We start from the raw sequence: 72089 nt of genomic DNA on the forward strand, positions 1-72089 counted from the left end.
TTCTTCCCGCGAACCATACGCGACTGGAACAGGAAAGGGAGGTAATGACAGTGGCACGTAAAGTGCCCTCCGCCACACACCGTTGGGTGGCTTGCGGAGTATAAATGTAGATGCAGATGTAGATGAGAGAATTGTCAGAGCATGTGCTTAGATAAGGGCCGAAGTGATAAGGAATACCACTCAATCCATGATTGGAGGATTGCAGCACTGCGTTGACACCAATGGCCCTCACTTCGAACACCTTATGTAAATGGAAGTTCATGCCGCCTTTGTGATCTTCGTTGACGTTCAAAGACCTTACTGTTGCACATCATTGGACTTATCTCGATAGCCGCTATCAGAAAATAAGTACCAAACTACAGTATCCCACTTAAAAAAACAAAGTTATCCTTCATATCTCCGAAGCGACCCCATCTAACAACAAAAAACCAACGTCATATAATGGCCCCCGTTGCCCCATGCAACATTTGTCCTACAAACTTTTCAGCTCCTATCATACTTTCGGAGTTATTCTTGGTGGCAACAGTTAGTGACTCACCCTGAACATGCAACAGCGGCTGGGGGTACACGGATGCTAACGCCTGATGTACACGTTTCGAGGGCTTCGTAATAAATGCTAGCGACGTGGTAACACGACGTTGCTCGGAGCACTCCAAGCGATTTGTAGGATTGCTAGTGGTTTCTCTCTGTTACTCAGATAGCAGGTGCGCCAATTTGTCGACCTGTTAGTATGCTTTGTGTTGTTTCATTGCGTTTGAAAACGTATGAGCCCGTCTCAATAGATGTAGACGACGCTGACAGTTACTACAATGTCCAGAATATTAATTTCTAAGGCGAAAAGCCGTTTGAAGGCCTGGAGAGATATGTATGTATCAGATATGTATTGTTTCCTGTCAGCAGCTTTTCTCATGGCAAAAAAGAGAAATATCCTAAATATTGATCGAATGGCCCCCTACTGAAAACTCCGATTTTTGGAGAAATACAGTCTCCTGACGATAGCCATTGCTGCTCTGTATGTTGCATTTTTGCAATAAAAATGTTTCTACTCAAGATGGTGGGCAGTACAGAATGAGTTGTTTCATGTTTGAGGGGGAAATTCAAGACAGTATTCACTCCATCCCAGATAGGTTTTATTGGCGAAGGTCTCCTATTGTTAAAGAGACGCTTGGTTTTCGAACATCACATGCTTCTAGAAGACATTGTTTTGGTATAAAATATTTGTTCTTTATGATTGTGAACCGGGATTTATACTTAGCATTTTGATTATATTGGTGCAAAGTATGACGTAGTCACCGTACTTATTCAATCTGTATGCAGAACATGTTATGAGGAATGCGAGGCTAGATGAAAGAGAAACAGGAATTAAAATAGCTGGAATAAATGTAAACAACCTGAGGTACGCGGATGATACGATCCTGTTGGCAGAAAGTGAAGAAGAATTGAGAACACTCTTGCTGAAGGTTAAAGACGAAAGTGAAAAGGCCGGTCTTATGCTGAATGTGAAGAAAACGAAAATTATGGTAACTACACCTACCAATTCGTGGGATATAGCAGGAGAAACCATGGAGGTAGTGACCACATTCAGTTATCTCGGTTCCCAGATCTCTGCTGACTGCGATTGCAGCCACGAAATCCGGAGACGCCTTTTGCTCGGTAGACAGGCGATGTCAAACCTTGACAAGATTATAAGGTCCTGAGATATAACACTAGCAACAAAGAGCCGTATTGTGAGGGCTATGGTCTTTCCAGTTGTGATGTATGGATGTGAGACCTGGACCATTAGAAAGGCTGAACGGCGAAGAATTGACTCCTTCGAATTGTGGTGTTGGAGGAAACTTCTTAGAGCTCAATGGACTGCAAAGAGAACCAACAGATCAATACTGGAGCAAATTAAACCAGATTTCTCCCTGGAAGGTCTAATGTTAAAACAAAAGCTGACCTACTTTGGACATACAATGCGAAGGCATGCCTCGCTGGAAAAAACATTAATGCTGGGGAAGATTGAAGGAACTAGAAGAAGAGGAAGTCAGAGGATGAGATGGATCGATGGCATCACAGAAGCAATGTGTTCCAACCTGGAAAGTCTACGGGAGAAAGTGCAAGACAGGAAAAAGTGGCGTGATTTGGTTCATGGGGTCACGAAGAGTCGGATCCGACTAAACGAATAGAGAGAGAGAGATGACGTAGTAGTCCGAGAAGATTATTTGGGAATTACTGGCAACAATGTGACAACACTTTTGGTACACTATTTCGGATCAAGTCACACGTGGACAACTGGTACACAAGTACATCTCTCTTCCACTACTTACATGAAAGAGGAACACACGCAAACAGTTCGCATGAACAGGGAAGGTACGCCGAAACTCGAAACTAAGCTGGAGGGAGGAGACATGGAACTTAGGTCACTACAGTATGAAGGCTATGAAATGTCGTGACAAAGGAGACTTACGAATGTTGGCGACATGCCATACACTTGAAATGAAATCAGTTGGGAATGTGGACCACCTAACTAATACCGAACAATGTGTGTGGGTGCAGTGGATAATTGCGCAACAGAACATGTTCGCCATTCACTGAAATGGCACAAAAAACATCTTTTTCACTCTTCAAACATGTGTGCTCTAAATTCCCGCGTTACGTACAAATTAATACCGGAAAGAATACTTTATTCGGCGAATTTCATGTCGGCCCCATTCGTGACATTTTAGCGATATACCACCAAGAAAGGAAATCATCTGGAGGTCATCGACCAGATGAGGAAAATCCATTGCGGCTTCCAGGGAGGCATTTTCAAAGCACCATTGAATTGTCAATAAAACAACATAGACCTCTAAGGAGACACATCGTATGCAGTAAGACCAGAAAATGACAGGAATCGCGTTACTGCTGTAAACAAAGTGATGTTGCACTGTGTGTTGTGCTTTGTTTCGACATGTACCACACACAAAACACGTTCTAAAACATATTAAATGCATTCGCTGTTGCGAATATAGACAACCAGCGTCTGTTGAATGGAACGACGACTGTGAAAATTTCTGCCGGATCAAGACTCGATCCCAGAGTCGCTTTACAATAGCCAAACTTCCATATGTCGTCAAGCATCTGCCAACAACCTGTACTTGTACATCCATTATGCATATTCACGTATAAGTGAGAGATCTTACTTGAAAATCGCCTGCCCGTTGTCGTTGAATAAATACAATATTGCAGTGCCTGTGTTATCTCCAAAGGAACTTCGCATCGTAATTCGGAATAATACTGGCACTGCAATATCGTATCGCATTCTGAAATACTTCTAGGTGAGAATAAATTCAGCAGATGATATTCCACGACAGCGAGCATAAAAATATGGTATTTTGATTGGTAAGTACACTACTGCCCATTAAAATTGCTATACTACGAATATGACGTGCTACAGACGCGATATTTAAGTGACAGGAAGAAGATGCTGTGATATGCAAATGGTTACCTTTTCACAGCATTCACACAAGGTTGGCGCCGGTGGCGACACCTACAACGTGATGACATGAGGAAAGTTTCCACTCATACACAAACAGTAGCTGACCGGCGTTGCCTGGTGAAACGTTGTTGTGATGCCTCGTGTAAGGAGGAGAAATGCGTACCATCACGTTTCCGACTTTGATAAAGGTCGGATTCCAGCCTATCGCGATTGCAGTTTATCGTTTCGCGACATTGCTGCTCACGTTGGTCGAGATCCAATGACTGTTAGCAGAATATGGAATCGGTGGTTTCAGGAGGGTAATACGGAACGTTGTGCTGCATCCCAACGGCCTCGTATCACTAGCAGTCGAGATGACAGGCGTCTTATCCGCATGGCTGTAACGGATCGTGCAGCCACGTCTCGATCCCTGAGTCAACAGATGGGGACGTTTGCAAGACAACAACCATATGCACGAACAGTTCGACGACGTTTGGAGCAGCATTGACTATCAGCTCGGAGACCATGGCTGCGGTTACCCTTGACGCAGCATCACAGACAGGAGCGCCTGCGATGGTGTACTCAACGACGAACCTGGGTGCACGAATGGCAAAACGTCATTTTTTCGGATGAATCCAGGTTTTGTTTACAGCATCATGATGGTCGCATTCGTGTTTTGCGACATTGCAATGAAGGCACATTGGAAGCGTGTATTCGTCATCGCCATACTGGCGTATCATCCAGCGTGATGGTATGGGGTGCCATTGTTTACACGTCTCGGTCACCTCTTGTTCGCATTTTCGGCACTTTGAACAGTGGACGTTACATTTCATATGTGTTACGACCCGTGCCTCTACCCTTCATTCGATCCCTGCGAGACCCTGCATTTCAGCAGAATGTAGCACGACCGCATGTTGCAGGTCCTGTACGGGCCTTTCTGGGTACAGAAAATGTTCGACTGCTGCCCTGGCCAGCACATTCTTCAGATCTCTCACCAATTGAAAACGTCTGGTCAATGGTGGCCGAGCAACTGGGTCGTCACAATACGCCAGTCACCTCTCTTGATGAAGTCAGGTATCGTGTTGAAGATGCATGGGCAGCTGCACCTGTGCACGCCATCCAAGCTCTGACTCAATGCCCAGGTATATCAAGGCCGTTATTACGGCCAGAGTTGGTTGTTCTGGGAACTGATTTCTTAGGCTCTATGCACCCAAATTGCGTGAAAATGTAATCACATGTCAGTTCTAGTATAATATATTTGTCCAATGACTACCCGTTTATCATCTGCATTTCTTCTTGGTGTCGCAATTTTAATGGCCAGTAGTGTAGTTAATGTAAACAATGACATGGTGGGCACGGAGGTACTGAAGGATAGGTGCTAGCTACCGAACTGCGAAGGTTCTTCTTCTACTGTCAAAAGTTGTGTCTTTCGTTGTTTCTTAAGTGTATATGTTGAGCGTAGGTGACTGTAATGAGTGTGTGAATAGTGTGATGTTGTGTTTGTGTTGTATGAAGGTCGGAGAAGTGAGAGATTAAAACCGGTGCCGTCACATAGCCTATTCCTCTCGAATAGCACCGCTACGGCTGCCAAGCTTAAATCTCCACCTGACGGCCGGATCACTAACAGTAACGTCACCTGGCCCCACTCGATGAGACACAGTGGTGACGTTTGGAGTTAAATCGGAGGCATTAGCGCGAAGTCTGGTGACCAGAAACTGTACGGCATCTCCTCTTCTCTCTTCTCCCGTTGCCGGCCAAATATTGGAGATGAGAATTTGTTTCCCCACCACGATTCGAAGCGACCTCCTCCAGGTCGAATACCAGCGAACTTGTGAGCATTAGCGACATTATCTGCTGTTTAAAGTTGTTAAATCGTCTCGAGGTAGAATTAGGGCCTGGAAATTCAAACCCACGACGTGGTGAAGTACTTGCGACAGATGGTGTGCATTCTGCCTGTGTAACATTCTTTGTGAATATCTTCGTATGAAGAAACGCTGTTTATTTCCTGAGTGCCCTTCGGGCAGATAAAAAGTGGGACTCTCCTGAACTTCAGCCTTTCCATTTCAGATAAGGCCTGCAGCTGGTTTCTGATCCCAATGTTATTCGCCATTAAGCGCGGCCACCCGTTCAAAGTCGCTGCGTTCCGGAGCACGTATCACATCGACATATTCTGCGGCGGCTCGTAAATCAGACTGTCTCGCCAGTCGTCGACGAAGACCTCGGTCCGTCGTCTCGGGTATGAAAAGCTGCCTTGTTCCTGTGAACTGATAACCGACTTTGGAGAGAATGAAATGCGACGCGGAGGCCATTAATGAAATCGAGCGCAATCGTGCATCAATGGGCGCGGCTAAAGCTCAGCTGTCAACAAAGCGCAGCTGCCAGAGCTGAGTCGACAGTAGTTTTCCTAGCACATAGTGTTACTGGCAAAATCGGAGCCACATAAAACAGCATAATGTCTACGTAATCGCGTCGCACAGCACCAACCGAGAAAACTGCGACACCCAGAAAAAAAACAATGAAATACATTTGTTCGTAGATAACTCATGATAAATTTATTCCGCATTTTATTTGCAATAACGCAACAGAATTATGCACATTAAAATTTGTAAATTTAAAAGCTTCCGCATTCGTTAACGAGGTCTTGACATCGAAATTATTCTGGCACTGTTTTCCAGGTGAAGATTGTTATACTACTTCTATATACGCATATAAAGGGTGATTTTACTAAATGAGGACAAACTGTAGGGAATAATCCCCGAGAGGAGAAGGAACAAAACAGCTCGTATGGGCATATGGCCGGAAAATCTTCCCAATTGTGGTACACCCTCTTGATGGTGGTGGTAAAAGATGTTTGATTGTGTGGATTTGAATGAGCGAGCGCAAGCACACATGAGAATACATCAGGCAAATAGGAATCTTTTGTCCGTACTAGTGCTTTAACTCCACACTCAAAAGGGCCATAATGTTGTTCACGAGGGCGGCGCGATCGCATGTCTGCACTAGCAGCCATCAGCTTCACTGCTGTTGCCGACTCACCTGGTGTGAACGTGTGTCGTACGGTGTAGCGCTGAGAGACAATGGACCGGCATGCCGACCTGGAACAGGCACATGTGATCTTGAGGTATGGACTGTTAGATTAGATTGGATTAGATTAGATTAATACTTGTTCCATAGATCATGAATACGACACTTCGTAATATGTGGAACGTGTCAGGTTAACAAAAGATGTCTGTTCAAGATATTACATTACACAGAATATTGCATGACACTAATGTTTAAGTTTTTTTTTCTTTTTTTCCCCTTAATTTATATCTAAAAATTCAGCCAATAAGTAGGAGGAGTTGTCATTTAGAAATTCATTTAATTTATTTTTAAATGTTAGTTGGCTATCTGTCAGGCTTTTGATGCTGTTTGGTAGGTGACCAAAGACTTTTGTGGCAGCATAATTTACCCCTTTCTGTGCCAAAGTCAGATTTAACCCTGCATAGTGAAGATCATCCTTTCTCCTGGCGTTATAGCTATGCACACTGCTATTACTTTTGAACTGGATTGGATTATTAACAACAAATTTCATAAGTGAATACATATACTGTGAGGATCCCTAGATCTTTAAATAGATGTCTGCAGGATGACCGTGGGTGGGCTCCAGCAATTATTCTGATTACACGTTTTTGAGCAATGAATGCTTTTCTACTCAACGATGAATTACCCCAGAATAGGATGCCATACGAAAGCAGTGAATGAAAGAAGGCATAGTAAGCTAATTTACTGAGATTCTTATCACCAAAATGTGCAATAACCCCAATAGCATACATAGCTGAACTCAGAAGTTTCAGCAGACCATCAATGTGTTGCTTCCAGTTTAACCTCTCATCAATGGACACACCTAAAAATTTTGAAAATTCTACCTTAGCTACAGACTTCTGTTCAAAGTTTATGTTTATTACTGGAGTTGTACCATTTACTGTACAGAACTGTATATACTGTGTTTTATCAAAATTTAAAGAGAGTCCATTTGCTGAGAACCACTTAATAATTTTGTGAAAAACATCATTTACAATTACATCACTTAGTTCTTGGTTTTTGGATGTTATTACTATACTTGTATCATCAGCGAAAAGAACTAACTTTGCATCTTCATCACTGTGGAATGGTAAGTCATTAATGTATATCAAGAACAGTAAAGGACCTAAGACTGAACCCTGTGGGACCCCGTACTTGTTATCCCCCCAGTTTGAGGAATCAGCTGTTATTGTAACATTACATGAACCACTTATATCAACTTTCTGCATTCTTCCAGTTAAGTATGAATTAAACCATTTGTGCACTGCGCCGCTCAAACCATAATGATTTAGCTTATCTAAAAGAATTCCATGATTTACACAATCAAAGGCCTTTGAGAGATCACAAAAAATACCAATGGGTGATGTCCAGTTATTCAGAGCATTTAATATTTGATCAGTGAAAGCGTATATAGCATTTTCTGTTGAAAAGCCTTTCTGAAAACCAAACTGACATTTTGTTAGTCCTTTATTTTTACAAATATGGGAGGCTACTCTTGAATACATTACTTTCTCAAAAATTTTTGATAGAGCTGTCAGAAGAGAGATTGGGCGGTAGTTGTTGACATCCGACGAATCCCCCTTTTTATGCAATGGTTTTACAATGCCATATTTCAGTCTATCGGGGAAAGCACCCTGCTCCAAAGATCTATTACATAAGTGGCTGAGAATCCTACTTATCTGTGGGGAACAAGCTTTAAATACCTTGCTGGAAATGCCATCAATTGCGTAAGAGCTTTCACTTTTCAGTGAGTTTATTATTTTACTGATTTCAGAAGGAGAGGTTGGTGGAATTACAGTTGTTTCAAACTGCACAGGTATGGCCTCTTCTATTAGTAGCCTTGCCTCTTCTAGTGAAGATCTAGATCCTGTTTTCTCCACAACATTTAAAAAATGATTATTCAAAATATTTTCAATTTCTGATTGTTTGTTAGTACACTTGTCATTCAGTTTTATGGCGCTTAAGTCTTCCCATGCTCTTGGTTGCCCTGTTTCCCTTTCAATCATATTCCAAATTGCTTTAATTTTGTTATCAGAGTTACTGATCTCAGACATGGTACACATGCTTCTGGACTTTTTAATAACTTTTCTTAGTACTGCACAATAGTTTTTATAATATTGAACAATTTCGGGGTCAGTACTCCCTCTTGCTGTTAGATACAGTTCTCTTTTATGGGGGCAAGATATTCTTATTCCTTTAGTTAGCCAAGGTTTTTTATATGTTTTCTTGGAATTATGTTTAACTATTTTCTTGGGAAAACAATTTTCAAATACCCTTAAAATGTATCGTGAAATATATTATATTTCAAGTTTGCATCGGGTTCCTTATACACTTCATCCCAGTCTAGCTGCTGTAGGCTTTCCCTAAAGTTTGCAATATTTGTATTGTTAATTGAACGCACTGCTTTGAAAGTCTGATTTGATATACTGCATGGAGCTATGTCATGTACTGTAACTAGCTGTGCACCATGATATGAAAGACCATTCTCAACAGGATAAGCATTTATGTCCTTACACTTCTCTGGGTCTATAAAAAAGTTATCTATCAATGTACTGCTGTTATTTGTTATCCGAGTAGGAAAATCAATGATGGAGCTCAGATTGAAAGAACTGAGTAATACTACATGGTCATTCTTCCTATTACACTCTTTCAGGGAATCAACACTGAAATCCCCACAAATGATAATTTGCTTCCCTCTGTCTGACAGATAGCACAACAAAGCATCCAAGTTTTCTAGAAATAGCTGGAAATTTCCTGAGGGGGACCTATACACTGTTGCAATTATGAAAATGCCATCATTTAGTTAAGTTCAGTGGCACATACTTCCATATGTTGCTCTACACAAAATTTTTTAGTTTCTAAATTTTTTACACTGTGAAAGCTTTTGACATATATGGCAACTCCTCCTCTCATCATATTATCTCTACTTACATGTGCAGCTAATTTGTACCCATTGATGCTAACCTTTTGCATATCAGTGACGATGTGATGCTCAGACAGGCATAGTACATCTATTACATTCTCAGTTTCTATATCTTCTAAACAAAGCAGAAGCTCATCAATTTTATTCTTCAATCCCCCAAATTTTCACTTTACTTTTGTGAGTATCTTGAACTTTTTTAACATCTTTAGTACTCGCCTGGCTGAGTTTCCCACTGGACACTGATTAAAAGGCACTGAGTCGTCGGCAGCACGACTGTGCAGGGAAAAGTATCCCTACCAACAGTATCTGCCCCATGAACCATTTGTGACTGTTTTTCGTCATTTCAGTGCGACAGAACCAAGTTCGATAGGCTATTTACACGTTGTAATTAACCTATCGAACTTGTTTCTGTCGCCAAATGAACAAAAAGTGCTTGAGAAAGGTTTTAAATATGCTCCTTCCCAGCCTTCATCAGAAAAACAACTCGACGTTATGAAAATAGATATTGAATAAGCTCTAATGAAAGATACCACTGCAAATTATTTAGTTGCCAATGCACTAAAGAAAGAAACAACATTCGATGTAACATCCCATGTGCTATTGACTTTCACACCCTCAAGTTCTTAAAACAGAAATTACAACAGGATATCATTGCCACAAAATCTGATAAAGGCAACAGTATTATGTGGATAAAGTTAATGATTTCCTGAATACCACATGCTTCCAAGTCTTTGCTAAAGACGTTACTAAATTATTCAAAGAGGATGTTAAATATGCAATCAATTCATGCAAAAGCATATCTCTGATTTTGAAGCAAAATCGTTAATTAACCCAATGCCTCCTAGAACGTTTGTCATCTTATTTATGCAGTTTAGGAACTGCATAAATAAGATGTTCATATTCGTCCAGTTGTATCATCATTCGGTGCACCATCTTACAAACTACCAAGTAAACTGGATGCCTCACTTAAGAGCAAGACTAAATTCAAACCAAAGCACGGTATTTATAACTCTGCGGACCTTGTAAATAAGATAAAAGGTATATCTGTCTCACACAGTGATAAATTAGTATGCTTGGATGTTTGCAGTTTGTTTTCCAACATACCAGTAGTGGAATGCATTGATATTCTGACAGAGCTGATGTACGAGTCTATTGTCAACCTCAGACAGACCACTCAGACATGCTTGGCACAGAACTATTTCCAGTTCCAAGGGACTCTTTATAAACAATTCGATGGCTTGGCTATGGGTTCCTCTCTTACTCCACTGTTGGCTGAAATATTTATGGAACATTTTGAACAACATTTTCTGGAAAAAGAAGCTTCCAGTGCAAAGGTGAAATACTGGTTTAGACGCGAGGATGACATGTGTATGTGGACTGGTACTACAAGACAACTCAACACATTTTTGAAAAACCTAAACAGTCAGCTTAAAAATATTCAGTTCACGATAGAGATTGGCAACAAATCCATAAACTTCTTAACTCTCACCACTGACATCAGTACACAGATACATAATTCCAAAATTTATAGAAAAACTACAACCACAAACACTGTAATACCTTCTTCCTCACAACACCCCATAGTTCACAAACATGCAGCTTTTCACTCATTGGTACGCCATCTCATATCTGTCCTCATGTCCACAGTTGATTTTAAAGGAGAGTTATATACAATAAAATTTATTGATTGGAGACTCCATGGCGTGTTGTGTGCACCACGACCAAATAGTGGATAGAATTGGAAGGAAAATCAGCATTGGCCGTATTTTGTTGTTTTATTGTCAGCAAAACCGATTTTCGGTCACTTAGTGACCATCCTTAGTGCTGTAATATACAATTAAAATTGGTAGGCACTGGTATCAAGCTATAACCACAAGCTTGGAGCGATCACATAAACTCTAGGCTTGTGGTTATAGCTTGATACCAGTGCTTAACAATTTTAATCGTATATTACAGCACTAAGGATGGTCACAAAGTGACCGAAAATCGATTTTGCTGACAATAAGACAACAAAATACGGCCGATGCTGATTTTCCTTCCAATTCTATAAAATTTATTGCCACAGCATATGGCTACAGTCCAATCCTGAATGACCCCATCTTGCGTAGGAAACAAAAACGGAAAATTACAGCCATCCCCTATTTCCCATCTGCTTTCCCATCCACTGTGTGCAACAAATGGTGTACTTTACCATATTTAGGAGAGGTTATCACAGATTATAGCCAAAGCACTGAAAGCCTGCAAGTATAGGCTTTCATACTATGCTAATACCACAACAATCCAGTGTATTTTCAATAGAAAAGATCAGATCCAGTTATTAGTCAATAATGGAGTATACAGAATTACCTGTTCCGATTGTGACAAGTTTTACATTGGTCAGTCAGGCAGAGACATAGCAGGCTGAACATGAACACAACTGGAGGTTGTAGAATTCTGACTCAGCATGTGCTGAGCATGTACTGAGTGAGGGTCACAATTACCAGTCAGTCACATGTCCTTCACTTAGCAAACAAAGGCTATAAACTCAACCTGCTGGAAGCCCTGGAAATTAACGAACATCTTGCTCACAGTTATGATGTAATCCTAAATGACCAGACACAGCTCAACACTTCCCATCTCCTAAAATTCACATAATCATCTCTGTTTTTCATTACTTCCTACACTGTCTGCTCCTACATATTCCTATTTTACTGTATTCATTAAGTTCATTTATTTTATTGAAATTGTCTATGTAGTTTCAATTGTTAAGGCTTTCTTCCAACTGGTACTTGTATTACTTTCCATTTTAATACCTCTTGTAGTTGTCTCATCAAATATAGTTTTTATTTTACTTGGTTTATTTATTTAATGCAAAGCGTTACATAGTCACAGTTTTGAGTATAATGATAATGTTTATCCTGTTTGCTCCGGTTGTACTAGTGTATTCTTCAACCTTTTTTACCTTTTAAAATGCAGTACCGCCACACTCTCAAAGATTGCATTTACAGTATGTTCCCTCACACTCCTCCATTTTCCTGTACTTATTCATTTCTATTTATCTTACTGATATTGCTTAAGTTCTTTATATATTCTGTAGTTACCTTGATAATTCTTTCCTCTACTAATTGGTTCGTGTATCACTCTCCATGTTTTATACCTCCTGAAATAGGCTTGTCAACTCCTAATTTTATTTTATTTTATTAGTTTGTTTATTAATAGAAACTGTTATGTAGGCATGCTGTTCCTACTTCGTGTTAAAGTTTTTCCTGTCTACTCCGTTTTTATTTTTATTTATTTACTGTTCAATTTTTTTTTATTTTTTACAGTGCGTGAACTCCACGTTGTCAAAGATGTTGCTTACTGTATGTTTCTGCTTCAATGTACGTGTGTAACTTCTCTTCCAATGTTGTTTACGAACACTTTAACTTCTTTGGTGACAATACTCAGTAAATGTCTGAAGATGGCCTTGTAAACCGAAAACCGATTAACAAAATAATACTGTAGAACAAAAGCAAACTAGTGCTTTTCATTTATTAGATTGAATTAAATTTGAGTACTAACCGGAATAGTGTTTCTGTGATTGGTTGGTTGATTTGGGGAAGGGGACCAAACAGCGAATCATCGGTCCCATCGGATTATGGAAGGATGGGGAAATCGGCGGTGCCCTTTCAAAGGCACCACTGCGGCATTTGCCTGAAGCGGTTTAGGTGGTTCAAATAGCTCTGAGCACTATGCGACTTAACGCCTGAGGTCATCAGTCGGCTAGAACTTAGAACTAATTAAACCTAACTAACCTAAGGACATCACACACATCCATGTCCGAGGCAGGATTCGAACCTGCGACCGTAGTGGCCGCTCGGCTCCAGACTGTAGCGCCTAGAACCGCACGGCCACTCCGGCCGGCTGAAGCGGTTTAGGGAAATCACGAAAACCTAAATTAGGATGGCCGGACGCGGGTTTGAACTGCCGTCCTCCCGAACGCGAGTCCAGTGTGGTAACCACTGTACCACCTTGTTCGGTGAGAAAGGCACGGAAGAACTAATAAGCTAATTTTCGTCCGGAAACTTGTCTAGGAAGCCGAAACTGTCGAACTGTTCATTGGTAACCGCATAACGGTCGGCTTGCAACATCATCCAACCGCTTGTTATTACGTTCGTGATGTCATGTCTTACGGAGCTCCGACAGTAGAACATTTGATGCTGTTTGCTTGATTTAGCGTTAATGCACACAACTTGTATAGTTTCAGTCCTTCTCCTTTTTTGTTGATGTAGTTTTCGTGTTTTTGAATTTCTGTGGCATCGTAGCGTAGTAATGATTAGACCTCGATTAAACATCAGTAACGGACGATCTGATTTGGCGGTTTCTTGATACCAGCACAAGATTGACTGCTATCGCCCTTTCATCCGTGTTGTCCAGACGACAACTGCTCTCGTGTTTTTCAAACCGAGTATTGTTGGGTCTTTTAGCACTTCCTTCGTATCCTTGATCGCATGTCTAAGGCACTTTGAATACTCAATTTGCGGCAAGTGGTGGACACAGATCTTTAACAAGCAGTCTGCAGCGGGCGGGTTCGTATTTCGTCCCTATGTTAGTTCAGTTCACCTACCTAGAGAGGCTTCTTCATGTCCATCCCCTTCACTCCGTGCCGATAGGAACTGGTTCAGTTGGAAAGGTAGCATGGAAGAAAAATCGGCCGCATAACTCAAACTCTGAGGCAGCATCTGTAAGTTCGACAAAATATCGGGCGTTTGGTATTCCAAGTATCTTGCTTAATAAAGTTTAATTAAGCTTTATTGCCTCCAAAAAAGTGGTAAATGTCTGTCAGGTTCATATTTACTGCTAAAACTATTACTGTTGCAAGCTGATTACCAATTTTACTACTAGTTTTCACACTTAAGCTGCCAGACGTTTACCAGTCCAACCTGAATAAATTTTTACATTCTACCCAGTCACTGACGGACAGCTATTCACAAGTTACTACATAAAGTTGTTCAGTGGTCTTCTTAAAAATAAATGCCCGCCGTAATGTTCACGAAATATTCCACACGGAGTTGAAGTACGGCAAGAAAGTCCATAGCCAAATAACTCCTAAACTAAGTTACTCAGACTTCTCAGATATTAACTAAAATGATCAGAACTGTAGTCACTTCACAATTACGGTAAAATAACTGAGAGAACGCAACATTTTATTCATCTGAGCAAAAGTTAGTTTGCCACGGTTCCACATTATTCTGCACAGTCAGGCGGTTCCTAAGTCAGTCCTAGAGACACACAGCTATAGCACAAAGTCTCGGCACTAAGTACGCGGGAAATGCTTAATTCCTATTGACTGATGATTCGGACAGCCAGCCAGATAAGCACCAGCACTCCAATAGTCGCGGTAATCCCTAACTCATCTAACAGAATTACAGAAAGTAATTTATAAGAGAAACTATGAATTTATGAAACCAAACTTAGTTTAAATAAAACAAAGCGACGAATTGTCCCCAGAAATGAAGTACTAATTGAGTTCACACCTAACTTCTCTTCTGGCTGCTTTTTTATAAAAGCATACTGGATGTTCGTCATATTATTCATTGTTGCGTAAGAACTTTTCCATGCATACAATTTACGTAGTTTTTAGTAAAATAAGATATCCACTCTTTATGTTTGCCCTCCATACACTCTCTCAATCTTTCCACGTCACTCACACACTAAAACGTAATTAAATAATTATTTTAAACTGATTATTTTTACGTCAGAGGTCCATTGTAACGAAAGCAAAGAAAATCCTAGAAAAATAATTTCTATGAGCTGAATCTTTTTAGTTATAGTTTCAGATTATAAATGAATACATTACAACTGATAGCTCTCTTATTGCAATATCAAGAAAGTTATTGTGGTTTCCAGGTAAAATTTTGTATCTCCGAAAGTACTGCATCTAATGAACTGAGGTTTTTACAGAATACTTTTAATGTCATTAGAAGTATTTATATGAAAAAACCTAATATTATTTAATACTATGCCTTTAGGTTCATAGGTGGGGTACATAGGACATAAGAAATCGATTAAAGACTAGTCCAACATGTTGTCCCAACACTCGACGCCAAAGCGCGTAACCCGGGTACATGGCAAGACGCACTCTTAAGATCCCTTACGTCACTGAAAGGGATAAAAATTCAGAATAATCTGCTACGTTACATGTCATGCATCTTTCGTGTCGGATTAAACACAAACAGTAGATCTTACTTCTAAATAAAGCAAACAGCGCCAACCCTTCTGCTATACTAGCTCCGTAACACACATCACGATAACTCGGTGACATTGGACAACTGTCGGATGACGCCACAACTCGACTGTTGGGCGGTTAACAACAAACACTTCGGTAGTTTCGGCTTGCTAAAGAAGTTTACGTTTGATTATTAAATAACTGTATCTTTACGGCGACTGAGGACGCCTTCCGTTATTGGAGATGAAACGTTAGGCAGAGTAACATGTCTTGGTCCGACGCCTGATGAGGCTTCAACCAGTCTTAATAAGGATATGGTACAGGCGTAGTTCGAATGAGTATTGCAGACCTTTGTGGGATGACGTCTGCCAGTATAGAAGCTGGGAGGCACCACTTTCACCAACTATTGGGAATGTAACAAAAATGTATCAAACTTCCTGGAAGATTAAAACTGTGGTGTGGACCGAGAGTCGAACTCGGGACATTTGTCTTTTGTGAGTACTCTACGCAGCTAACCCTCTGACCGAACATGCTGAGCTACCGTGCCGGCAAATAGAGCTTCCCACGCGCGACTCACGACCCGACATCACAGCTGTACTTCCGCCAGTACCTCGTCTCCCATTTTCCAAACTTCACAGAAGCTCTCCTGCGAACCTGGAAGAATTTCTGTGAAGTTTGGAATGTGGGAGAAGAGGTACTGGGGGAGAAGAGCTGGGAGGAGGGGTAGCACAGTTGGCAGAGCACTTTCCCGCGGAAGGCAAAGGTCCCGAGTTCGAGTCTAGGTCCGCCACACAGTTTTAGCCTGCCACGACGTTTCATATCAGCGCACACTCCGCTGCAGAGTGAAAATTTCATTCTGGAAAAATGTATCAACTTGGATGTTTACTGTCGTATACGCTGGGAGGCACCAGCAGTTTGAACAACTGTTGTGAATGTTACAAAAGTGTATCTACTTGTACTTGGATGTTTATCATCAGCAAAATTTTTTTTTTTTTTTGCTTCACTTGTCTGAAGTAGTTAAGCATTTGCCGTTCTTCATAATCCCCAAAAATTTGTGGTCAGCACTACAGAAGTACCATATTCACCTTGCAAACCACATGAAAAAGGGTACTTCGAACCGGTACCGGTACTATTTCTTTACAGATGGAGTTAGGAAATTAAAAATGTGTGCTACAATATCCCTCGCGTTCTTCTCGTTGATTCTAAGGGAGATATACGATGCAGGCAGTAGAATTTTTATACACTCCTGGAAATTGAAATAAGAACACCGTGAATTCATTGCCCCAGGAAGGGGAAACTTTATTGACACATTCCTGGGGTCAGATACATCACATGATCACACTGACAGAACCACAGGCACATAGACACAGGCAACAGAGCATGCACAATGTCGGCACTAGTACAGTGTATATCCACCTTTCGCAGCAATTCAGGCTGCTACTCTCCCATGGAGACGATCGTAGTGATGCTGGATGTAGTCCTGTGGAACGGCTTGCCATGCCATTTCCACCTGGCGCCTCAGTTGGACCAGCGTTCGTGCTGGACGTGCAGACCGCGTGAGACGACGCTTCATCCAGTCCCAAACATGCTCAATGGGGGACAGATCCGGAGATCTTGCTGGCCAGGGTAGTTGACTTACACCTTCTAGAGCACGTTGGGTGGCACGGGATACATGCGGACGTGCATTGTCCTGTTGGAACAGCAAGTTCCCTCGCCGGTCTAGGAATGGTAGAACGATGGGTTCGATGACGGTTTGGATGTACCGTGCACTATTCAGTGTCCCCTCGACGATCACCAGTGGTGTACGGCCAGTGTAGGAGATCGCTCCCCACACCATGATGCCGGGTGTTGGCCCTGTGTGCCTCGGTCGTATGCAGTCCTGATTGTGGCGCTCACCTGCACGGCGCCAAACACGCATACGACCATCATTGGCACCAAGGCAGAAGCGACTCTCATCGCTGAAGACGACACGTCTCCATTCGTCCCTCCATTCACGCCTGTCGCGACACCACTGGAGGCGGGCTGCACGATGTTGGGGCGTGAGCGGAAGACGGCCTAACGGTGTGCGGGACCGTAGCCCGGCTTCATGGAGACGGTTGCGAATGGTCCTCGCCGATACCCCAGGAGCAACAGTGTCCCTAATTTGCTGGGAAATGGCGGTGCGGTCCCCTACGGCACTGCGTAGGATCCTACGGTCTTGGCGTGCATCCGTGCGTCGCTGCGGTCCGGTCCCAGGTCGACGGGCATGTGCACCTTCCGCCGACCACTGGCGACAACATCGATGTACTGTGGAGACCTCACGCCCCACGTGTTGAGCAATTCGGCGGTACGTCCACCCGGCCTCCCGCATGCCCACTATACGCCCTCGCTCAAAGTCCGTCAACTGCACATACGGTTCACGTCCACGCTGTCGCGGCATGCTACCAGTGTTAAAGACTGCGATGGAGCTCCGTATGCCACGGCAAACTGGCTGACACTGACGGCGGCGGTGCACAAATGCTGCGCAGTTAGCGCCATTCGACGGCCAACACCGCGGTTTCTGGTGTGTCCGCTGTGCCGTGCGTGTGATCATTGCTTGTACAGCCCTCTCGCAGTGTCCGGAGCAAGTATGGTGGGTCTGACACACCGGTGTCAATGTGTTCTTTTTTCCATTTCCAGGAGTGTACAACTGATCTCGAAGACCTCGAAGTCTAATTCGGCCAACAGGGATACGCGAGAACAACGGATCAATCCGTCCTTTCTTGTAGAGATTTAACACGATACGTAGTGATTTATTGCCATCCTAGCCGCACTGGAATTTGTTCGACGTCTTCCGTCAGGCCCGATTGGTGAAGTCTCACGACCGTTCTTCCAAGTCTTCCGCTCATCTTTCGTCGAACAATGTTAAGGTGTTTATTTCTCTTCATATACCTTCTTAGAGTTAGCCGGCGGGGTTTGAACGATTGGACATCTTACATTCATCCACTTTTAAAAACAGCTGCAATTCAGTGTTCCGAATGGATATGCTGTGTCAGTTTCAACTATTCAGCAACGACATTTTCCTCCCAGCGAGCCCTTGATGAGTTGGTTGCGCGTATTACGAACAACAAGTTTCTTTGGGTCTCTCCCAGAATTACTTCCATTTCTGTTTAGCAACCGCTGTCTAATACAATGCACTTAGTTCTGTCAGTTAGTGTTCCACATATTTAAGAACCATATACTTATTGCCTATTGACAGCTTGATACAACGCCAAATATGTTTTTTATTTGAGATCCCTCGGGCTTGTATGTCATATAAATACTTATTTTTTTACCTCTGTTTCATTTACTACCAAACATGATTTTTTTAAATCCGTGCTCAGGCTATTCCAGCGTTAAACTATTTTCAAGTGGTCGCGTACCTGATAAATTACTCATCAAGTACCATTATTGTGACAAACACCAATGGTCAACAGGCATATGCACCTACAATTAGTTACTGACGCAACTGTGGAACAAAATTCTCTTTTATACGTAGTATACGGAACATAACCATAGGTCGCGTACTGTTTGATTTGATTTGATCGGTTTTCAAAAAATGGTTCAAATGGCTCTGAGCACTATGGGACTTAACATCTGAGGTCATCAGTCGCCTAGAACTTAGAACTACTTAAACCTAACTAACCTAAGGACATCACACACATCCATGCCCGAGGCAGGATTCGAACCTGCGACCGTAGCAGCAGCGCGGTTCCGGACTGCAGCGCCTAGAACCACGGGGCCACCGCGGCCGGCTGATCGGTTTTGCTCGTCAATTATTTCGTTCTCAGATATGCATAGCCATAGTGGCAACAACTTACATTTCACCAGTTGTGAAGTTGCAAACATATACGCAGTTGAGTCATGAAAGCATGTGGTAACTATGGCGCTTGACGTACGATTTGCGAGAAGTGTAGATTCACAGGAAAAATAGGTCACAGCCGATATCGGCTTGTAATGGCGTTAAAAAATACGCTTTATGTTATAAATGCATTCGAGACAGAAGATGAAAGCATCTTTTCATGTGAAACGTCTCTCAGGAAGCTAAGGAATGGGGATTTACTTCTTTACTTGCTCGTATTGTTTTGAAATATCATAATAGCTGAGGCTGTTTTTCACATGAGTGCTGTTTTGGAACTCATGTTTATCCTCTCAGGGAAAGAAATATTTTTTCTGAGAAAGAAATATTCTCTCAGAGAAAGAAATATTTTACAAGGAAGTCTACAAGTCTTCTCTTAGAGGATATTGGTTGTAGTCCCTACACACACACACACACACACACACACACACACACACACACACACAATTCTCTCTTTCTATCTCTCTGGCCGGAGTGGCCGAGCGGTTCTAGGCGCTTCAGTTGGCAGGTTTGAATCCTGCCTCGGGCATGGATGTGTGTGATGTCCTTAGGTTAGTTAGGTTCAAGTAGTTCTAAGTTCTAGGGGACTGATGACCGCAGCTGTTAAGTCCCATAGTGCTCAGAGCCATTTGAACCATTTCTCTCTCTCTCTCTCTCTCCCTCTCCCCGAGCATTTAACCCTTTGTACAGGATCCACTGTTTTCTTGATTTGACTCATTTATTTTATTTTAGCTTCGCTGCAGACTGTCCTCCTTCCACCACAGTCGTCAGGTAACACGTACTGGAGAGGGGTGGAGTGGGGGCGGATTTTAGAGTCGTGAGTACCCTCTGACGCCCAAACGAGCCTGGACTACCGCCTAAAATCACATGCACGTACACGTATTGTGATCATTGGTACCTTAATACACTGCTGGCCACCGTAAATGCAACACCCTGAAGGAAGCATCCGAATCAAGTGAAATTTACACCATGAGTTTGCAGCGATGAGATATGCAACTGATTAGAATTTCAGCGCAGACGCACATCACGCGCGCCTGTGGCGCCACCTCATAGCGCCATTTAAGGCTTGGCGATTTCGACGAGTGTACGTTCGGCACGTGTGTTTACCTTGTGGTTGTTTCACAAGACGATCAGTTATGCCTCGTAGACAACAGCGAACATCTTTTGATCAAGTATCCGAGTTCGACAGAGGAAGGGTAGTGGCTTACCGAGATTGTGGATTATCATACAGAGAAATCGCTAGTCGTGTTGGACGAAATCAAACAACTGTAATGCGAATATGTGACCGTTGGATGCAGGAGGGTACGACGTACCGACGTGGTCGATCGCATTCACCTCGGTGCACCACTGCACGTGCTGATAGCCAAATTGTGCGCATGGCAGTGACGGATCGCTCAGTGACATCCCGAACCATAGCACAGCACATTGCGTCTGTAACGCATCATCCAGTGTCTGCGCGTACCATTCGACGCCGTTTACAGCAGAGTGGTCTGTCCGCAAGACGTCCATTGCTTCGTCTACCATTGACGCAGAACCACAGACGTCTCCGTCGCCAATGGTGTGATGACAGACGGATGCGGACGGCAGAATGGAATGACGTTGTCTTTACTGACGAGGCACGCTTCTGTCTGCAGCACCACGATGGTCGGATTCGAGTGTGGAGACACCGTGGAGAGAGGATGCTGGACAGCTTTATTATGCACCGCCACACTGGTCTTGCACTGGGTATTATGGTATGGGGCGGTATTGGATATTACTCTCGCACGCCTCTAGTACGCATTGCCGGTACTTTAAATAGCCGGCGCTACATATCCGAGGTGCTGGAGCCAGTTGTCCTTCCTTACCTTCAGGGCTCGGCCACAGCCATATTTCAACAGGATAATGCGCGACCACACGTGGCACGCATTGTCCAAAGGTTCTTCGTCAATAACCAGATTGAATTGCTTCCCTGGCCGGCTCGCACTCCGGATCTTTCGCCGACAGAAAACATGTGGTCCATGGTTGCTCAACGAGTGTCCCAGATTACATCCCCAGCTGCCACACCAGATGATCTTTGGCAACGTGTGGAAGCTGCTTGGGCTGCTGTACCTCAGGAACACATCCAACGTCTCTTTGACTCAATGCCGAGACGTGTGGCAGCGGTGATCTCCAACAATGGCAGCTACTCTGGCTACTGATTCTGGCAGGAACCACATGTCACAGACGTCTGTAAACGTAATCATTTGATACTTGGTCAACATGTTATCTACAAAATAAATTGTGTTGTGCTACCTCTTGTCGTTCTTGGTGTTGCATTTACGGTGGCCAGCAGTGTATGTACCCTCTTTAGTGTGTTATGTTGTTGTTTCTCTGTGTCTAACAATCTTCCCGCAAACGTATCACATATTTTACTACCTCATGTTTTCTGCATGGTTATAATTGCACACCAAGTGGACTACACCTGTTGGAATAAGCTAACAGTTTTGTGTCCACGTGTTCACACTTCAACACCTGGCTTGCTGCCTAGGAGAAAATAAAATTGATGGCTTGCTCTTGACGTATGTGCATGGAATTACAATTCAACCTAGAAACATACTACTCCCAGTACGTGTAAATATTGGTCTGGAAATGAAGTAATACTGATGTAATGTTGTTCAAGACACTGTCTTCGGTCACTAATAAAAATTCCTAACACCCTGTGTATGAGCTGATGAACCACAAGCATCATGACCAGCGTGTTCGGCCACCTTTGGAAAGTAATACAGGAGCGATTCTCGGTTTCGTGGACTCGACAAGTTCTTGAAAGGTTTCCGGAGATACCTGCAGTAGATGTCCAAGCACGGGTCTCACAATTCGGATAAATTACCGGCCGCTGGTTTGTCGGCTCGCAGCAGGCACCTCATTACACCCCAAAATGTGTTGCATCGGGTTCAGATCGGGTGAATACGGAGGCTGAGACATCAGCACGTCACGCAGGACTCTCGCCTCGTCACACTGGCAGCTACTCTGCTAGAAGAAAAGTCTCCGTCGGGGAAGTCATCAGTCGTGATGTGGCGCGGGTGGCCCATGGTACTATTCACCTGATTTACCGGTGCCATAACGGCAGACAAGTCGCTTCGGGTTCGCTGGGTAACTTCAACTTTGAAAAAAAAAAAAATAAATAAAATAAAAATCATCAATACTGTAATTCTCTGAAAATACTTCCGATGAACGTCCATGTTCCCATAAAAGTGGGTGATACCTGTTTCACGGGTATCTCTCTTAGTGGACTTCTAAGAGTTAAGTTTGTTTAGGAATACAGGGAGAGTCACTAATTATTGCCACCAAGAATAACTCCGAAAGTATGATAGGAGCTGAAAAGTTTGTGGGACAAAAGTTGCGTGGGATAACGGAGGCCATAGTATGACTTTGGTTTTTTGTTTCTAGGTGGGCTCGCTACAAAGATATGAAGGTCAACTTTGTTTTTTTAAATGGGATGCTATAGTTTGGCACTTATTTTCTGATAGCGGCTATCGAAACGAATCCAATGATGTGTAACAGTTAGGGCATCGAACGTCAACGAAGGTCACAAAGGATGCATGAACGTCCATTCACAGAAGGTATTCGAAGTGATGACCATTGGTATCAATGCAGTGCTGCAATCTTCTTATCATGGATTGAGTGGTATTCGTTATCACTATGGCCCTTATCGCAGCACACGCTCTGACAATTCTCTCTCGTATGTCGTGCAAATAGTAAATATTCGTCGAATAAGGCGCATCCATTTAACGTGCCATTGACATGTAAACACGATTCAACGGTTTCACGATACAACACTAATAGGAACGGTAAGGCTAGTATCGTTGAATCACGCGAATGTGAATAATGTATTCCTTCGAAGAACAAGTCGATATGCTTCTCATTTACGGAAAATACCAACGAAATTCAGTGAGATCTAGAGACTTATAAGCTGAAAGATCAACGTACTCACCGCACACGTCGTAAGTAGAAATATGTGTATGATAAATTGAGAACAACTGGATCTTTAACGCATCGGAAACGTATCCGGCAAAGGAAAGCTACTAACGAGGTAACGGAAATTGGTACTCTTGCTACTGTGGTTCGAGATTCTTGTGTTAGTTCGAGTCAAATCGCAAGGGAATGTGGCATGAGCCAGAGTAGTGTTGTTCGTGATCTGAATTGCCATAAATATCATCCTTACCATATCAGACTCCACCAAGAATTAACTGGTACGGATTGTATACATCGCAATGAACTCTACCGATGGTCTCAACTTGTGATTCAAATGGATGACACATTTATTAATTTGATTTTATTTACTGACGAGGCTACATTCGAGAGCCATGGAAATGTTAATTTGCATAACATGCATTATTGGGACACTGAAAATCCATGTTGGCTGCGGCACACCAAAAACTGTGGTCGGTAAATGTATGGTGGGGGGTTCTGCAGGGAAGAATTGTAGGCCCCTATCTCATCGAAGGAAATCTTAATAGTAGGAAGTACACCACATTCCAGCAAGAAACATTGGGTCTGTTATTGGAAGAAATACCTTTCGGAACAAGGAACAGAATGTGGTATCAACACGATGGGTGTCCGGCACGTTTTTCGCTGATTGCTAGAAATGAGTTGCAGAGACAATTCGCAAATCGTTGGACTGGATGCGGAGGAGATGTGTCGTGGCTGGCTCGTTCGCCAGACTAGATGCCTCTGGATGTTTTCTTGTGGGGATTCATAAAAGACTTTGTTTATAAAGACATTCCAACTACATGTGGCGAAATAAATAAAAAACATTTTACATTTTAAATTCCACGTCATTGTTGATTTAATCAGAGTTCTCACCTTAGACGTAGAATTAGTCCTTCTGCCACAATATTAATTCATTAGTCGCCATCGATGTTCTTCTCTTTGTTGACCGTGTGAAACCATCATGAGTCGGCATCGGTTCACTTCACGAAGACGGTGGAAACCAAGGAATACTATGCTACGTCGCTATAAATAATTTTCGTAACACTTCGATACTTTTCACTGTTTTTTATTCACAACACAATAAGACTTGCTGTGCTCATCGCACAAACCATAATTACCAACCACATGGCTGCCTTTCCGCACAGTCCAAAATCACGTCCATCCTCCACACGGCAACAATCGAAAGTGTCCCTTAGCTCCTTGGAGTATCAAACAAAAGAGAATCCAATGTGAACTTTACAAAGATTATAATATACATGCCTCTCAATTTATCTTTGGCGCAGCTTTTAAGATATTGTATGTCTCTGCATAGGAATGTGTCATTACAATTGCCCCCCTACTGTATACTGTCACTAGAAAATTTTATTTGATTGACAGGATACAGTAGTCGACCTTGCAATTGATGGGTTTGGGGGTCTTTTATTTACAAACTTCATTTTTATTGTCTCATTTTCATGGCACTGTGAATTCTTTGGTATTTCTGAGTGTGTGTCAGTTTTTTGGTATACTTATGCTAATATTTACAAACCTTAATTCTAATATACAAAGTTCTGGTTAATACTGAGAAAATGACATCATGTAGTAAAGTTTGTACAATAAAATATACACTGAATACAACGTTACATACAAATGTTTCCTTCCTCATCCGAGGTGAAAATTAAGTCCTTGTATTGCTTTCTGTATTTATTCTGGGGCGACGAGCTTTGTTCGCTAGCCCGTGTTGAATATGGGCGTGTGATACGCGCGCCTGATTGTTTGGTCGTCCGTTAGCGGGCGACGTTGGTTGAATGCGCGCGCCAGTGCACTGAATATACACCGACGTGCGGGTACCGTCAAGACTTCCGAACCTCAGTATGCGTGTGCTTTTTGTAGTTCCTTCCAGTACTTAGACTGGATACAACGAGGTACATTGGAATATGTGCCCCGAAGAACACACCACACTATGTGCGAGGCGGAGGACGATCCCGTCGATGCAGCTCCTGGTAAGAAGCGTACCATGTCAAACTTGTTTGGCATTGTCCTTTCCTACTGTGACGCCATGGGTCGTTTGACGATACAAGCTTCAATTTTCGCTGTCACTTGTTTAGGGTCGCTGACATTTGCAACGTAGCACTACTTTGCACAATTTTAATTTCTACACACACCACTTTAACCGCGAGTATTGCGATCGAAACTTCCTTTTCACTACACTTTTTTTTTTCTTCGCATTAACCCCTTTTACCTATTGTACTGAGATTCATTCCCCTCAATACTTCTGGTCAATGCACATAATTTGTAAGTCACGGGACTTGGCATGAAATACAAAATACGTCACATACAATGGAATAACATATAATACATCCAATACATTGTTTACATTAACTACAGGAAAAAATTATCGACTAAAATTGAAAAAATTTTTGACCACTCATAGTGGCTTCTTCGTCTTGGATTTTACTGACACACACACACTCGCCTTTTTCCATTAATCTGTTAGAAGGAACAAGTCCTTTGTTTTCCTTCTTGAACTCGAGTATAAGTTAAGGTTTACCTCCGTTACGTATTCTTCATACGTAACGACATGCATCAGCATGCTGAGAATACACCTGTAGCCGCTCCACTGAAGCTTGGGAAGGGAATTTTCTACCTTCTACTTAGGGTAGTGGCAACGACTACGTGTATGCTACGGTTTTTTGCGTATAAAATCTGAAAATGCACGAAATAATCATTTATATGCAGCATAACCCTAATATGTACAGTGTTTTGTGCTTAAGCACGTTCTGGTGTGCTTGTAAATCATTACCTCTAATAAAACTTCCTACCTTAACATGGACATATAAACATAAAATTTTGAAGTTCAGGGTGTAGCTACTATTAATATGTACAGTGTTTCACAATAGCGGCACGCCCTTGTGTGCGTGTATCATTTTCAATGAAAGTGCGCTTATAGGCGTCTTGTGTTATCATGGGAGAAAAAATACAGACATTTTAATGCATCGGTTGTCATGAAAATCTATGTACACGAACAATCAGACTTTCATAGCTTCAGTGCAGCATGAAATTCTTTACGACGCTTTTGTTCATAATTCATTTTATAGACGATTCCTCTGCTTACAGGTCGTCGATCACACTACTTACCTGTTTCTCGTATAGCGGCGAGATCATTTTCATTCTTTGTGACTGTAAATTGTAATATGTGTGAAACATATAATTTTGACATGATTTTTTCCTTTCATGTTTCAAGTGGGTAAAGTAATTCATACCTTCCTTTTGCATACATGAGTGAAGCATCGCTAATATTGCACTTTGTGTCAGGTTTTTCACCTTTTCTCGTACACTCGTAGAGTCTTACGGTTTTAATTAAGTTGTTTCTTGATGTTAGGTATACATGTTTATACGAGGTTGTCTTACAGTTTAATTTTCCTTATACACTTCTACGTTGTTTAAGTTCCGTACATGTACAGAGCTTCTTTCGCCTTTCACACATTCATACATACGTTTATACACAAAAAAATATCTACCACTATAATATACACTTTGCTGGTGGGGCCCTTTTTCGGTACCCTGCACCATTCCTTCAATATTCCAAAATAATTCAGGGTGTGCTGAGCATCGTCCCTTATAATAATAATACTTACAACTAAATATTTCTTCTTACATACATAACTGCCTTACAGTCCATTAATGCGCAACATTCCCTATTTTCCTCCTTTACACTTTAGCTTTCGTACATGTACCCTCGCGTATAGCTTATATATTCTACAAAGTTGTTTGCTGAGTGCTTCAGGTGTTTCCTAACGTTAATGTGTGTCTCTCTCTCTATAAACTCTAGGTATTTGTTTTGAGAGCGATTCAGTTCATTACTCACGCTGCACAGATCTGTTTATTATTTTCCTATTTTAAAGCTTGTGTCACTCTTTTCCTTAGTCACAAAAATTCCCGCGTTTACCTTGTTGTTCATTCTGAAAATCGCTATCTACTGTGTAATGTAAATGTATGCGTTATCTCTTTGATTTCCTCTTTGCTGCTTTTTCCCTATATGTAATTGTGTGCTGTTCTCGTGTACATAGCCTTTCTTCCGGTTATATATCTGCATTATTTATCTATTTATTTTTTTTCTATTTTCTTTCTCCTTCCGTACAAGCTAAGATTTTACTCAGTATAATATAATATTACAATACCGTCCATGACCAGTATGTACTTGCATGTTCACTTTTATTACGTAATACCAGCTTATAATTAAATTTTCTAAGTTACTATTTACAAGACTTGTGTACCCTTTCCTTTCTTGTTTTTGAATGACTTTCGTCTCTGTGTCTCATAGTAAGAGTGGTCTCAAAACTTTTAAACGTTCCGCGCATGCGCGCTTACGTACCACGACTGGACTGTAGGCGCGGGGAAAACTCTGCATTGTTGGTGAACATTATTCGTGATAGCCACCATCGTGTAATAGTCACGTGACACCTGGACTCGACCGCGCATGCGCCTTCGCGCTTTGTATACGCTCAGCTGATCGGACATGGAAGGGGGGAAGATTTCTCCCCGGCTCGCTGCCTACAGCGCGGCCAATGACCTCGTCTTGACATGCAGCTATCGCGTGCTCATGAGCTGAGCATTGGATTGCAACTTCGACGCGTGGTTTCTTGCTCGTCTCAAGCGAACAAACTCTGACCGTCGCGCTAATTTGTCTTTGTTCCCCTCTCTTAAATAACTGAGTTAGACTACAAAAGTACTGTATGGTTTATTTTTATAGTGTTAAGACTCACAGTAACACATGTTTCATTAGGTTTGGTTAAATATGCGCTTTTACGCTGGCATATGCCCCCAGTTGTTCGCAAGTTTCTTAGGTTTATGACAGCAATTTCACTATGTGATCCAAGGTTGTACAATTTCAATTTTGCTAAAATAACATATAACCTTTAATGAAAAAATTCCTTGATGTCCTTGTGGGGGTATAACCCTTTCACCTTGCCCGTTCGTGTGTTACCTAACAGATAACATCCTGGGTGAGGTTTGTCTATTATAATGAAAGGGCCATCATACAACAACTGCCACTTTTTGTTTAATGCCTTAATTTTAGAGGATTTTGGGTGGGTACGTAATAGTACTTCCTGTCCAATGTTAAATTCTGTAACCTTTTTTATCTTTTTGTTGTCATTACAGCCTGCACGAGGTCACTTACCTTGTCCGGTGCTTTCGTCTCTTCTTCACATAGATCATCTTCTACGGTCGCATCCTGATCATATCTTAAAAATAATTGTCTAAGATGTAATGTGTGCTTGTTTGTGCCCCCTGTTGTCAAATCGGTCGGCCGGTAGGGGCTCATTACGACCGATTGTTGTTTACCTGGGGAGACAAAGGCGTTGCTTCAGTACTGTCCGTTACCTCTACAAAGTGTACTGAGTGGTTATTCTGTCGCCAATTAGTTTCCGGACCGCTGCGTGCAACCTTTTCTTGCGACCGGCCGTCGCTATTCCTCCTTGGTCTATCATTCCTATTACTGTAACTATTGTAATTTTCATTTGTGTGCCGCCTTTCATCACGCGGGCCTGACCAATCATTCACGTGATTTCTATCATTTCCATACCGGCGTGGACCATAATCTGTACTATACCTTCGGTCTTCACGTCTCTGTGGCGCCGAATTCCTCCGATTTCCGTAATTCCAGGTTCCATTATTTGGCCTTGTCGCATACGGATGCCAACTGTGTGGGTTTTGTCCACTGCCATTAAAATGATATCCGTTACCGTTGTTTTGATTGGTTCCGGAATATTCATTCCGATTACCTGTGCTCGGCTCTTCTTCGTATATTAGATCAATTGAGTCAAGCACGGAAAGAAAGTATTCAAGGTCGTTCTCCGGTATGGTTACCAATTTTTCGCGTAAGTTCGCGGGTAGTTTGTTTTTCAGAATTTTGAGAACATCTACGTGCGGTATTGGATTGTTCCAATAGCGCGTCTTATTCAAGTACTTTTCGAAATACTTTCTCAACCCGCCGTTTTTGAGGTTGAACGGTTGTGGGTTGAATACTTCACGGCGCAGTCTTTCTTGGACCCCAGCAGACCAATATTTCTCCAAGAAAGCCCGTTCAAATTGTTCGTAGGTGACGCACTGTTCAGCCATGTCTGTGGCCCACAAAAGTGCGTCGCCTTGTGTGAAGCCTACTACATATCTAATCTTCTGTGCCTCAGTCCAGTTTCTTGGTAAGACATTTTTAAATGCTCTTACAAATACGACTGGATGAGTTTTTCTGGATTCTGTGGAGAAAACTGGAAACTGTCTATGTTTCAACAGGCTCTCATCGACTAGAATCGTCGAGATGCAAGGCGACACGCCTACTGCCTGTTGCAGCACCGCGTTTGGCGAATAGCCATTGTTTGCCTGTGCCGGTGCGTGCACATACGCCGGACTGGGCGCGTGATGTTCTGCGTTATTGACATCGTAATCTGGCACGGGCGAATAAGTGTCGCACTGCCTGTTGCTTGACGTAGGCAAGTCAATTGAAACATTCAGTCTACCAGCAATTTCCTTGCGTATTCTGTCCTCGGCTACTTTGATTTCATTACCTAATTTTTCAAAAAGTTTTGTTTCCCGGTCAGTTATTGATTCATTTACACTACCGTTTTCTAAAGTTTCATTTATTTTGATAATGTCAGCGTTGATACGTCGAGTCTCCTGTTTCAGAAAACCGACTTCTTCGTTAACTTTATTAACTTGGTCAGGTATTTCTTCACATGCGGACTGTACTCTTGTTAAATTTAATTGAATAGCCTGTACGTTTTCATGTATTTCTTTTTGTACGGTTTGTGTTTGATTGTGTGTTTCTACTATTTCTGACAGTTCCTGTTCCTGTTTGGTTGTAAGATCTGACAATTTCTTTTCTAAGTCATTTGCCAATACATTGTATACACTATTGACGGTTTTGATGACTTTGTCTTCGATCTTTTGATCGATTTCATTGGTGAGTTTATTTAAGCGCTGATCGAAATGTCTGTGTATGTTTTCAAATTGCGTGTTTACACTTGAAAACTGCTGTTGGAACCCAATTTCCATGTTTGACAATTTTGTGTTTGTCATTATTTCTAGATTCGCCAGTTTCTCGCTCACATTTGACATCAGACTATATAATGCCTCAAGCGTAACTGACGAAGCTTGTGTGTTTGTATTTATGTCATTATTTGTTGCCATTGTTTCTCTGCCACGGTCTGATTGAATCGAAACCGGGCTAGGTTCACTGACTTCACGCGAAATATTTTCATCTGATCTGGTAATCGATGCTTCATCGACTGTGCACAAGGTTTCATTTGCAAGTGGTTCGTTATTTTTAATCCCTGTGGAGTGCAATTGAATTGTATTTACTTCTACATTATGTTGTGCTGAAAAACTAATTGCGTCATCATTTACGTCACTATTGTCAGAATCTCTGACGTGTCCATGAACATTTGTCAAATTAAAGTTCTTCGATTCCATTGTGAAGATATTATTTTTATCTGTACTTTACTGTTAATCTAAATCTTTAAATTCTCTCGCAGTTGAATTAATAAAAATATCTCGCGATTGTTATTTGTTGCGCGTCGGAAATTTACAAGATGGCGCACTACGTCTTCTAATTCTGCGATTGTTGGACATAAAAAAGTAATTATCAAAGTGTAATTGTGTGTTGCCACAAACACTACCAGGATTTTAATATGGACAGGAAAAGGTTCTGCTTTAAGTGGAGCTAAGCCAAGGTGCAACCACTGCATGCGTTTGCGCTTTCCTACCTTAATTCCGGCTGAGCTGCGTCACTCACGATTACGTTAGTTTTGTAAATCCTTGTCCTTGTTCCTTCTGGTTATTGTGCCATCCGTTTATACAGTTAATACTGTTTCACTTTATTCGTCATTTTCCATGTGCGTCATGTAACAGAGAAACAGTAATTAGTACAAGTACATTTGTAGCACAACAATGAAGTACTTACTCTTTGTTCCACCAGCACTGTCCCTGTCAACGGTCGCCAGTGTGGCGAAATAAATAAAAAACATTTTATATTTCAAATTCCACGTCATTGTTGATTTAATCAGAGTTCTCACCTTAGACGTAGAATTAGTCCTTCTGCCACAATATTAATTCATTAGTCGCCATCGATGTTCTTCTCTTTGTTGACCGTGTGTACCATCATGAGTCGGCATCGGTTCACTTCACGAAGACGGTGGAAACCAAGGAATACTATGCTACGTCGCTATAAATAATTTTCGTAACACTTCGATACTTTTCACTATTTTTTATTCACAACACAATAAGACTTGCTGTGCTCATCGCACAAACCATAATTACCAACCACATGGCTACCTTTCCGCACAGTCCAAAATCACGTCCATCCTCCACAAGGCAACAATCGAAAGTGTCCCTTAGCTCCTTGGAGTATCAAACAAAAGAGAATCCAATGTGAACTTTACAAAGATTATAATATACATGCCTCTCAATTTATCTTTGGCGCAGCTTTTAAGATATCGTATGTCTCTGCATAGGAATGTGTCATTACATACATCTGAAGATACGCGAGAGAGAATTGTCAGAGGATGTGCTTCGATAAATGCCGAAGTGATAAGGAATACCACTCAATCCATGGTTAGAAGACTGCAGCAATGGATTAATACCAATGGTCATCACTTCGAACATCTTCTGTAATTGGACGTTCATGCCACCTTTTTGATTTTCGTTGGCCTTCAAAGCCATTACTGCTACACATCACTGGATTCGTCTCGACAGGCGCTATCAGAAAATAAGTACCTAACTACAGCATCCCATTAAAAAATAAAAGTTGATCTTCATATCTCTGACTCGATCCCACCTAACAACAAAAAACCAACGTCAAGGTATGGCTTCCGTTGTCCCATGCAACTTTTGTCCCTAACTTTTCAGCTCCTATCATACATTCGGAGTTAGTCTCGGTGGCAGTAGTTAGTGACTCACCCTGCATGTCACAAATGTAGTACAATGACTAGCAAGACGCTAAAGCGAAGTATTTTTAACTACTGTGTATAATTTACATGTGAACAAATTTTAGGAGACTTTAACATCTTTTAAACCTTAATTTGTGTTGTTGAGTTTGCAATGCTACAGCAACCAACAGAAAGCATGATACAGTTTACTGTAGCTAGAAGTATCACAGATCACTAACCACATTCGAACGTCTTGTCTTAATGTACCCATGATGAGGTAAAATTTGGTTCAGTGACTAGGCGCGTGTCTGTAGCCGTAGAGACCCTTAGAGCAGAAGGCAGTTGCTTACCGGCAGGTGACAGACTTAATGGAATGCTACAAATGCTGAGAGACCTCCGCACGATCTGTGTGAGGTCCAAAGATAGGCAAATGTCTGTAAAAGGCTGGCGCCGCCATATTGGGTGCCCAGAAACATTAGCAGACTACTATTAACTTAGCTGCTGTCATGTGCACGCAACATTTCTTTTAAATAGTAGATGCTAACAGTGCTTTCGTGGCTGACATAGTGTCAGGAAGACATTTTCAGACGTTTCTCTGGCCTTAAATGCACCTACGATCCAGTAATACCACGCATTTAGTCTCGCTAATATAAATTTGTTTCTGTTATGTTATACACTGGAATTAACAGGAAGAGACGTATGTAATGAGAAAAGGCTGATTTCATTATCCAGGATTTTCATTAATACGAACTGACGAAACTGCTATTAGATCTATGTGCTCTTACCGAAAATACTGCGAACATATTTTACAATGTTTGGTAAATTTCAAAAATTTTCATGGTTCAAATGGCTCTGAGCACTAAGGGACTTAACATCTGAGGTCATAAGTTCCCAATAACTTAGAACTGCTTAAACCTAACTAACCTTAGGACACCACACATATCCATGCCCGAGGTAGGATTCGAACCTGCGACCGTAGCGAAAATTTTTCATCTCACAGCGTTCACCCAGAGAGCTTTTATAGTTGTACCGATAGAGAATCTAAAGTCGAATGATAAAATAAAACTACTACAGTAAAAGTAATCAGCGCAACCAACATTCATGTATATAAAACAAAAGATCGTTCAAACGTGTTCAGTTACGAGTGAAGTGTGATTCCCTTGCGCTTTAGACTATAATCAGAACGATTAGTGCACCCGTGGATGAGGCAAGCTGGGCATTTTTTTTTATCAAAACACTTTCAACAGAAGCTAACGTTTGTGACAACTAACATAGCGGATGTCGGCTTCAAACTCCCTTTCCATGGTCACAACCTTCAAGTATCTGATAGTATACGTAGTTGTTTCGGTCACCATCTCTCAGGATGGACTCATGCGCACTCCGTTGCTGTGATCTGTAGCCTATCCGTTTCGTTTCAGCTTAGCATGTGTCATCCAGAACGACTTGTCGGAAGGCCCATACGTAGGCTGCTGTTAACACCCCAACACGAACGGCTGCTTTTGGCGTACGAGGTCTGATCAAAACATTCCAGAACATTCGTAATTTCGCGACAGCGGCGTGTTGGAGCGAAATGCGGTTGGCACCGCTGCACACTTGTGTTTAATGCGTAACTGCCGGAAGTTTCATTATTGCATGTCTGTTACTTATTGTTCAATGCTGTATTGAGTAGAGCGTTGTGTCGCACAGCTTGCAAATTTCGAGATGGCAGAGTTAGAGGAGCAACGTGTCTGCATTAAATTTTGACTGAAACTCAGGGAAACGTTTACAGAGACACACCAAATGGTGCAGGAAGCATACGGTGATGAGTGCTCAAGCCGCAGTCGGTGTTACGAATGGTACACAGGCTTTAAAAATGGCCAGACGGAAGTTAAAGAGGACCCTCGTTCGGGACGCTTTTCGACGTCTACCGACGACGCCGATGTCATGAACATCAACAAAACTGTGCGTGTCAATCGAAGCCTGACTGTCCGATTGGTTGCAGAAGAACGTAACACTTCAGATTGATCATACCACGAAATCCTGACACAGCATCTTAAATGTATCGTGTTGCCGCCAAATTCGTCCAACAGCTTATGAGTCAAGACCAGAAAGACAGTCGCCTCGCAATCTTTCAAGTGCTTTACGGTCGTGCAAATGAGAACGAGATGTTCGTTGAGAGAATCATAACTGGTGATGAGACGTGGGCCTACGATTATGATGTTGAGAGCGAGGTTCAGTCTTCACAATGGCCCGCCAAAGATTATCCAAGGCCAAAACAAAGCGCGTCATTTCACGTCAAACGTCAAAACCATGCTGACAGTTTTCTTCGACTTTGAAGGATCAGTTCATCATGAATTCGTGCCACAGGGACAAATTGTTAATCTTTGGTACCATCGGGATATTTTGCGATGCCTATGTAAAATGTGAGAAGGAAACGGCATGAAGTGTGATGAGACAATTCATGGCTCTTGCATCACCATAACCCACCCGCACATTCATCCGTGATCGAGCGTGACTATTGCACAGAAAACGAAATCACAGTGCTGTCACATCGTCCATACTCTCCAGACCTGACCCCTGCGGACATTTTTCTATTTCCAAAGTTGAAAACCCCGTTGAAAGAACGAAGTTTTGCAACGGTAGAAGAGATAAAGAAAATTCACAGACGCTGCTTTGCGCGATACAGCAAGAGGCGTACCAAGACTGATTCCTGAAGTGGAAACGGTGTTGGGAGCGGTGTGTCAATTGTGGAGGAGAGTATTTCGAAGAAGGCCATGCACAGTAAGTACAGGGTGTTTCAAAAATGACCGGTATATTTGAAACGGTAATAAAAACCAAACGAGCAGCGATAGAAATACACCGTTTGTTGCAATATGCTTGGGACAACAGTACATTTTCAGGCAGACAAACTTTCGAAATTACAGTAGTTACAATTGTCAAAAACAGATGGCGCTGCGGTCTGGGAAACTCTATAGTACGATATTTTCCACATATCCACCATGCGTAGCAATAATATGGCGTCGTCTCTGAATGAAATTACCCGAAACCTTTGACAACGTGTCTGGCGGAATGGCTTCACATACAGATGAGATGTACTGCTTCAGCTGTTCAATCGTTTCTGGATTCTGGCGGTACACCTGGTCTTTCAAGTGTCCCCACAGAAAGAAGTCACAGGGGTTCATGTCTGGCGAATAGGGAGGCCAATCCACGCCGCCTCCTGTATGTTTCGGATAGCCCAAAGTAATCACACGATCATCGAAATATTCATTCAGGAAATTAAAGACGTCGGCCGTGCGATGTGGCCGGGCACCATCTTGCATAAACCACGAGGTGTTCGCAGTGTCGCCTAAGGCAGTTTGTACCGCCACAAACTCACGAAGAATGTCCAGATAGCGTGATGCAGTAATCGTTTTGGATCTGAAAAATGGGCCAATGATTCCTTTGGAAGAAATGGCGGCCCAGACCAGTACTTTTTGAGGATGCAGGGACGATGGGACTGCAACATGGGGCTTTTCGGTTCCCCATATGCGCCAGTTCTGTTTATTGACGAAGCCGTCCAGGTAAAAATAAGCTTCGTCAGTAAACCAAATGCTGCCCACATGCATATCGCCGTCATCAATCCTGTGCACTATATCGTTAGCGAATGTCACTCGTGCAGCAATGGTAGCGGCGCTGAGGGGTTGCCGCGTTTGAATTTTGTATGGATCGAGGTGTAAACTCTGGCGCATGAGACGATACGTGGACGTTGGCGTCATTTGGACCGCAGCTGCAACACGGCGAACGGAAACCCGAGGCCGCTGTTGGATCACCTGCTGCACTAGCTGAGCGTTGCCCTCTGTTGTTGCCGTACGCGGTCGCCCTACCTTTCCAGCACGTTCATCCATCACGTTCCCAGTCCGTTGAAATTTTTCAAACAGATCCTTTATTGTATCGCTTTTCGGTCCTTTGGTTACGTTAAACCTCCGTTGAAAACTTCGTCTTGTTGCAACAACACTGTGTTCTAGGCGGTGGAATTCCAACGCCAGAAAAATCCTCTGTTCTAAGGAATAAACCATGTTGTCCACAGCACACTTGCACGTTGTGAACAGCACACGCTTACAGCAGAAAGACGACGTACAGAATGGCGCACCCACAGACTGCGTTGTCTTCTATATCTTTCACATCACTTGCAGCGCCATCTGTTGTTGAAAATTGTAACTACTGTAATTTCGAAAGTTTGTCCTCCTGAAAATGTACTGTTGTCCCAAGCATATTGCAACAAACGGTGTATTCTATCGCTGCTCGTTTAGTTTTTATTGCCGTTTCAAATATACCGGTCATTTTTGAAACACCCTGTAAAAGGTGAGCCTAGAAAAATTTTGTAGACGACGCTGTGGGATGTTTTGAACAGACCTCCTACTCAGCGAAAAATCGCGGTTCTGTACTACGTCGTATGGCCTTTGTCGGCGAGTACGGTTGCGACCTAGGTAGAGGTGCCATTCTTCCAGCTAGCGGGGTAGCTTCTGGCGTCATGGTGTGCGCAGCCATAGGGTACGACTGGTAATAACTGAGGAGCCTCTGGGGGCACAACGGTATGTCACGGACATCTTGTGTGCTCATGTCATGAAATGTTACCTCTCGTGCGCCAGTGTCGTGGAGCACTTTTTCAACAGGGCTGTGCTCACCCGTATAACGAACGTGCCGCTATGAATGTCTGCGTAATGTTGGGATATTCCTGTGACCAGCAAGATCCCCACAGTGTCCCACATCATCGATGATCTGCCTTTTGTACTGATGTCTAGGTCAGCGCATGCGATTCTTTCCCTTTAACAACCTTACAGCGACGGTTTACAGCAGCATTTCATGTAATATGAAGTCAACTACTCCGTCTCTTGATTCAATTAACAAGCATTTCTTCGACTCTTTACAGACGTTTGCAGCCCTTACTGGATTAGGCAATTCGTGCAACAGTCTTCCGTAGCGCCACACGTCGTGGCTTTAATCTGTTCATTTGTATCTCCCTCAGCGTTTCACATCCATATAAAATTTTCAACACAGCATTTACTCTCCGCGCCCACTCGGCTATTGCTGGTTGCTAGCGTGTATGCCACCGCCGATTATTTGGTTTCCGGGGAAACGGGATGTTCTCCAGCCTGGAAGTAATGAGCCAATCTTTTCTTAATCGGGCTACATGGACCTTGGTCTCTACTTGAAACGTCCCCTTTGAACAATTTATATAGGACTGTGCTTAACCTGACACACAATATTTTGTTAGCGCAACGCAATCTGACTTTCAATAATTCGTACAAAAGAATGGGCCCTGACTAACATTAACCTATACCTTTCACAAATCACTTACCTCACAAAAATCTTCGCTGCTCAAGCTACTGCAATACAGCGAGCGCCACTACTGCCAGCTAAATAAAAGATTCAAACTACTGAAGGCACTAACTACTGATAGGGGTAGTTAGCAAATGAAAGATATTAATAGAGAACAAACAATGTATTTACCTTAATATCATCACAAGCCATAATATATATATCAGTTCATGACAAATTACAAATCTCCGCCATCTCTCTCCCCACATCCACCTATGTAACTTCCCCTTTGAACAATTATACATGACTGTGCTTAACCTGACACACAATATTTTGTTAGCGCAACGCAATCTGACTTTCAATAATTCGTACAAAAGAATGGGCCCTGACTAACATTAACCTATACCTTTCACAAATCACTTACCTCACAAAAATCTTCGCTGCTCAAGCTACTGCAATACAGCGAGCGCCACTACTGCCAGCTAAATAAAAGATTCAAACTACTGAAGGCACTAACTACTGATAGGGGTAGTTAGCAAATGAAAGATATTAATAGAGAACAAACAATCTATTTACCTTAATATCATCACAAGCCATAATATATATATCAGTTCATGACAAATTACAAATCTCCGCCATCTCTCTCCCCACATCCACCACTGCTGGCGGCTCACCTCCAACTGCGCAACGCTACGCGCTGTTCACAGCCAGCTGCCGCTGCCCAACACTACAATGGCAGACAACAATGCAAACTAGCCACAGACTGCACACAGCACAACCAGTGATTTTCATATTGAGCGCTACGTAACGTTGCCAATAAGAAAACATAAACAGCCTACTTACATAGCGAAAACATAAACAGCTTACTTACATACTGACCACGTTATTTTCAGAGCCGAGTGATTTTTATATCTGCATCTACATATGTAAAGTTTGTGCATCACCCTTCTATCGATTTACCTGATACCACACTGTCTAAAAATGGAAAACATTGTATTTGATTTCACATAGTCAAATGCTTTTTCTAAATCTAGAATCTACATCTACATCGACATCTGCATACATACTTCCGCAAGCCACCACACGTCGCAGGGTAAAGGGTACGTTGTACCACTGCTAGCCTTTCCCTTTCACAAACGAAGCGAGGGAGATTGACTGTCTACAAGCTTCTGTAGAAGTTTTCACGGGAAATGGTAATAGCCCAAATTTCTCTCGTCCTCGTCTTCCTTACGCGAGGTTTGGGTTGGTGGCTTTGGAACCGTTCTGCCGCGTGTCACAAATTCCAGTTCTCTGAAATTCTAAGTAGTTTTTCTTCTTTAGCACCAACGCAACGCAGTATGTATCAGGCAATGACATCATTATTAGAAAAATGCACCAGAATAGGTACTTATAAATAATCTTTATTAACGACAGACTCGTCATTTATCGGCATTGTCAAGTACTAGCGCGGGGTAGCCGCGTGGTCTCGGGCGCCTTCACACGGTTCGCACGGTCTCTCTCCCCCTCCCCCCGTCGTAGGTTCGAGCCCTCCGTCGGGCACGAGTGTGTGTGTTGTCCTTAGCGTAACTTAGTTTAAGTTAGATTATGTAGTGCGTAAGCCTAAGGACGGATAGCCTGAGCAGTTTGTTCCCGTAGGAACTTACCAGCACTACAAGTACCTGCGAATACGATTTTGGTGAGACCGTGTATAAATGTGAATGTCATTTATATTAATGTGACTATAATGTACTCACGCCTACAATGATAGGAATTTAGACACAAAAACTACCTCAGATATTTTATTGAACTTTCACAACACGAAAAAAGATAAATCGGAAATAACATCTACATCTACATCTACATCTACATGATTACTCTGCAATTCACATTTAAGTGCTTGGCAGAGGGTTCATCGAACCACAATCGTACTATCTCCCTACCATTCCACTCCCGAACTGCTCGCGGGAAAAACAAACACCTAAACCTCTCTCTTCGAGCTCTGATTTCTCTTATTTTATTTTGATGATCATTCCTACCAATGTAGGCTGGGCTCAACAAAATATTTTCGCATTCGGAACAGAAAGTTGGTGACTGAAATTTCGTAAATAGATCTCGCCGCGACGAAAAACGTCTTTGCTTTAATGACTTCCATACCAACTCGCGTATCATATCTGCCACACTCTCTCCCCTATTACGTGATAATACAAAACGAGCTGCCCTTTTTTTGCACCCTTTCGATGTCCTCCTTCAGTCCCACCTGGTAAGGATCCCACACGGCGCAACAATATTCTAACAGAGGACGAACGAGTGTAGTGTAAGCGGTCTCTTTTGTGGACTTGTTGCATCTTCTAAGTGTCCTGCCAATGAAACGCAACCTTTGGCTCGCCTTCCCCACAATATTATCTATGTGGTCTTTCCAACTGAAGTTGCTCGTAATTTTTACACCCAAGTACTTAGTTGAATTGACAACCTTGAGAATTGTACTATTTATCGAGTAATCGAATTCCAACGGATTTCTTTTGGAACTCATGTGGATCACCTCACACTTTTCGTTATTTAGCGTCAATTGCCACCTGCCACACCATACAGCAATCTTTTCTAAATCGCTTTGCAACTGTTACTGGTCTTCGGATGACCTTACTAGACAGTAAATTACAGCATCATCTGCGAACAACCTAAGAGAACTGCTGAGATTGTCACCCAGGTCATTTATATAGATCAGGAACAGCAGAGGTCCCAGGACGCTTCCCTGGGGAAGCACAAGAACGATGTTTTCTGAAACCATGCTGATTACGTATCAATAGATCGTTCCCTTCGAGGTGATTCATAATGTTTGAATACAGTATATGCTCCAAAACCCTACTGCAAACCGACGTCAATCATATAGGTCTGTAGTTCGATGGATTACTCCTACTACCCTTCTTAAACACTGGTGCGACCTGCGCCATTTTCCAATCTGTAGGTACAGATCTATCGGTGAGCGAGCGGTTGTATATGATTGCTAAGTAGGGAGCTATTGTATCAGCGGAATCTGAAAGGAACCTAAGCGGTATACAATCTGGACCTGAAGACTTGCCCGTATCAAGCGATTTGAGTTGCTTCGCAACCCCTAAGGTATCTACTTTCGCAAAAACCAAAGATAACTGTGACGATATTTAATTAGTAAAATAATATCGCTGTTCATCTGTAAAGAAATTGTAGGCTTATGTCGTCGTATTAGCAGAGCTGTCCAGCTACTGTCAAATCATAATTAATTTGATATTTTCAATATTTACATAATTTACCATCTAATCGTAATATTGACAGTTATATGACTATTAACTAACGAGGTGATATGGACATCATCCTAGAAGGGAGTACAAGATAGTCACTTAAATGTAAGTGTCATTCACATTTACATACGGTCTCACCAAAATTGTATTCGCAGGTAGTTCAAATGGCTCTGTGCACTATGGGACTCAACTGCTGAGGTCATTAGTCCCCTAGAACTTAGAACTAGTTAAACCTAACTAACCTAAGGACATCACACACATCCACGCCCGAGGCAGGATTCGAACCTGCGACCGTAGCGGTCTCGCGGTTCCAGACTGCAGCGCCAGAACCGCGCGGCCACTTCGGCCGGCTCGCAGGTAGTTGAAAATGGCGATAAATGACGTAAGAATCTATTGTTAAAAACGAATAATTATTATCAGCAGCTATTCTCATGCATCTTTGTAATAATATTCTCAGTAGTGCCTCGCAAGAAGAATGTCTTCCTCCCCCCAGGTATTCCGATTCCAGTTGGTGGAGCATTTGCGTAATACTCGCACGCTGATCGAACCTACCAGTGGCAGATCTGTGGAATGCTTGCGGCCTAATTTCTTAAAATCTCCTCTATATTATCAGCTGCAGTACCAAGATGGCTTCTCGAGTATCGTAGAGTCACTAAAAACCAAACCGTGTCTCAAACAATATGTTTTCAGTTTTCGTTTCCACTGTTGACAGGGTACTGCTGGCAGTGTTTTTCACGCGCACGTCGCCAGCGCACGAAACGGAAAGGAAAAATAAAATTTGTCTTGTTTAGAAACAAATACGAAAAATCCGACTCCAAAAGTTAACGAGAGGAGGGACGTATCGAGGAGTGCTTGCGCAGAGGGGAGCTGGCGCGTTGTAACAAGTGCCAGGAACAGCGGCAAAGCGCACTGCGCACACCGAACGGCCGTTTTTATTTCGAGTTACCGCTCTTCAGATACGCGGGCGGCATGCCGCGAATTTCTGCAGCCGCGAACGGCCAGCGTCCGTTGCCGGTCCGAATGCCGACAATGAAAGCGAGAAGCCGGCACGCCGAACAGGCGCGGCAGATGCTGGAATGCGCTGCGGTTCAGCCGCGGGCCGGTATAGCATAGGCTGCCGTTCAAATACTCGATAACAAAAAGCGGGCAGCCGACAGAGCGCGGGCTGCCAGTTGCATAAAAGCACGGAGTAGTGTGTACGCGGGAGGGAAACTCGGCTGCAATCAATGCGGAAAAATTCAGTGCGCATGCGCGAAGTTTGCCATATTGAAAACGAATAAGGGGTTGTTGTCTGATGCGAAAGGCGAATGGAAACATTTTGTTTATTTGATTGTTGCTGTTGTGGTCTTCAGTCCAGAGACTGGTTTGATGCAGCTCTGCATACTACTCTATCCTGTGCACGCTTCTTCATCTCCCAGCACTTACTGCAACCTACATGCTTCTGAATCTGTTTAGTGTATTCATCTCTTGGTCTCCCTCTACGATTTTTACCCTCCACGCTTGCGTCCAATACTAATTTGGTGATCCCTTGATGCCTCAGAACATATCCTACCAAGCGATCCCTTCTTCTAGTCATATTGTGCCACAAATTTCTTTTCTCCCCAATTCTGTTCAACACCCCCTCGTTAGTTATGTGATATACCCATCTAATCTTCAGCATTCTTCTGTAGCACCACATTTCGAAAGCTTCTATTCTCTTCTTGTCTAAACTATTTATTGTCCACGTTTAACTTCCATACATGGCTACACTCCATACAAATACTTTCATAAACGACTTCCTGACACTTAAATCTATACTCGATGTTAACAAATTTCTCTTCTTCAGAAACGCTTTCCTTGCCATTGCCAGTCTACATTTTATATCCTCTCTACTTCGACCATCATCAGTTATTTTGCTCCCCAAACAGCAAAACTCCTTTACTACTTCAAACGTCTCATTTCCTAATCTAATACCCTCAGCATCACCCAATTTAATTCGACTGCATACCATTATCCTCGTTTTGCTTTTGTTTATGTTCATCTTATAGCCTCCTTTCAAGGCACTGTCCATTCCGTTCAGCTGCTCTTCCAGGTCCTTTGCTGTCTCTTAATTAGATTAATTGAGCATTTCTGTTGCTGGACTCACCTGCTAGTAAACATTTGTCTGATGTACTGTAAAAGCTAGAAAAACGCTCTAAGACAAACAAAACGACGCACCACAAAGGAATTATTCGATCATAACGGAAGCTGATAGAGTGATGTACGTGCACAGACAAATAGATCATTACAGTTTCCAAAAACAATTCGATGATTTATTGAAGAGAAGGAGGTTCACAAAGTGAACAAGTCAATAACGCGTAGATCTACCTCTGACCCTTACACAAGCAGTTATTCGGCTTAGGATAGATTGACAGAGCTGTTAGATGTTCTGCAGAGGGACGTTGTGGCAATTCTGTCCAACTGACGCGTTAGATCGTGAGAATCCCGCTATGGTTGGAGGTGCTTAGAGGGCCCTGCCCACAATGCGCCAGACATTCTCGATTGGGGAGTGATTCGGTGACCTGGCTGGCCTGGCCTGACACTTAATTGGCTGCAATAGAGTTGTGTACAGTGATGAGCCCCGATGACGAGGGAAGAAGTGTCTGGACATTCCCCAGACAGCGGTGGGATATCAAGGGGACTGTTGCCCTCAACTCGGCCCGGCAAGCGCGAGTTTTGTATTGGGGTGTCATTTCATTTCATTCACGGACTCCTTTGGTTATCATCCGCAACACCCTTATAGCACAGCGGTACGTACACCATAGTCTAGGCCCCGTTTTGTTGCCTTTCATAGCAGGCCACTCTGGGATTACATTTCAGCAAGATAATGCTCTCCCCACAGTGCGAGAGTTTCATCTGTTTGCCTCCGTGCCAGCAAAGTCGCTAGATCTCTCCACAATTGAGAACGTTTGGAGCGTTATGGGCAGCGGCCTCCAACCAGACGATCTAATGCGCCATTTGGGCAGAATTTAGCACGGTATCCATCAGGAGGACATCCAACAATGTATCAATTAGTGTCAAAGCCGAATAACTGCTTGCGTAAGGGTCAGAGGTAGACCAACGCGTTACTGATTTACTCAATTTGTGGAGCTCTTTCTCTTGAATAAATCATCCAGTCTTTCCGGAATTGTAATCCTTTGTCTGTCTGTACGTGTATATCATATCTAACGATTTCTGCCACATTCTGATAGTAGCTATGTCGTGGTCCTTTTTTGTCGTAGACTGTATATAACGAACGGTAGTAAGAGAGCAGGACACACAGGGAAACGACGGGCTGTTCCCACGACGATGCTGGCAGCAGTACCGTACATGAGAAAAACGAGTTTTCCGACTTTCCTGCTGTAAACAATAAAAACTCATTAAATTGCACAAATACTACGTAAATCAAGCAAAGTTAGATCAACTCCTGGAGTCAGTTTTTCGGCAGAGGTTCTCCTTTTCCTTTAAAAAAATTAAAAATGTATTGTTTCGCATTTGCACGTTTTCTTGACTGTTGCATAAAGCACCTCTCATTCGATTACGAGGGACCTAACTGGCGTACAAAATTGATTTCTTTCATAGTTGCATATCTCTGCTCGACGATAAACTAATTTTTCTTCGATATTGGTTACAGTTACTGTGATACTTAATGTTCAACTGCTCTGCACCATATAATTTGAAGGGTTTGTAATGAAAAATTTCGCCGCTGGCTCCTTCATTTTAGATGATATATTTATGTGTACTAAATGTAGCTAGCATATCGAAAATGTTTTTAAAGCTGGAAGGAAAGCCACATCCCACAACAGTATGTAGAAAATAGATGTACAGGGTGTCCCATTCAAACATCCCTGATTTCAAAGACCCAGGAAAAAGAAACCACAGTAGATACGACGATGAAAAATGCACCACATTGTAGAACATCTCAAAGAGTTATTTATTTATCATCAATGCACCTCTATATGTGAACCATTTGTAGCACGAAGAATATCGAGTCTATATTCCATTTCTTGCCAAGTTCTTTGTTACATTTCCGCTGTGATTGTTGAAATCGTATTAGTGATACGATGTCGCAACGTAGGAATATCGCCTATTTTGGTCCACACACGCGGTCTTTCACGAGTCCCCACATGAAGAAATCAAGCGGCGTTTGTCGGGTGAACGTGGTGGCCAGGCAATGGGTCCTCCGCGTCAGATCCAACCACTGGGAAATTTCCTATCCAGGAACTTGCGAACAGCCGTTCACTAATATAGTGGAGCCCCATCTTGCTGAAAAATGATGTTGGGCTGCAAGTTTTGTATCTGAGGGTACACAACCTGCTCCAGCATGTCCAGATACACTGACCCATTCACTGTTTGTTCCGCAAAGAAGAACGGTCCAACAATCCTGTCGTGCATTAGCCCGCACCAGACCTTTAGTTTAGGGCTGTCACGAACGTGTTCAATGACAACGTGCGGATTTTGCGAACCCCAAATCCGAACATTATGCCTATCAACCCTTCCTGATAGATGAAAGGTTGCCTCATCTGAGAAGAAACACCTTTCCAGAAGTCTGGCTTCCATATCAATATGCTGCAGCATATCCGCAGCAAATTGTTGTCGGCGTTGTTTGCCGTTCAGCGTCAGATGTTGCAGAATTTGCACTTTGTAAGCACACATACGAAGACGCTGGTGAACTAAACGATACAATGCTGATCGAGGTACATCAACTTGCCTAAATGCTTGACGTATTGCCTTACGTGGGCTTCTGAGAAACATTTGTCTGACGTCCTCCGCTGTCTCTTCTGGAACTCCATAACATGCACCACCAGAGTGTTTCAGAACACTTCCTGTTGCCAAAAACTTGCTATATCATTCCTTAATTGTTTTCACTTGTTCACTAACAAGCTTGTACAAGGAAATTAAAAATTTATTCAACACATTCCACAGTAGTAGGTTTAACAATGAACATAAAAATAGGGATGGACAGCTTTATTGCAGCCAAGATAGACATGAAGTCTACACTCACCACAGTAGTACAAGTTTATATTCCAACTATTTCGCCGGCCGTGGTGGCCGAGCGGTTCTAGGCGCTACAGTCTGGAACTGCGCGACTGCTACGGTCGCAGGTTCGAATCCCGCCTCGGGCATGGATGCGTGTGATGTCCTTAGGTTAGTTAGGTTTAAGTATTTCTTAGTTCTAGGGGACTGATGACCTTAGAAGTTAAGTCCCATAGTGCTCAGAGCTATTTGAACCAACCAACTAGTTCTGCAGATGATGGAGAGACTGAAGAAATGTATGACGAGATAACAGAAATTATTTAGATAGTTAAGAGAGACGAAAATTTAGTAGTTATGGGGGACTCGAATTCAAAAGTAGGAAGACGAAGGGAAGGAAAAATAGTAGGTGAATATGGACTGGGGAAAAGGAATGAAGAAGTAGCCCCTGATAGAATTTTGCACAGAGCATAATTTAATTATAGCTAACGCTTCGTTTAAGAGTCATGAAGGAAGGCTGTATACTTGGAAGAGATCTGGAGACACTGGAAGATTTCAGGTTGATTGTATAGGGGTAAGACAGAGATTTCGGAACCAGATTTTAAATTGTAAGACATTTTCAGCGGCAAATGTGAACTTTGACTACAATTTATTGGTTATGAACTGTAGATTAAAACTGAAGAAACTGCGAAGATATGGGAATTTAAGGAGATGAGACCTGTGTAAACTGAAAGAACGAGAGATTGTAGAGAGTTTCAGAGCGAGCATTACGGAATGATTGACAAAAAGAATGCGTAGCTTTGAGGGATGAAGTATTGAAGGCAGCAGAGGATCTAGTAGGTAGACGAGGGCTAGTACAAATCCTTAGGCAACACAAGAGATACTGAATTTAACTGATGAAAGGAGAAAATATAAAAATGCACTAAGTGAAGCAGGTGAAAGCGATTATAACGTCTAAAAAATGAAATTGAAAGGAAATACAAAGTGGCTAAGCAGGAAAGGCTAGAGGACGAAAGTTAGGGTTTAGAAGCGAACATCACTAGGGCAAAGATAGGTGCTGCCTACAGGAAAATTAAAGAGCCCTTTGGAGAAAGGAGAACCACCTGTATGAATATCAAGAGCTCAGATGTAAAACCAGTTCTAAGCAATGAAGTAAGCAGAAAAGTGGAAGGAGTATACAGAGAGTCTATACAAAGGAGATTTGCTTAAGGACAAGGGAAATTGGAAGAGGACGCAGCCGAAGATGAGATGGAGATACGATACTGCGTGAAGAATTTTACAGAGCAACTGGAAGACCTAAGTCGAAACAAGGCCGTTGGAGTAGACAACATTCCGTTACAGCTTTTGATAGCCTTCGGAGAGCCAGCCATGACGAAACTCTTCCATCTGGTGAGCAAGATACATGAGACAGATGAAATACCCTCAGACTTGAAAAAGAATATAATAATTACAATTCCAAAGATATCAGGCGCTGACAGGTGTGAAAATTACCGAACTAAAATCAAGCGCTGACAGGCATGAAGATTACAGAACTATCAGTTTAATAAGTCACGGTTGCAAAACACTAACACGAATTCTTTACACAAGAATGGAAAAACTGGTAGAAGCTGACCTCGGGGAAGATCAGTTTGGATACCCGACAATACGCAAAACTGACCCTACGACATCTCATAAAAGATAAGTTAAGGAAAGGCAAACCTACGTTTATAGCATTTCTAGGCTTATAGAAAATTTTTCACAATGTTAACTAGAACAATCTCTTTCAAATTATAAAGGTGGCAGGGGTAAAATACGGGGTCTAAAGGCTATTCACAATTTCCACAGAAACCAGATAGCAGTTACAACAGTCGATGGACATGGAAGGGAAGAAGTGGTGGTAAAGAGGGTGAGACCGGATTTTAGCCTATCCCCTATGTTATTCAATCTGTACGCTGAGCAAGCAGTAAAGAAAACCACAGAAAAATATAGAGTTAGAATTAAAGTTTAGGGAGAAGAGATATAAACTTTGAGGTTTGCCGATGACATTGTAATTCTGTCAGAACAGCAAAGGACTTGGTAGAGCAGTTGAACGGAATGGACAGAGCCTTGAAAGAAGCATGTGAGATGAACATCAACAAACGCAAAACGAGGACAATGGAATGCAGTCGAATTAAATCGGGTGATGCTGAGGAAATTAAATTACGAAATGAGACAATTAAAGTAGTAAACGAGTTTTGCTATTTCAGCAGTAAAGTAACTGATGATGGTCCAAATAGAGAGAATATAAAATATAAACAGGCAGTGAAGAAGAGAAATTTAACATCGAGAATAGGTTTAAATGGCAGGAAGTCTTTCCTGAAAGTACATATTTGTATGGAGTGTAGCCATGAATGGAAGAGAAACGTGAAAGGTAAACAGTTCAGACAAGAAGAATTGGAAATTTGTGGTAAAGTCTTCAGGGACCAAACTGCGCAGGTCATCGGTCCCTAAGTTAAGCCTCTACTTAATCTCACTTAAACTAACTTACGCTAAGGACGACACACACACACACCCATGCCAGAGGGAGGACTCGAACCTCCGACGGAGGGAGTCACGCGGACCGTGACAAGACGCCTAAGACCGCGCGGCTTCCCCGAGCGGCAGACAAGAAGATAACAGAAACTCTTGAAATATGGTGCTGCAGAAGAATATTGATGATTATATAGGTAGATCACGTAACTAATGAGGAGCTACTGAGTAGAATTGGGGAGAAGAGGGATTTGCTGTACAACCTGATTAGAAGAAGGTATCCGCTCGTAGGACACATTCTTACACCTCAAGGGATCATCAATTTAATACTCGAGGGAAGCGTGTGGGGTAAAAATTGTAGAGGGACACCGAGAGAAAACAAAAACATCTTGTAGACGATATTTGGGACACACATTCTACATCGATAGGGCTCCACATCTACACCATTTATATTGACTTTGCTTGTGAAAGATGATAATACACTGCCTGACAAAAATGTTAAGTACTCAGAAGACATGGTTGGATGTCAGTTAACTTAGTACACGCATACATCATTGGCGGCAGACAAGAAGATAATACGCTTCCCGCACCCGGGTTCCCGGGTTCGATTCCCGGCGGGGTCAGGGATTTTCTCTGCCTCGGGATGACTGGGTGTTGTGTGCTGTCCTTAGGTTGGTTAGGTTTAACTAGTTCTACGTTCTAGGGGACTGATGACCACAGATGTTAAGTCCCACAGTGCTCAGAGCCATTTGAACCATTTGAACAAGAAGATAATAGAAACATTTGAAATGTAGTGCTGCAAAAGAATACTGAATGGGTAGATCTCGTAACTAATGAGGAAGTACTGAATAGGATGAGGGAGAAGAGGAATTAGTGGTACAACGTGACTAGAAGAAGGAATTGGTTGGTAGGGCACATTCTGAGACATCAAGGGATCACCAATTTAGCAATTCAGTACTCGTGGGAAGCCGTGGGGGGAGGGAGAGAGGGAGGGGGGGGGGGGTAAAAATCGAAGAAGGACACCAAGAGATGAACACAGTAAGTAGATTAAGAAAGATATAGGTTGCAATAGTTACTCGGAGATGAAGAGACTTGCGCGGAATAGAGTAGAATGGAGAGCTGCATCAAACCAGTTTTCTGACTGAAGACAACATCCCACAGGCAAGTAAGAAATGGAGCATCAGTTTCTAGCGTTCGGTCAAGGTGTTCATAAACTGTTAATTTCCTTTTCTGTCACATTTTTTGTAAGTGAAGATACGAGATTAAATTCGGTACCGATTAATTCTGTACGTCTGGGTTACGTTGCCTGAGCCACAGCAGGTCGGGGCCTCGCTGAATGAGCATTTCTGCCCGTTCCGGAAGCGACGGCTCCCAGCTCTTCGCTTCTGTTTGTCCCGCTTCTGCCGTCGTAGCCGCCCGCCTTCCTTTCTTATCGCAGCCATAGCGGTCGCAGCTTTGCCGACTCCAGCGATAACACTTTCTTTTTACTTGCTCTGCCGCCGCACGGACGAAAAGAATTACCCGCTGTGCTTCAACACAAAGAATGTGCGCCGCGCAGCTGGCTGTATCAGCTAGGACTTGTAGTTTCTGCTACTGCGTGCTCAAGATATGAATTAACAATGGGTTTGGATGGAGGGCGGGAGAGAACTAACATTAGTTTAAAGGAAGAATGAGGGTTGGAGGAAACGAAGTACAATTTCTAACAGATTAAAACTATTTAATATCTGTGTTTATTAATCACCAAACACATTAAATCTACGACCTACAAGGTTCATAACTGAGAGAGTATTGTGTGAGACTTGTAGATTTGTTTTCTCAAACAATAGTGCTTTTTTCTTTTTTTCTATACTACAATCAAACATATTTCGACAGCTAAGTGTAATCTTCAGTGAATCTCTACATCTACATCTACATCTACGTGATTACTCTGCTATTCACAAAAAGTGCCTGACAGAGGGTTCAGTGAACCACCTTCATGCTGTCTCTCTACCGTTCCACTCTCGAAAGGCACGCGGGAAAAACGAGCACTTAAATTTTTCTGTGCGAGTCTTTATTTCTCTTATTTCATCGTGATGATCATTTCTTCCTATGAAGGTGGGTGCCAACAGAATGTTTTCGCAATCGGAGGAGAAAACTAGTGATTGAAATTTCATGAGAAGATCCCGTCGCAACGAAAAACGCCTTTGTTTTAATGATTGCCAATCCAATTCACGTATCATGTCTGTGACACTATTTCCCCTATTTCGCGATAATACAAAACGAGCTGCCCTTCTTTGTTCTTTTTCGGTGTCATCCGTCAGTCCTATCTGATGCGGATCCCACAACGCACAGCAGTACTCCAGAATAGGGCGGACAAGCATTGTGTAAACAGTCTCTTTAGTAGACCCGTAGCACCTTCTAAGTGTTCTGCCAATGAGGCATCGCAGTCTTTGGATTGCTCTACCCACAATATTCTCCAAGTGATCATTCCAATTTAGGTTATTTGTAATTGTAATCCCTAAGTATTTAGTTGAATTTACAGCCTTCAGATTTGTGTGACTTACCGCGTAATCGAAATTTAGCTGATTTCTTATAGGTTTTTTTTTGGTCATCAGTCTACTGACTGGTTTGATGCGGCCCGCCACGAATTCCTTTCCTGTGCTAACCTCTTCATCTCAGAGTAGCACTTGCAACCTACGTCCTCAATTATTTGCTTGACGTATTCCAATCTCTGTCTTCCTCTACAGTTTTTGCCTTCTACAGCTCCCTCTAGTACCTTGGAAGTCATTCCCTCATGTCTTAGCAGATGTCCTATCATCCTGTCCCTTCTCCTTATCAGTGTTTTCCACATATTCCTTTCCTCTCCGATTCTGCGTAGAACCTCCTCATTCCTTACCTTATCAGTCCACCTAATTTTCGACATTCGTCTATAGCACCACATCTCAAATGCTTCGATTCTCTTCTGTTCCGGTTTTCCCACAGTCCATGTTCCACTACCATACAATGCTGTACTCCAGACGTACATCCTCAGAAATTTCTTCCTCAAATTAAGGCCGGTATTTGATATTAGTAGACTTCTCTTGGCCAGAAACGCCTTTTTTGCCATAGCGAGTCTGCTTTTGATGTCCTCCTTGCTCCGTCCGTCATTGGTTATTTTACTGCCTAGGTAGCAGAATTCCTTAACTTCATTGACTTCGTGACCATCAATCCTGATGTTAAGTTTCTCGCTGTTCTTATTTCTGCTACTTTTCATTACCTTCGTCTTTCTCCGATTTACTGGCTCTGAGCACTATGGGACTTAACATCTGTGGCCATCAGTCCCCTAGAACTTAGAACTACTTAAACCTAACTAACCTAAGGACATCACACACATCCATGCCCGAGGCAGGATTCGAACCTGGGACCGTAGCGGTCACGCTGTTCCAGACTGACGCGCCTAGAACCGCACGGCCACTTCGGCCGGCTCCGATTTACTCTCAAACCATATTGTGTACTCATTAGACTGTTCATTCCGTTCAGCAGATCATTTAATTCTTCTTCACTTTCACTCAGGATAGCAATGTCATCAGCGAATCGTATCATTGATATCCTTTCACCTTGTATTTTAATTCCACCCCTGACCTTTCTTTTATTTCCATCATTGCTTCCTCGATGTACAGATTGAAGAGTAGGGGCGAAAGGCTACAGCCTTGTCTTACACCCTTCTTAATACGAACACTTCGTTCTTGATCGTTCACTCTTATTATTCCCCCTTGGTTGTTGTACATATTGTATATGACCCGTCTCTCCCTATAGCTTACCCCTACTATTTTCAGAATCTCGAACAGCTTGCACCATTTTATATTGTCGAACGGTTTTTCCAGGTCGACAAATCCTATGAAAGTGTCTTGATTGTTCTTTAGCCTTGCTTCCATTATTAGCCGTAACGTCAGAATTTCCTCTCTCGTCCCTTTACTTTTCCTAAAGCCAAACTGATCGTCACCTAGCGCATTCTCAATTTTCTTTTCCATTCTTCTGTATATTATTCTTGTAAGCAGCTTCGATGCATGAGCTGTTAAACTGATTGTGCGATAATTCTCGCACTTGTCAGCTCTTGCCATCTTCGGAATTGTGTGGATGATGATTTTGCGAAAGTCAGACGGTATATCGCCAGACTCATATATTCTACACACCAACGTGAATAGTCGTTTTGTTGCCACTTCCCCCAATGATTTTAGAAATTCTGATGGAATGTTATCTATCCCTTCTGCCTTATTTGACCGTAAGTCCTCCAAAGCTCTTTTAAATTCCGATTCTATTACTGGATCCCCTATCACTTCTAAATCGATTCCTGTTTCTTCTTCTATCACATCAGACAAATCTTCACCCTCATAGAGGCTTTCAATGTATTCTTTCCACCTATCTGCTCTCTCCTCTGCATTTAACAGTGGAATTCCCGTTGCACTCTTAATGTTACCACCGTTGCTTTTAATGTCACCAAAGGTTGTTTTGACTTTCCTGCATGCTGAGTCTGTCCTTCCGACAATCATATCTTTTTCGATGTCTTCACATCTTTCCTGCAGCCATTTCGTCTCAGCTTCCCTGCACTTCCTATTTATTTCATTCCTCAGCGATTTGTATTTCTGTATTTCTGATTTTCCCGGAACATGTTTGTACTTCCTCCTTTCATCAATCAACTGAAGTATTTCTTCTGTTACCCATGGTTTCTTCGCAACAACCTTGTTTGTACCTATGTTTTCCTTCCCAACTTCTGTGATGGCCCTTTTTAGAGATGTCCATTCCTCTTCAACTGTACTGCCTACTGCGCTATTCCTTATTGCTGTATCTATAGCGTTAGATAACTTCAAACGTATCTCGTCATTCCTTAGTACTTCCGTATCCCACTTCTTTGCGTATTGATTCTTCCTGACTAATGTCTTGAACTTCAGCCTACTCTTCATCACTACTATATTGTGATCTGAGTCTATATCTGCTCCTGGGTACGCCTTACAATCCAGTATCTGATTTCGGAATCTCTGTCTGACCATGATGTAATCTAATTGAAATCTTCCCGTATCTCCCGGCCTTTTCCAAGTATACCTCCTCCTCTTGTGATTCTTGAACAGGGTATTTGCTATTACTAGCTGAAATTTTTTACAGAACTCCATTAGTCTTTCTCCTCTCTCATTCCTTGTCCCAAGCCCATATTCTCCTGTAACCTTTTCTTCTACTCCTTCCCCTACAACTGCATTCCAGTCGCCCATGACTATTAGATTTTCGTCCCCCTTTACATACTGCATTACCCTTTCAATATCCTCATACACTTTCTCTATCTGTTCATCTTCAGCTTGCGACGTCGGCATGTATACCGGAACTATCGTTGTCGATGTTGGTCTGCTGTCGATTCTGATTAGAACAACCCGGTCACTGAACTGTTCACAGTGCTTATAGAACTCATGTAAATAACTTCACACTTTTCCTTATTCAGGGTAAATTGCCACTTTTCGCACCATACGGATATCTTATCTAAATCATTTTGCTAGTCGTTTTGATCATCTGATGACTTAACAAGACGGTAAATGACAGCATCATCTGCAAACAATCTAAGACGGCTAGTTATATTGTCTCCTATGTCGTCAGGAATAATAGAGGGCCTATAACACTTCCTTGGGGAACGCCGGACTTCGACAGTAAAAATACACGATAAAACTTTTAACTAATTTTTCGTTTAGGACTACAAACTTCAAGTACAATTTTCTTTGTTGTGGTGCTTCATGTAAACTGCATGAATTTCGAAGACGTCGCTGCACCGTTTTGCTGTCTTTATGTGTTTTATGGACTGACAGCACGTCATGTGCAAAGCAGTCGGAAGAATGTGCTTCTTTGTTCAACGAATATTTACGTTTGCATCCTTTTAGCATTAGTAGTAGGTGTGGATGTCCTGTACTCAAATTTTACGTCGTTTTGTATTTCCTCAGTATGTTTCTGCATTTTGTGTAATTATGTACACTGTTTTTTTTGTTTTTTTTTACTGATTTCTTTCTTGAATCTCACTTGATATCCCAAGTTTTCATTCAGAAAAACGAAATTATGTTGCAGCACTCATCAAGAGATGTTATACAAGATGTTTGGAAATTACCGTCACAAATTTCTAGGATGCGTAGAGGGAAGTGAGTCCGTAATATTTTGAATAGGAACCCAAGTCTGTAAGCATACCACTTTTTTTCAACGATACTTTTAATTCAGGAATTTAATTAGGCGTTGCGCAGTACAATTATTAGGTAACAACTCAAAAGCAAACATAACCAAACATCAATGTATTACTTAAGCACAGCCGGCCGCGGTGGTCTCGCGGTTCTAGGCGCGCAGTCCGGAACTGCGCGACTGCTACGGTCGCAGGTTCGAATCCTGCCTCGGGCATGGATGTATGTGATGTCCTTAGGTTAGTTAGGTTTAAGTAGTTCTAAGTTCTAGGGGACTGATGACCACAGCTGTTAAGTCCCATAGTGCTCAGAGCCATTTGAACAATTTTTTTTGGAACTTAAGCACATTTGATTCTAGTAACAGTTAAACATTACGTGTTTACATTATTCCAAAACAAAACAGAACCCAGCATCCTGCACATACGTAACAGTACCGATGCACTACAACAGTGGCTCGTTGCGGCAGCCACTACCGTTGTTACAGCTATTGTATCTATGAAGCATTTCTCGTACACGCTCTACATCCCACCTGATGTCTCTTCAGTTTCTAGCGTGGGAGACGTGGACGCATTACACATAAGAATTGAAATCGTCGTAGAACGGAAATGGTACCTTTCCGAACATCGACTCCTGTTCAGAATATCATGTATCCACTCCTCCTTACAAGTCCTAGAAGTTTGTAACGGAAATTTCCGGGCACCTTGTATTACTGTCGCTGCTCATTCCTTCATCATCTTGTTTTTGACCGGCATGGCTATAGTGTTGAATATACTGCTGAATATTCAGATGTAAAGGAGGACAGCAGTCAGTCGCAGAAATCCGTAGTTTATTGCATATCTAGGTTGCAACTATAGCACAATCATCGGTACATTATCAGAAGATACATATAGGCGGAAAGATGTCAGAGCGTAAACTTGTGACAACTTTTGCAAGCATTTACACGGCCATGTAAATGCTAGTATTAGAAATCACAATTTATGCTATGCCATCTTTCCGCCTATATGACTTTTCTAGTAACGCCCCGTTGCTGGCTGTGCTATAGTCGAAATCTGGGTCTGCAGTAAATTACGGTTTCCTGGGGTTGACCTTTGTCCTCGACATATGCTGATTTTGAATGTCTGGTGCGAGGTTTTGGGGTGCTGCATCTGGGGCATACGGAGTATGATTTGTGTGTGTGTGTGACAGAGAGAGAGAGAGAGAGAGAGAGAGAGACAGAGAGAGAGACTGGGGGGGGGGGGGGGGGCGATTACGTTTGAGAAGCAAGTTCTTTTGTGGAAGAAAGGATGTTTGAATGCTAGGTTTTCTTTGAGTAAGTGTCTTTCTATAATACATCAAGTATTCCAAATGTTGTTTTATTGCGTAGTGTTATGTAGTCGTTCCACATTTCTTTTACCTGTATTGCCGCTTTTGTACGTGGAAGTTTTCTTCTGTTGTGAGTTTTTGTTAGAGAGTATTGCTTTCTCAGAAGACCTTGAGACCAGTTACATTTATTTTGCCCTCATATTTAGTTGTTTGTTTGTTTGTTTGTTGTGGTCTTCAGTCCTGAGACTGGTTTGATGCAGCTCTCCATGCTACTCTATCCTGTGCAAGCTCCTTCATCTCCCAGTACCTACTGCAACCTACATCCTTCTGAATCTGCTTAGTGTATTCATCTCTTGGTCTCCCTCTACGATTTTTACCCTCCACGGTGCCCTCCAATGCTAAATTTGTGATCCCATGATGCCTCAAAACATGTCCTACAAACCGATCCCTTCTTCTAGTCGAGTTGTGCCACAAACTTCTCTTCTCCCCAATTCTATTCAATACCTCCTCATTAGTTACGTGATCTACTCACCTTATCTTCAGCATTCTTCTGTAGCACCACATTTCGAAAGCTTCTATTCTCTTCTTGTCCAAACTAGTTATCGTCCATGTTTCAGTTCCATACATGGCTACACTCCATACAAATACTTTCAGAAATGACTTCCTGACGCTTAAATCTATACTCGATGTTAACAAATTTCTGTTCTTCAGAAACGCTTTCCTTCCCATTCCCAGTCTACATTTTATATCCTCTCTACTTCGACCATCATCAGTTATTTTGCTCCCTAAATAGCAAAACTCCTTTACTACTTTAAGTGTCTCATTTCCTAATCTAATTCCCTCAGCATCACCTGATTTAGTTTGACTACATTCCATTATCCTCGTTTTGCTTTTGTTGATGTTCATCTTATATCCTCTTTTCAAGACACTGTCCATTCCGTTCAACTGCTCTTCCAAGTCCTTTGCTCTCTCTGACAGAATTACAATGTCATCGGCGAACCTCAAAGTTTTTACTTCTTCTCCATGAATTTTAATACCTACTCCGAATTTTTCTTTTGTTTCCTTTACTGCTTGCTCAATATACAGATTGAATAACATCGGGGAGAGAAGGTATTTTGGTTATTGTTACAAGGCCAGATCAGTCAATCATCCAGACTGTTGCCCCTGCAACTACTGAAAAGGCTGCTGCCCCTCTTCAGGAACCACATGTTTGTCTGGCCTCTCAACAGATACCCCTCCGTTGTGGTTGCACCTACGGTACGGCCATCTGTATCACTGAGGCACGCAAGCCTCCCTACCAACGGCAAGGTCCATGGTTCATGGGGGGCATATTTAGTTACATGCCGTTATATTACATATTGTGATCTCTCAAGTTTCCTCGGTGTTACTGATTAAAGGGATTTTATGCCCGATATTTCAACGACCCACCCAGCCACCTTCTACAAGTGCTGCGAGCTGTGTCGGCTATGCGTAATCTGCTGCCTGGACCCCAACCAGACTGTCAACTAATGTTGATGTCACGCGGCTATTCATAGCGAGTCTAATTCGGCTATAGATAGATCACAGGCTGGTTCGGGTTCAGGAAGAGAGTGCGCGTGACAACACAGCTCGCGACGCCTCAAGAAGACGATTGGTCGGTCGGTAATCTAAATATCGTGTGTAAAATGCAACGAACAACTCGGTTGAACACCTAGAAGTACACAATTAACTTTTTGTATTCTCAGTTTTAGCTTTTGAGGTAACACGAGATAAAATATAGATAGCTAAAGATGCAACGCTACACTGGAATCTTTTAGAACATACAGTCATCTTGAATTTTCTATTGCAAGAATAGAAGAGAACAGCAAAACAGCTCTGGGTGCACTTCCTACTAGATATCCAGTACACAGGCTAATCCAGTGACAATGTTACACACTTTCAGGGACTGTGGAGAAAGCGAAATGTGTAAATTTGAGGTCAGGAAGCAATTTTCGGGAACGGCAGAATCGAAAGATACAACAAAAATCGTTCTGAGTCCTCTGACAGTGGAATGCATTTACTGCTACTATTGTAGAATAGGCAACTTCCAAAGGTAGTTGTAAGGGTAAAAAAAAAAAAAAATGTCTCGTAAACATGTACACCTCAACAGCTATGAGCATTTATTCAAATTCGCTACTGCGGAACGTCTCTTTCACTGTATAAGTGCCCATAGCTCCTGAGGTATGCATTTCATAGCCGATTTTTACTGGACGTTTTCTTCTCGTTTTTGTCCATACTACCACCTCCAAAATTGTGGAAACCAAAGAGCTAGCAGCAGAAGAGGTTTGTTTCCAGGTAGCCAAGATGAAGAAGTGCTCATAGCTCTTAAGGTATGCATTTTGGAGCTCATGTTTAGTAGGCATTTTTATTTCATTTTAGTCCATGCTACCACTTCTGAAAGTTGTCTACCTTAGAGTCATAGCAACAACAGTTCATTTATTCCTCTGTCAGAGGTATGAGAACGATTTTCCCCTTACAACTTTCAACTCGGTTGTTTCCGGACCACAGTTACTTAACCTCACACAGATACATTAAACCTTCTCTATCATGCAAGATAAAATCGAAACAGTGTCACCCTATATATGTTGACTTTCTTTTATACGAAACTGAATTGACATATCTGTATCTGTGGTGGATGTAAAATTCCCACTCGTCTAGCCAAAGTTTTCTTGTGTCCAAACCGACGGATGTTGTTGTTGTAGTCTTCAGTCCAGAGACTTGTTTGATGCAACTCTCCATGCTACTCTATCCTGTCCAAGCTTCTTCATCTCCCAGTACCTACTGCAATCTACATCCTTCTGATCTGCATGGTGTATTCATCTCTTGGTCTCCCTCTACGATTTTTACCCTCCACGCTGCCCTCCAATGCTAAATTGGTGACCCCTTGATGCCTCAGAATATGCCCTACCAACCGGTCCCTTCTTCTTGTCAAGTTGTGCCACAAACTCCTCTTCTCCCCAGTTCTATTCAATACCTCCTCATTAGTTATGTGATCTACCCATCTAATCTTCAACATTCTTAGTAGCACCACATTTCGAAAGCTTCTATTCTCTTCTTGTCTAAACTATTTATTGTCCACGTTTCAATTCCATACATGGCTACACTCCATACAAATATTTTCAGAAACGAATTCCGACGGCCAGAGTGGCCGAGCGGTTCAAGGCGCCACAGTCTGGACCGCGCCACCGCTACGGTCCAAGGTTCGAATCCTGCCTCGGGCATGGATGTGTGTGATGTCCTTAGGCTAGTTAGGTTTAAGTAGTTCTAAGTCCTAGGGGACTGATGACCTCAGAAGTTAAGTCCCATAGTGCTCAGAGCCATTTGAACCAACCAAACAAATTCCTGACACTTAAATCTATACTCGATGTTAACAAATTTCTCTTCTTCAGAAACGCTTTCCTTGCCATTTCCAGTCTACATTTTATATCCTCTCTACTTCGACCATCATAATTTATTTTGCACCCCAAATAGCAAAACTCATTTACTACTTTAAGCGTCTCATTTCCTAATCTAATTCCCGCAGCATCACCCGATTTAATTCGACTACATTCCATTATCCTCGTTTTGCTTTTGCTGATGTTCATTTTATATCCTCCTTTCAAGACACTGTCCATTCCGTTCAGCTGCTCTTCCAGGTCCCTTGCTGTCTCTGACAGAATTACAATGTCATCGGCGAACCTCAAAGACGGACCGACGTATAGTGTCGCCGTTATTGTTAAATATTAGGTCCGTTTTAATTAACACTGAAGCTTTTGGACCTGGTAGATGATTATTAAATGTTCTTTATTGATTGATGGAAACATTTACTGTAGCTTTGACGCAGATTTAATACGCGACGAACTTCAGCAAAAGTCGTCTTTTGACAAAATATAAAAGAGAATTCTATGTGTCATAATAGGAGTAATTCCTTTAATTAATGCCCTATATGAAATATAATTGGCTTAACATCAAAATTACTTTCACAAACGTTGGAGGAATCCTGTCTGCCAGTTGGAGAGCAACCCTCCTACACCTCCTCCTCCTCTCCCTCTCTCTCTCTCTCTCTCTCTCCGAATGTGCATGTATGTGTGTGTGTCGGTTGATTTACGCTAGCGCCCACCCTGCGCATCCAGCATTGGTAGAGTCCAAATAAAGCTCGTATTGTTATCAGCGGTACGGATTTCGCTATTGTTATGTACAAATACACATGCACACTCTGTAATATTACACACACACAGCTTTAACAATTGTGCAGTAGTAAATAAACAAAAAAACAAATGTTAAATAGTTTTATGATCATAGTATGCGACACGGGATTGCGACACGGGATAGGTCACGAAAAACATTATCAACATTATTTTGATTCGAAGGGGGGGGGGGGGGGAGGGAGAGGAGAGACAGGCTGGCAGCTGCACTCGTCTGACCTTTTCTGGGCACATTTTTGGTTGCTTTGCTTCCATTTGTCTGTCTGCTTCACACGCAATTCGGATTATGACAGTTTAGTACACTTCAGAACAGCTACTTTGAACATGTTATCGTACACTCAGATAGAATGAAAGTCGTTCCCTATACAGTACCTTCTTTATCGATTTGTCAGGTAGCAATACTCCTCAGTTACTTTTGGATCAACATTCGAATCGAGCTTAGCCCACTAGCTGTCTGTCTACACGTTTTCATCATCAGCCATTTCATTCCCATTTACGAATAGAGACCTCTTTCAAGCATATTGCATGGGGGCTTAATTAAATAAAATGCAAATATTTTTAGTAGCTGTATGTCCGATTACGCTGTTTCGTAAACGGTTGGCCCTGACTAGTATTATTACGCAATCTGACTGCATAGAATAACAACAAACAATGTAAGAAAATTTTCGTTAACACAATTAATTAAGTCCCCAGCAGCTATAAAACCTACTAAACCAAAGCACAAGTGTAATTGTTCTGTGTGTGGGAATGTGACTCAACGTACACATCTGGCACGCTTCTTCTTCAACAAGACAAGAAATTTTAAATACCATTTATACTGAAGTAACTAAAAAATAGAAATACTATAATTGCGTAAGGAAAGCAGAATTACACTCTAATACAAGAACACAAGCCAGATGCTTTGTTGACTGAACCTGTAATGACACATTATTTAGGACACTGAAATAATGAGAAAAAAAAAGAAAAGTAGTTTGTTACCTTAATTTATAGTGATGAAAAGCACTCTAGACATTACAAACTCTCCACACCGACTCGCTACTACCACATCTCAACCAGAACTCTCCAATATCACATTTCAGCAAGCACTGCCTACTAGCACATCTCAACAAACACTCTTCACTACGACATCTTAACAAGCACTGACTACTATGAGCTCTCCCCAAGCACTGACCACTACGAGTCCTCGACCGGCACTGTGGAGGCGGCTGAGTAATACTCTTTGGCGCAATCTCTGGCGCCGTGGCTCAGTGTAGCCACCTTTCATATGCCCCTCCTCCACGGGCCAGAATTTGATGGTATTTTTGCCAGCATTGGTGGTGAAAATACCACCAAATTCGTCCACAAAAATAAAAGATAATATTAATACCTAAATATCACATAATTAGTTAAAATTTTGGTTTTGCACTGACCTTTCAATAACCTAATATATAAAATACAGTAAGCAATACAAATTCTTTTCATACATGTGGCTTTACATAATAGTTTACACAATACAGAAAAAATCAGTTTACACAAATGTTCACATAAAATACTTTTAATTATTAAAAAAAAAAACAAATAGTTGATAATTCCAGCCCAGCAATGGTCAACAGATGCCAACACCAACAAGTGACATCATTTTAGTAAAAGCAGTCCCATCAGTTGCACCCAGCAATGTTGAACAGGTGCAGACACCAACAAGTGGCATCATTTCTGTAGAAGCAGTCCATCAGTGGCACCCAGCAATGTTGAGCAGGTGCAGACAACAACAAGTGACACTATTTCAGTAGAAGCAGTCCATCAGTGGCACCCAGCAATGTTGAACAGGTACACACAGCAACAAGTGACATTACGTCAGTAGAAGCAGTCCATCAGTGGCACCCAGCAATGTTGAGCAGGTGCAGACAGCAACAAGTGACATTATTTCAGTAGAAGCAGTTCATCAGTGGCACCCAGCAATGTTGAACAGGTGCACACAGCAATGTTGAACAGGTGCAAACACCGACAAGTGACATCATTTCAGTAGAAGCAGTTCCATTAGTGGCACCCAGCAATGTTAAACAGGTGCAGACACTAACAAGTGACATTATGTCAGTAGAAGCAGTTCATTAGTGGCACCCAGCAATGTTGAACAGGTGCAGACACTAACAAGTGACATTATGTCAGTAGAAGCAGTTCATTAGTGGCACCCAGTAATGTTGAGCAGGTGCAGACAGCAAGAAGTGACATTATTTCAGTAGAAGCAGTCCATCAGTGGCACCCAGCATTGTTGAACAGGTGCACACAGCAACAAGTCACATTTCTCAGCAGAAGCGGTTCCATTAGTGACATCCAGCATTGTTGAACAGGTGCAGACACCAACACGTGACATTATCTCAGTAGAAGCAGTCCATCAGTTGCACCTAGCAACGACGAGCAGGTCCAGAGAGCAGTCCATAATATTCACTATCACTGATCACACTGTTCATCAGAGTTTATAAGCAGAAATTAAACATGTCCTAGTGGCACCAATCACGTAGAAAAAGTGCAAGTAACAGTCCATAATATTCACTATCCTAAGCACACAGTTCATCAGCAGAAATGAATCATTTCTAAGTGGCACCCATTATGTTGAAAAAGTGCAGGTAACAGTCAATAATATTCACTATCCTAATCACACAGTTCATCAGCAGAAATTAATCATTTCTAAGTGGCACCCACTATGTTGAAAAAGTGCAGGTAACAGTTCATAATATTCACCATCACTAATCAGACAGTTCAGGCATGAACAATAGTTTGAATACACATACAAATACTTTTACAATGCTCTTACACTAAACATACAAATTCTAATAAACACACAAATGATATCAGATAATTGTCATATTAACTATTACAAATACACAAATATCAGTAAACCTATAATATTTATGGGTGTCAGTGCAAGCCACTACATACAAATAAAATAATATTTAGGAGATAGGTGGGTAGGATTAGGAAAGGAAAACACACAAAACACACTCACTCATCTTTCATCCACATTAAGTACTACTGTGTAATTGAATAGTGTTAACTGTGTAAATGCAATTCTGTGAAAATTTGATGTTCATCTTGTGTATCAAGTAGTAGTTGCAGCAGTGTATAACAGTCAATAATAGTTAAGTCAACGTCATAGTCATCATGTCAAGACCAATGTTTGCCAAGCCAGATCAAAATGTACGGTTGCTGAACAACTGTCAGTGAGCCAAGATATGCAAATACTTCCTCTCTTCAAAAAAACAAAGTATATACTGCTTAGTGATTTAACAAAGTGTGTGTATAGACTATCTTCCTTCTACTTTAGTGTTCTAGTCTGCTACCTTCATCCTCCTTGTTCCATAAGACCAACAAAAAAAAATATGCACCTCACTTACTTTACCTCTTATACACTAAAACTCCAATAATCATCAGCATCACATAATCTCAATACTTCAATAATACCTCTTACGTTGATACATATAAATCTTATCATCAATATCATTTACCTTACCTCTTGTCCACAAAAACTCCAATAATCATCAACTTCATATAATCTCAATACCTCAATAATACCTCTTCAATACGTCGATACATATAAACCTTATTACCAATATCATTTCACTTCCATAATAACTCTTTCCTCTAGTCAGTCTCCTCGAACAAGTACAGATAAATACTTATGTAAACCTCATCATCCTATACAATCCGAAGACACACTGTCAACACACAACCTCTGTGTAATCCATCTTAGCCAAATCTTCTACTCATTATGAATTATAAACAAAAGAAATGCATACATGACCTCTAACAGACTTAGTTCGAATAACTCTCAGTAATTAAGTACGATTACGGAGTGTGAATGATCATAATATTTCACAGTGTGTACACCACTTCAAGAATTATGGCAAACAGAAGCAAACATGTGGAGTATTTCTTGTGTCAAGTGTCACTTCCTATTTCAATTGCTCACGAAGAATGCAGTGTAATAATTGTTAATGGTCTAAACCTAGTAATGGTATGTCATGTCGTTAGCTTCCTTCCTATTAGCATAAATTTATACAGCTTCCATAAAACCTCAGCTCATGTGACTTCTATGAAGTTTCTTGTACTAATGTCGTTCGTCGAATTATAGCAGTTCATTTTCTTATCTTAAAATATAAGGCACTGAGCGTAAGCAAAACAAGCAATAGCGAGTAAATATACCAGTAGAGAACAGAATGTCAACAAGTGGGTGCAGCACAATCCTTACAACGAGGCTCTGCCAAGCGAACAATCTATAATTAATCCAATAGTGTGACCTAAACTCTCTGTTTGTACACAGTATATCAGCATTTCTATATACTAAATTAAAGAGTAGTTGTGACGACAAACAGAAATGTATAAATATGCAATCCATACGCATAGCAGTAAACATATATCTTACGTAATAAACAGGTCATTAGCATCATATCAGCATAAGCAAATAAATGTTCATATGTCATCTTAATAAGTAAACATGAAGGCGCAAGCAGATAAATCACAAAGTATAACTTACATACCTAACCATATCAGCACAATAAATCAGGTGACAATTATAATTTAAATAAATAAGCACAGCAGACACATAATTAAAAAATATGACATCACTAAAAAAGCAGCGCAGCCAAGCGATGCATAATACATACAAGTTACAACCCAGTTCATTAATAATCATTGTCAAAATCAGTTAACGTACGCAAGCACGTCGCTTCACAAGTAAATTCATAGAACATGAAATTAGCACAAAGTATGAATCACGTAATGGCGAGCAGCAAATTACGTCTAAAGTACGTACCTAAGTGGAAATATGTTAACTGAAAAATGAACTCAATTAACAGTTACCTTTTTTTAGGTTATTAGTTTCTTCTTGGAAATTACATTCTTTCTGAAATTTTCTCGATAGCAAGTCCTCTTAACGTCGGACACGCACAGAATTTACCTGAAGTTCTTAAATATTTTATAGAACCGTATCCTGAAAAATACTGAATGTTAATAACATAATTCATCAAGTCACTATAGCTTTATACTGAATTTAATCGGAGAAATTAAACTGTGTATTTGTTTACGGCTGTCAGTGCATTCGCACTGAGCGCTCGATCAGCTGTAGGCGAGTGACGTAGGAAGTAATTGTTTGCGGTCAACGACTGCCTTGTGCGGCGCGCAGACTTGACTATTGCTTTGAGTATATGCCGCCGCCAAAACACAGCGCGGTATCCTTGTATTCTCTGCATGTTTACATGTAGCTGTTAGTTTCTCTAAAGTATGTCATTCCACAAAAATTTTTCAAAAGTACATCATTCCACAAAAATTTTGGAAACTGCGAACCTCACGTTTTGTGGTAGGAACAGCATAATTACGAACAGCGTCTAATTTTTCTGATCAGGAAGAATACCTTCTGTAGAAATAATGTGACCGAGAAATTCCACCTGAGAACGACCAAATTCAGATTTTTCTAAGTTCACTGTAGTGCCAACTCTTGCAAAAATACGTAATAATGAATCCAAAATTTTGTTGTGCTCACTCCAAGAACGTTTAGCAATAAGAATATCGTCAACATATGAAGTAATATTGTTACGAAGATAAACAGGTAAAATTTCATTTAAACTACGAATGAATGCTGCTGAAGGTACAGTAACTCCACATGGTAATTTCCGAAATCACTTTTGGGTAAATTAGTCATATCAGGTTATTGTTTACTTACTCTCTAGATAGATTGATAGTCGAAGAGCTGGTTTGACAGATGCAAAGAATAGTAAAAGAGTAGGCAGCGGTACAGAAAACTAAAAGAGAAATAGCACCACTACAGCTCGGGGCCCTATGCTCGCTACGGCACATATTCACTTAGAGTAGTGAATCCCCTGAGGACATTAATAGCTGCACATAATTTCTAGTTTGTGACTTAATGGCCAATTTAGTGGAAGTGCGTACATAAATTGATCTAACCATGAACATGGATGTATGTCATTCTTAGAATTTCGGAAGATCTTAAATTTCCGAACAATCAAAAAGTGTTTATAGTCAAAGTTTTCGCCTCGTGGCGACAAAGACCTACCGCGTCTGTCCCAGTCCGAATGTCGATTATTGTCAAGTTCGCGCGCCTGGCGCTCTCTTGTTGCATCCCGTAAATGAAATAAATTATTTTCTTCAAAGCCCTCTGCTATCTGTGATTCTAAATTTCTTTTGCTATCTTTTCCTACGATTTCGCCTTCAATTTGTTTGACTTGCTTTTTTAATGCCTCAAATTCCCTTTTCACGCGTTCATTAAAGTTTCCCTGATTTTCAACATGCTTATTTATGTTCTGATACTCTTCGGTTTCTGCAAATGACAATGGTGCTGTATCATCCAAATCTCTGTCCCCATGTAAACTAAGATTTGTCAGTTTATCTGAAATTTCCTCAACTCTTTCCGATAAGTCACCTAATTGTTCTTTCTGTTTATTTACGTCTTCCGTAAGTGTCGTGACTCGGGTTTCAGTATTGACACATTTGGTAGTTAACTGTTCATATTGTTGTGTTAGATTATTTAATCTGTCATTTGGTACGGATTCCTCGATTCTCTCAAATATTTCTTCCTTATCTTTTGCACGTTGTAAATTTAACTCTGAAAATTTCTGTACTATCACGCGATCTCTTTCTTCCTGTTCTCTATCCTGTTCCCTTTGTCTTATTTCTACTGCAATTAATCTATTATTGTGAGCATTCAAAATTGGTTGTACTTCTTCTCTGATTTCTTTCTTTAATTCATCTTTCATATTTTTGAAACATGTCCCTATTCGTGAGTCTAACCGTGTTTCCAAAGTTCCCATCTCTGTTTTAAATTCAGATCGTAAAGTTCCCATCTCTGTTTTAATTGTTCCCATCTCTGTTTTAAATTCAGATCCTAACCGAGTTTCCATTGTTTCCATCCGTGTTTCCATTGTTCCTATTCGTGAGTCTAACCGTGTTTCCATACGTGCTCCCAAATTTAATATATAGCACTCATCAGCTGCTCCATATTAAATGGTTCAGAATTCTTTTCGCCCCTAACATTTCCCGTAAAACTAACTTCCTTCTTCATAGCCATAAGGCTATCTGTGTTCGATACTATTCCAGAATCTTCTGTCGTTAATCTCGGATTCTGTGAATTTTCTGATTGAGAAAAATTTTGAAATGGTTCCGGACTATTTTCCCGACTTATTACATTGTTTTCCACTTCATTATCCATCATACTGTTTTCCTCTGTTGGCGAGTTCGCCATGTTAACAATTTCGTCATTCTCACTATTCATCATTTTTTGCCTTTTTCATCGATCGCGTAATCATTTACAAAACATACAAAACTCGTCACTGTACGAAAATTACACACAATAACTCTTTATCTCCAACAATACCATTCACTCGAAATGTTTCCCTCAAACACGATTAACGAACAATTGAAATAATTGCACTAAATCGTCAAACGCGTATACAAGGCAATAAAAATTAAATTTTGAAAAATACCATTAGAAGAATGCTAATTACCAAATCTATACATGCAAAATAGACTAAAATTACTAAACTACAAATTACTACAACAATACTACGGTCTACTATTTTTACAATCAGAAGAATTCCAAGGAACGATCCGAAGCAGCGGTCGCCACGTGCATGGGGGCTTAATTAAATAAAATGCAAATATTTTTGGTAGCTGTTTGTCCGATTACGCTGTGTCGTAAACGGTTGGCCCTGACTAGTATTATTACGCAATCTGACTGCATAGAACAACAACAAAGAATGAAATGAAAATTTTCGTTAACACAATTAATTAATTAAGTCCCCAGCAACTATAAAACCTACTAAACCAAAGCACAAGTGTAATTGTTCTGTGTGTGGGAGTGTGACTCAACGTACACATCTGGCACGGTTCTTCTTCAACAAGACAAGAAATTTTAAATACCATTTATACTGAAGTAACTAAAAAATAGAAATACTATGATTGCGTAAGGAAAGCAGAATTACACTCTAATACAAGAACACAAGCCAGATGCTTTGTTGACTGAACCTGTAATGACACATTATTTAGGACATTGAAATAATGAGAAAAAAAAGAAAAGTAGTTTGTTACCTTAATTTATATTGATGAAAAGCACTCTAGACATTACAAACTCTCCACACCGACTCGCTACTACCACATCTCAACCAGAACTCTCCAATATCACATTTCAGCAAGCACTGCCTACTAGCACATCTCAACAAACACTCTTCACTACGACATCTTAACAAGCACTGACTACTACGAGCTCTCCCCAAGCACTGACCACTACGAGCCCTCGACCGGCACTGTGGAGGCGGCTGAATAATACTCTTTGGCGCAATCTCTGGCACCGTGGCTCAGTGTAGCCACCTTTCAATATGCATGCATTCATTGCAGTCTGGAACCATGCGCTTTACGTGGTTGTAGTTCATCAGAACCTGTGTGTGTGTGTGTGTGTGTGTGTGTGTTTTGAGGTTTTCTGGCGCTAAATCATCAGAACCAGAGGGGAACAGCACCACAAGACGAAGGTTATTCTCGTACCAAGTACCACTTCTACGTTTTTTTCTGTTTGAGGATCTGAAACCTTAGAGGAATGAGAATTGGTTTAATGATGTGGACAGACAATCCTTACTTTGTTCTTCTTTCCATTCTGCATTTTTCGCTTTCCTCACATTCTGACTTTCTCGCTTTTCATTTCAGGACTACTTGTAGAAGGTGGCTGGGTAGGTCGTTGAAATATCGAGCATAAAATCCCTTTAATCAGTAACACCGAGGAAACTTTGACGTGATGCTATTCAGTAAACTAACGAAGGTCCAATCAATGCCTTTTTCTTAACGGCTGTAAATACATAGTTTCGTGAAACTGAATCAAGAAGCTGTTTCAGTAGCTTCCTGATTCATACTCATTGCTTCTTACTATAAAATCGTCTCGACTTAGTACGCTATATTCTTTATTATAACGATAATGTTGTTGTGGTCTTCAGTCCTGAGACTGGTTTGATGCAGCTCTCCATGCTACTCTATCCTATGCAAGCTTCTTCATCTCCCAATACTTACTTCAACCTACATCCTTCTGAATCTGCTTAGTGTATTCATCTCTTGGTCTCCCTCTACGATTTTTACCCTCCACGCTGCCTTCCAATGCTAAATTTGTGATCCCTTGATGCCTCAGAACATGTCCTACCAACCGGTCCCTTCTTCTAGTCAAGTTGTGCCACAAACTCCTCTTCTCCCCAGTTCTATTCAATACCTCCTCATAAGTTATGTGATCTACCCATCTAATCTTCGGCATTCTTCTGTAGCACCACATTTCGAAAGCTTCTATTCTCTTCTTGTCTAAACTATTTATCGTCCATGTTTCACTTCCATACATGGCTACACTCCATACAAATACTTTCATAAACGACTTCCTGACACTTAAATCTATACTCGATGTTAACAAATTTCTCTTCTTCAGAAACGCTTTCCTTGTCATTGCCAGTCCACATTTTATATCGTCTCTACTTCGACCATCATCAGTTATTTTGCTCCCCAAAATAGCAAAACTCCTTTACTACTTTAAGTGTCTCATTTCCTAGTTTAATCCCTCAGCATCACCCGACTTAATTCGACTACATTCCATTATCCTCGTTTTGGTTTTGTTGATGTTCTTATCCTTTCAAGACACTGTCCATTCCATATAATATACTTTATCCGTATATATATACACTATAATATACTATATTCGTATAATACACTATTGCTTGTGAAGACAGCAACACCCGGAAGGAGTGCTCTGAATCACTTCAAAATTTAACGACATGTAGAACAGTGGAACCATAACAAGTGATATAGAATGCAAAGAGATAGCGTGCACGCAGGCCCAGCATCACCTTCTATTGTGTGACGGGGTAAGTCGTGAAAATATGAAATATGTGCATATTAGTGAGTACGAACGGGACAGAACTATTGGTCTCTGGGAAACGGATGTTTCACCACGTACTGATCATGCTGCTACAACGGACCCAGATGATAGAAGAGGATCGAACACAGCGACGACCACAACGTGGAACGACAGCCGTTTTGTGCGCGTGGGCGGAAACGGTAGACCAGCTTCGTCCACAGCGTAGGCACTGCAAAGCGTGCGGGCTAGAATTGTAAATTATGGTTGGCTGCCGTCTACTACAGTATATAGTTTATATGCTAATTAATTCAGCAGTAAAACGTATTTCAATTGAAATTATATTGCAAGTTGACATAAAAAATTACCACGATACAATTACACATACAGTCAGACAGTTTACGTTGGTGGAGCTCTGTTACACGTTTTACAATTATTCTTCTTCTTCTTTCGTTTCACCCTCTTTGAGGTTCGCTGGATCAATCATTTCTTTGTGCGTTGTTCTTTTCTTAGGGCCCAGTATTTCTTCATTATTTCTGATCTTCTTTTCCTCTCTTCTTCCGAGATGAAGGGTTTGGACTTTTGTGTAGATTTGTATTGGAATCTTATGTTTTCAAAAAAATGGTTCTGAGCACTATGGAACTTAACAGCTGAGGTCATCAGTCCCCTAGAACTTAGAACTACTTAAACCTAACTAACCTAAGGACATCACACACATCCATGCCCGAGGCAGGAATCGAACATGCGACCGTAGTGGTCGCGCAGTTCCAGACTGAAGCGCCTAGAACCGCTCGGCCACATCGGCCGGTTTATGTTTTCATCTTAAGTAATCAGTTTAGCTATTGGATCAATAAGTGAATTTTCTGAACTCTTTAATTATACTAGGTCCTTCTCAGTTTCTTTAAACCAGTTGGGTTTCGTTTTGCGGTTACGGAAAAAGTCAAAGATTTATTTAGTTAATGTGTTGGAATTCATTCTGAGAATATGACCATAAAAATTTATTCTCCTTTACTGCATAGTACCTAAAAGTTTATCAATTTTCTAGTAGAGAGTTTCATCATTGATGTATATAATCTTATTGTCTTGAAATTTTGGCTCTATGATTTTTCTTAAAATTTTTCTTTCCTTTAGCTCAATTTTCTCCATTTGGCCTTCCTGTTTAGTGTTTCCGCTGCATACAGTGCTTCTGGCTTAATCAGTCTTGCAATGTGTAATTTTGGACCCCCATGAAAGGGATTTTTTGTTAGTTAGAAGGCCAATTCAAGTTTATTTTTCCTGGATTCCATTGCTTTGCTTTCCCCAGTGTTCCAACTAATCCATTCTCCAAGATATTTGAATTCTTTTACTGTTTCAATCTTCTGTTCTTGAACTTTGAGGTATTTACATGAGTGCTTGATGTTTGTCAATATCTTAGTTTTTTCAATGGAGATGTGAAGACTTATTTTAGCTGCTTGTTTCTTTAGTTCAAGGATTTGTTCCCGTGATTCTTCCATTGTTTCAGCAAACACAGCCATATCATATCCAAAAGCAGCGCAATTTACTTTAAGGTTCTTCTTTTTTGCAACCCAATCCTAACCACTCTTAATATTTGTGGTCGATTCTCTGACTACTTTCTCAAGCGCACTATTGAACAGCAACGGTGAGAGCCCATCCCTCTCTCGCATTCACGTTTCTGTTTCAAAGGTTTCCGATAGTTCGTCCATAAATTTAACTTTCGAAAAAGTATTTGTAAGGGTCGCTTTTATAATATTAATTGTTTTCTTATCCAAACCCATTTCTTCCAGGACTGATAATAGAGATTCTCTATTAATCGAATAATATGCTTTTTTGAAATCAATGAAGGAGATTACGTATGTCTTTGTCCTTGATTTTTGGCATGCCATAATGTTTTTGAGGTTTAGTATTTGTTCCAAACATGATCTGCCCTTTCTAAAACCTCCCTGGTATTCCCCGACTTGCGGGTCCAATTGCGGCTCTGCCCTGTTCAAAAGGACTTGAGAAAGAATCTTGTACGTTATATCCAGCAATGATATTCCTCTGTAATTGTTGGGGGTCTGTCTTCTAACCCTTCTTGTGGATAGGGTGGATGAGAGCTGTTCTCCATTCTGTGGATCTCTTCTTCTTTCCAGATTTTATCGAAAACACTCTTAAGGGATATAATTCTATTTTTGTCAGCCTTTTTCCATAGTTCGGCCACTATTTGGTTTTCTCCGGATGTCTTGTTGTTTTTATATTCTGAAATGACCTTCTGTAG

Source organism: Schistocerca piceifrons, chromosome 1, assembly GCF_021461385.2.
Source record: "Schistocerca piceifrons isolate TAMUIC-IGC-003096 chromosome 1, iqSchPice1.1, whole genome shotgun sequence".
Taxonomy (NCBI): Eukaryota; Metazoa; Arthropoda; class Insecta; order Orthoptera; family Acrididae; genus Schistocerca; species Schistocerca piceifrons.